At 42.9% G+C, this 60,205-nt stretch overlaps 1 protein-coding gene across 3 annotated transcripts; it reads left to right on the top strand.

Annotated features, from left to right (window-relative positions):
* The first annotated feature begins 11,596 nt into the window (after nt 1-11,596).
* On the top strand, nt 11,597-55,455 carry TMEM154 (transmembrane protein 154). 3 transcript variants are annotated; one of them, XM_059923948.1, is made up of 7 exons: nt 11,597-11,761; nt 34,066-34,323; nt 34,414-34,452; nt 39,813-39,840; nt 40,997-41,082; nt 42,937-42,997; nt 53,081-55,455. In XM_059923948.1, exons 1-7 carry the CDS (start codon nt 11,674-11,676, stop codon nt 53,094-53,096), a joined length of 576 nt encoding a protein of 191 aa, XP_059779931.1. In that variant the 5' UTR covers nt 11,597-11,673; the 3' UTR covers nt 53,097-55,455. The 3 variants fall into 3 exon arrangements, with proteins under 3 accessions (XP_059779931.1, XP_059779933.1, XP_059779934.1); XM_059923950.1 differs by lacking the exon at nt 53,081-55,455 and adding an exon at nt 43,243-43,685; XM_059923951.1 differs by lacking the exon at nt 42,937-42,997.
* The last annotated feature ends 4,750 nt before the right edge of the window (nt 55,456-60,205 follow it).

Raw genomic sequence — 60,205 nt, 5'->3', positions numbered from 1 at the left:
AAAACCCACCAACATCAAATGCAATGCTTTCAAAAGCAACCTGTTTTGTAATACGGGCAGGAAGAATAAATGTTCTTTCAAAGACAATGTTCTTCATGGAGCGGGCTTACTAAATACCAGTCAAGTCATGTCACCACTGCCCTTAACAACGTCCAGGGTTCCTCGTCACCGACAGAATCCAATTCCATTCCTCACTCCGTCTCCAGCCCTCGTCCTCTCTAACCTTATCGCCCACCATGTCTCTTGATACACCCCGCTTTCTGACCGCGTGAGATTGCCTTTCCCTGAGCAAGCCGAGCACTTTCAGATCTCTGTATATCAAAAATTCCTTTTGCGGGTGTACAACAAACGTGACTAAGAGCCACTACTAAGGAGAAAACTCTGTAGCTATTTCACTGACACTTGAATAATTTTCCATCAGTTTCTTCTGATCACTACACCCTGGAATTGAGACATTCCTACTTTGTGCTTCAATGGCAGCCCCTTTCCTGGAGTATAGCACATATTCACTCAACCATTTGGTTGCAAGAGGACTTCAGTGTGTCATGTGGGTTCCACGAGAAAGTCGGACGAGCATGGAGCCCAGGCCCAGTACCTGGATTCCAAGCTCTGTGACCTTGGGTTGGTCCCAGACTTCCCATTCCTCAGCTGCCTCAGGGAAATAAGGATGCCGGCCCTGCTTCCCTCAGGGTTTGGGATGAGGAGTAAATGGGTGGGAAAACACCTTGTAAGCTGTAAAGCACACCCAGGGTGAGGTGTTCACTTCTCAATCTCAATTTTCACTTTAGTCTAGTACAGGGGTTCTCAGCCTCAGTGCTATTGACATTTTGGGTGGCTGGGTGATCCCTTTGGTGGCGGTGCTGGCCTGTGTGTTGCAGGACGTCTACTTACTAGATGCCAGTAGCATCACCAAAAATGTTTCTAGACATTTCCAAATGTCCCTGGGGAGAAAGTGCCCCCGGTGAGAACCCCTGGTATAGGATGAATTTTTAGAGTTGTGTTCTTTTTTTTTTGTTTTGTTTTGTTTTGTTTTTTTTGGCCATACCACATGGCATGTGTAACGTCCCTGACCAGGGATTGAACCCATGCCCCCTGCATTGGAAGCATGGAGTCTTAACCACTGGACCACCAGGGAAGGCCTTAGAGTTGTATTCTGGTCACCCTTCCATCTCTCCCCCTAAACTGTTCCCTCTAGCGCCATTCACAGTCTTTTCTCATCATCAGATAAACAAGGCTTTTTAAAATTCCCACTCTCTGCCAACCTTTTGTAAAGATGTTTTTACCGTTATCCATGTGCAGACTTAGTAGCTTCTCTGGATTCTGTCCACAGAATCTCCCAGAAGAAAACTTCATTTTCTGGACACTGAACTCAAAAACACTTCCTCTTTTCTAACTCCTCCTTCCATCTTTGTTTACTAGACAATCCTACTTTTGATACACAATTTCTCTTAAAAATCCAAGTTTTTTCCAACCTACCTGCAGGCCTAAAAGTCATTCCATCATTGTGGGTCTCTTTTTCTCCTCACACATCTATTTTGCTCTGTTTTTTAATATTAAGAAGGTATTAAGAAGGTAATACATGTATTACATTGTTTCCAATAGTACCAAAGTATATTAAAGGAGATCTGTCCCCTTGATTTCCCCTCCTCCTCCTCCTGCCCCCTCCCGCCCGGATTTCACTGTCCCTCTCCAGAGATAACTGTTAATTCCTGGTGGATCTTATCCTCCAGTTTTCTATCCAGATGCAAGCATATTTTTCTCCTCACTGCTTTTTCAACATGCTAATGTTTGTATATGATGTATATGATGATGTATATGATGACGATCAGTTTTCTCTTATTCTGTGTCTGGCCAGAATAATTCTCCATCCCTAAAGATGGTCAAAGAGGAGGTTTTATTAGTGCTCTGCAGGTATCAAAAACAGAGTCCACTCCTGCCAAAGCCCCACGGGAGCAGCCACGTGTGCCAGAACCACTGGGTAGCCCAACGAGGCCAGGCGAACCCCTTCAGGTATTCACACCCTAACCCACACATGAAGACCTCCATTCCATTCTCTTTTATTCTTTTTTTTTTTTTAAAGAAGCAACATGTTTTGCAAAGGACCCTGAGGAGAGAGGACAGACAGGTTTATGCAATGGCAAAAAATAGCTACACCAGAGGAGGAGAATTAGGCAGGGTGTGACTGGGGCTCATTCCAGGGACTGTGCTCCTTTAAAAAGGCTCTCGGATTAAATTCCTGGCTGGGAGATGGTAAGAATTATTATGTTTCTGATTCAGTAACTTGTGACTATTTACAAATGCAGGTGCCCAAGTGCAAAGAAGAGAGTTTTAAAAATCCCATTTGAATAAGGGCCATTTTTAGATTCTTCCTCTAATTCCTCTGTTCATTCAACATGTATTCAGTAGTTTTAGGCTCTCTTGTGGGGCAGAGTTTTGAGGAGGAGGAAGTCATCAAGTTGATTCAGACATGGATCCTGCTCTCCAGAAGCACATGGTCCATCAGGGCAGAAAGAGATTGTCTAAATTATATAATCCAAATATAATGTGATAAAGGTCACGAGTACAGCTAACACGCTGCAGATGCTGTCAGTATACCTCCTCTCCAATAAACACTGCCATGAACAGTGTTTCCAGCACAATTGTCCAGGGACCCAGAGATCCAGGAAGGCCATGGGTGATAGCTCAGCATGACTCAGCCATGTGTATTGCACAGCATGACTCAGCCATGTATATTGCACAGCATGACTCAGCCATGTACATTTGCTGGCTCTGGACTGAACATTGGCCCCCACAGGTGGGGGGCAGGAAGATGACAGTGGCGAGTTAAGTGTAAACAGCTCTATCTCCACAAGCCTTATCTTTACTGTTTACAGGATGATGTGACAGCCACATTTCTCAGTGCTTTCACGACTTCTCCAAAAGCAGCTCTTATTTTCTCCTCTGACATTTTCTATTCAGGTCTGCAACTTGTGAATGAAGAATCTTAAGAGCTTTATTAGTCAGCTGTTGCTGCACTGATGCTATATGAAAACAACCCTAAATCTCTCCATAGCTTACAATCATAAACATTTATGTTCATGGATCTGTTAGTCAGCTGAGATTTGGCTGATCCAGGCTGAGCTGGACTGGATTCCAGGTTGCTGATCTTGTTGAGGTCTGTTTTGCATTACAGGGCTCAGGATCTCAGATCACAGAAATGCAAGATCCCGGGAACACAAGACGGCGAGCCAGACTGTGTGATGGCTCTGAAAGAATTTAGCCCACACTGTCTCTTCCACCCGTATTTTTTTTGGTCAGAGCAAGTCATACGTGGCCTGGGTCAAGATCGAGAAGGCGGGGAAGTAAATGTTGCCTACATGAGTGGAAGAAACTGCCAAGTTACAGGGCATGGATGAAATTCCTGTCATTCCTATCTAATCAGCTATAAGGGATTGCCACTGTCCTCAAGAGAAAACCTCACAATGAGATCTAGAAGTAAGTGACCTCTTTCCATGTAGTGGAGTTGTTGCTGGCCTGTGGGTGCTGCGACACCAGTGCCAGTGCCCCTGTGTGGTTGTAGCTGAAATGATCATCAGTGTAGAGACTTGAAGACTTTTGTCCCCGCCTTCAGATAAGTTTTGTGCCTGCTGCTTCACAAACAGTGAAGGAAACACATCATCTTTCTTTTCGGTGTACTTGCCTGTTCATTTCCTTCCTCCTGCCCCAGATCCACAGCTGTCATGCTGCTCCAACCCCCATGTTAATAGCTGCTCCATTTCAACTTCATCGTACTCAGCTGTCTGGCAATTCTGGAGGTCCTCCGCCCTCCTCTCTCATTCGGCCCAAGGCTTCAACGTTGCTGTAAATACCTGCCTACATTTCTGGAGCTCAGTGATGAAGGACAGGCTTGAGAATGGGCTGGGTTGTTTGTTGCAGGTCCTGTCTTTAGAAGCTGAGGTCTATTTCTCCACTAAGAACTTTTAAATGAGCATGCTCCCAAAAGAACCTCATAGACTCATAGAATATGGACTTTAGCAATCATCTAGTCAACCTCACTGTTTCACAGACAAAGCAAATGAGGCCAGAGAATCTAGTTCATGAAAGAACTAAGACTGGGGCCTTGAACTTGGGATTCTCAGTCCAATGGAGCCAGCGTCTCACCACATCCATCCTTCCTCCAGGGGAATTAGTTTCACTGTTATTGAAGTTATGAATATGGTGGCAGGATACTAGATGAAATTTAAAAAATATGTGGACCGGGGGGCTCTGGACTCCATTTACACACCCGTCTAAAGACCCCATAACTAGCAAATTAGGCTACTATTTGGTCTAGGAAAAGGAGGACTCAGCTAAAATGCAAAGATAAAGAGTCGATCACTTGTGATCTTCTAAAGGCCCAAGGAAGGAGACAGCCCTCCCTACCAGCTCTGGCATTCCCAAGGCAATCTCAGAGAAAAGGAGGAGGATGGAGGGAGAGAGATGACGGGTTGTATCTGTGACTGTATTCAGTTTACCACGACCAGAACTGAAATTTGAAATTGATGCTATAATAGAAAAATAGAGCAAATTACCATTTTTCCATACCCAAGTTTGTCCCTTCAGTCTGTTGGCAGGATAATGACATGAATGGCTAGTGCTGCAAGTGGAAGTAGAGGTGATACTGCTAGCTAATATCTATAGAAAAAGATCTGAAGGATTTAAGCATGGAATACTTTTGTTTTGCTTATATGCATTTAAAATTGTTCCACAATAGGGACTTCCCTGCTGGCGTAGTGGTTAAGAATTCACCTGCCAATGCAGGGGACATGGGTTTGAGCCCTGGTCCGGGAAGATCCCACATGCTGCAGAGCCCTTGCGCCACAACTACTGAGCCTGCACTCTAGAGCCCGCGAGCCACAACTACTGAGCCCTAGTGCCACAACTACTGAAGCCTGCGTGCCTAGAGCCCATGCTCAGCAACAAAAGAAGCTACCGCAATGAGAAGCCCACGCACCGCAACGAAGAGTAACCTCCACTCGCCGCAACTAGAGAAAGCCTGCACTCATCAACGAAGACCCAAACAGATAAATTTATAAAAAAAAAAAAAGTTCCACAATAAACATGTACTGTTTTTGTAATTTAAAAATATATTATTTTAATTTAAAAATAATTACCTCCCAGCCTGCCCTACTCTCTCCCACTTGATTCAAATCCTCCCAATTTTTGCTTATTTTTGGCATGACCCACATACCTTGTCATTGGAATTGTTCCTCGTGGTGTCTTTCTTTATTCTATTATAATTTACTATTTCCCCCAAATCTTCATGCCTTTGTATTTTCTAGTTTCATTGGTGTTGAGGACTTAGTTGGCCAGCACATCATCAACTGTGAATCTGGAAAGTCAAATTAAACAGAAAAAGAAATAAAAGAACAAGCGCTGAGGTCACTCATCTGCATTTATCATTCTCAAGTGGACTTTGATATAGATACTCTGTATTTGTTAGTGATGTATGTCCTACTTCAAAAATACTTGAAGGGACTTAGAAAGAAAAGCTATCAAGATATGATTTGATCAAAACTGAAACAGCAGTGGAAGGAAGTTTAATTCCTTTTAACAGGTGTGGGAGGCCACCAGGGCAGTGAGGTGGGGAGACCGACCAACCGGATCTTCTTGGTACATTCTGATGGGTGTTGTGGGGTGAGGTGGGGGAAGGCCCCTTAGGCCAGCTGGGGGCAGGGGGGGGGGCTTCTGAGAAGGTTCCCTGGTGCAGATGTCTCCTAGACTAAGTCCTGCAGGATGAGTTACAGTTAGCCAGGGAAAGGAATGCCCCTACAAGTGGTAAGGAAACCTGGGCTAATGAAAGTTCTACACCCAAGCTTTACTTCTAGTTCCAGGTTTTTTGGCAAACAAGGCAAAAATGAAACTACATCGTACTATTTATTTCTTATTGTGTGACATAGGGGACATAACTTTCTAGGAACCAAAAATGAAATGCCAGAAGAGTGATTCTCTAGTTTTATCATGTGTGAAAATGCCCCCAAGCATCATTAAAAATGCAGAGTTCTGTAGCTCAGCTCCAGAGACTCAGACTCAGTAGTGCTGGGGTGGGCTCCAAGGCTACGCATTTTGACAAACTCCCCGAATAATTCTGGGGTAGGTGTCCCCACTCCCAGCCCACCTAAAAAATACTGCTGTAAAGGGAATTTTTTATCTGCCTACTCATTCATTCATTTGTTCATTCAAAAAAACAAACCAGAACAAAACAAACACTGTCCTAAATGCTGTGGCTAGACTGGAGAACCAGACAGAGAAGCCCCCTGCCCTCAGGGGCTTGCTGATCGCTGAGAGGAGGACCCTGAATCTCCAGACCAGCCAGCTTCTTCTCCTCAGGTGCTCCCCACAGGACCCTCCAGACCAGAGCCCACACGCCACTTCAGCTCTTAACTTCAATCCTTCTCAGTTTCGTTTCTGATGACCAGACCATCTGCTTAGGCCCTGAAGACTCTGTCGTGGAGGTGTAATAGGGAAGAACCTTTTGTATTCTATTACAAGTTAATCACAAAAGGGATGTTGCCTATAGGCTTACATTATACATAATGGCCCATCTCTGGGAATCCTGCCTCCCAGGTAATGAGCATTAAGTAAAATACCTTTGTTTGGCTCACAGGAAACATCCTGACCAGGTCCACCAGTGAATGACTGCAGGAAGGAAGAAATGAACACATTCCTCTCTGGAGGCTGATGGGAACCAGGAAGTGTTTGACTTTACTCCCTCCCCTTTCAGTATAAAAGGAGGCTGAATTCTAACTCAGGCAGGATGGTTCCTTGGGGTATGAGTCCACCATCTCTCGGTCTGCTGGCTTTCCAAATAAAGTCATTATTCCTTGCCCTAACAACTCGTCTCTCGATTATTGGCCTGTCGTTCAGCCAGCAGTATGAGCTTAGACTCAGTAACAGAGGAGGTCCAGGTTGAAGCTGCTGGAATTCCCCAAATCCTGCAACAGCTTCTCGGAGTGACCAGCTGAAGGGTGAGTGACCAGGGTCGGCAGCCAGGATGTAGGGACAGAGCCACTGAGGGTTCTGATGAGTCACAGGGGCTGGTCAAGATGAACCTGGCAGTGTGGACTCCCAGCTTCAAAGGCAGTGTGCTAAAGACTGAACGCTCATGTCCCAGCAAATTCAGATTGGAAACCCTAACCTCCCATATGGTGGTATTTGGAGACGGGGCCTTTGGGGGGTGATTAGGATTAGATGGGGCTGTTAGGGTGAGGCCCTTACGACGACATTAGTGTCCTTGTGAGAAGAGATGCCAGAGAGCTCGCTCTGTCTCAGTGCTGTGTGAGGACCCAGTAAGAAGGTGGCCGTCTACAACTCAGGAAGGGGGTCCTCACCAGGACTTGATGTGCTGGCCCCTGATCTTGGAATTCCAGCCTCTGAACTATGAGAAAATGTGTCTGTTGTTTAAGCTGCCCAGTCTATGGTAATCTGCATGGCAGCCCAGCTGACTAAGACACAGTGGAACTGCTGTCAGGCCCTCTCCTGGCTGGGATTCCCTGAACGCTCTGGAGTTCTGCCCCAGCCCCTGCACTGCCCACTCGTCTCTCTGGCACTCCTTTAGACCCTGACCTTAACCTGGTTAAGCAAACAGTGCAGAGTCTTTAACTACTACCAGCTAGCATTTCGACAGAGAAAGGAGCCCCAGAAAGTGTGTGCAAGTGTGTCAGTGTGAGTTTGTGTGTGTGCATGTGAGCATGCAGGTACATTTATGAGTATGTGAGTGTTCGTGTGGGTGGGTGTTGAGAGACTGTATACAGACCACGGCCAGGGCATATATATGTACATGAAAACAGAACTCAGACCCTACCTCTAGCAACTGGTCCAAGAAACTGAGCAGCAATCCCTGTAAGAGTTGGCCCTAATTATTCCTCTGCTTCCAATTTCGGAGAAGCCGGATATGTACCCCTTAACCAATCACTGGAACCAGTCACTAGAACTGGCTTCTAGTTCCCCATGCCAACGGCTCCCATCAGGGTGCTGAAGCCTCCCCTTTTTTCCACTGTAGAGCTTTCCCACTCCTCTGCTAGACTTTGAGTTTCTGCGTAATGCAAGTGATGGTGGCCGACTCCCTTGCTGTAGCAAGCTCTCGATAAATGGCCTTTGCCATTTGGCTTGTTCTAATTTGGTTGGCCTTCCTGTATTTCCACAGCGTCCATGAGTGTGTGTGAGCATGTGTAGGGGGTGTGCCTGTGTGTTGGAAATGGCGGGGTTGGCGGCTAGAGGGGGAAAATGGGGGCGGGTGCACTCCCTGCAAGATCTTATCATTTCTGGGCTGTTCCCTTGGAGTCCCTCTTCCTTTAGGGCTGCGGAGGAGGGGCAGAAGGGAAGGGAGGAGGAATTGGATGAGAGTTGATTGTAAAAGCCAGACTCTCGTGTGAAAGTCATAAAGAGCACCTCCAACCAGTAACGGGCTTCTCTTCCTGCCCTCCTGAGCAGGAGGAGGCCTCAGGGCACCTCCTAGGCGCCCTACCTCCTTACCTCCCCTCCTCCTACCTGCGCTGAAAGCCGAAGGCAGGCACCGCTGACCTCACGCCTGGCCCGTGTGCCTGCCATTCTCGCTGAGGCTCCCCGCTGCCTCACAGCTGTGACTGGGGCCCTGACTTCCTGCCACGAGTGTATCAGGATTTAATCTGAGGCCAGGCGGCCACTGCCAAAATGAATGGTTGGTAAAATTAGAACAAACAAAGGTAAATAGCCCTTTACCTAGTGCACAGTCACCCTGGGATTTAACTGCAGCAAAGAGATCATGGAGGTGCCACGGTTTTCTGATCAATGATGGTAATTTTCTTCCCCTGGAGATCAGGTTATCACTCGAAGGGTCTTAGAGAGCACAGGAGTCAAAAGAAAAGTACAAGGTGATGCAGGGTTTCTCTGCAGCTTATTTTGCACATCATTCTAAGTGATGTAGTGTTGCCTGCTCAGAAGCAACACTTGGCACCCTTAGAGAGACTGAGACACTGGCTGGCAGGGTGTGGGCTCCACGGATGTCTGTGCTCCAGCCGCAGACACCTGACTCCGCAAAGCCTCCAGCAAGCTGTATTTTAAAATCAAAGAAACCAAGGCTCACACCTTGCTGTTGCCAAACACATGCCTCAAGCCTGGGATCCAAGATGGTTTTAATAGAGCGTAAATGGCAAAATGAAGAGATCTCCCAAGCCCCGGGTCTTCTCTCTGGCACACGTGCGTTGCAGCGGGAGAAATGCCTGCTAGTGCAGGAATGATCGCCCTCAAACTTAGCACTAGAGGGTCTTGGAGCCAGTGGTCTTTTCACTTGCTCATCGATAGTTTGATTAATAGGTCTTTCTCCGTTGTTTTCAAATCGATCATCCAGTTTTGAACTCTTTTCTTCTGCTGTTTGTTCTGTATTGTCACCTAGAGCGCAAAAGCATATTTTATCAGGAATTGACTTAACTGCCAGTTTAAAATATCGAAATGCAGACTGTAAATCCAGTAACAGGGATTAGTACGTGCATCGTCAACCTATTTCTGTGGATAAGAACTGAGATAAGCGGTGACTAATGACAGTGAAGAGCAGCAATGCACTAAACAAAAAATTAATGGCCATGTCAGGGCCTGAGGAATCCAGTCACCTCGTGTGCTCACAGCAATCGGATCAGTGAAGATGGTATGGACCAGAAGTTGGTGACTCACGATAGGCTGCCAGCAAAGGGTTAGAGATGAGATGGGTGTCTGGTGCCTCTCTCTGTCTGCCTGTCTCTCTTGGCACCATAACAAACATAATTATGAAATTCCATTCTTTTTTTGTTGTTTTTCTATAAACTTTATTTCTCAAAATGGTCTTATGATACTTGTGGGATAAATACTCAACATTTATGTGAAATTCCATTCTGCAGTGTTTAGGACCTAGACCTAATCCAAGGAAAGGACTTCAATAGAACACAGAAAACCTAACCTACTCTAATCACCCCAAACACTGCTATGAACTATCACCCCCCTCCTGCATTGTTTCAATTGGGTAGGATTTCCACCCCCGTTCTAATCCAACTCAGTTCTATTTTGTTTGTTGTTAACAACCTCTGAGAAAATAGTCATTCAAGAAGGAAGAAAGGTAAAATACAGAATTTATTTTCCCCCCTGAGAACATATTCTGCTTTGGAAATAGGCCCCTTAAAAGATCATTTATCTCTTACCATAGATCTAGCAATTGAGCTCCCTGGTATTTTCCCAAAGGAGTTGAACATTTATGTCCACACAAATAGCCATACACGGATGCTTCTAGCAGCTTTGTTCCTAATCACCAAAACGTGGAAGCAACCTCGATGTCCTTCAGTAGGTGAATGGATAAATAAACTGTGGTCCATCCAGACAATGGAATATTATTCAGCACTAAAAAGAAATGAGCTCTTAAGCCAGGAAGAGACATGGAGGAAACTTAAATGCATATCACTAAGTGAAATAAGCCAGTCCGAAAAGGCTACGTACTTCGTGAGTCTAGCTATCTGTCATTTTGGAAAAGGCAAAACTGTGGTGACAGTAAAAAGATCAGTAGTTGTCAGCTGTTGGGGTGGTGGTGAGAGAGGCATGAACGGGTGGACCACAGAGGAGTTTTAGGGCAGGGAAACTACTCACTATGATACTATAATGATGATACATATCATTACTATACCTTTGCCCAAACCCATAGCATATACGACGCCAAGAGTGAATTCTAATGTGAACTATGGACTTGGGGTGGTTATGATGTATCCATGTAAGTTTATCAATGGTAACAAATGTACCACTCTGCAGGGGGTATTGATAATGGGGGAGGCTGTGCATGTTTGGGGACTGGGGGTGTATGGAAAATCTCTGTGCTTTCCTCTTAATTTTGCTGTGAACTTAAAACTGCTCTAAAAAATAAAGTCTTTATAATGAAAAAAAATAAACCAACCAAACCTAAAAAGATGATTTCTCTCTGGAGACGAAGGGCACAGCCTTCAGGCATGGGTGTAGCATTGTCCTTTTCCTTCTGATGAGCTGGGGGGGGGGGGGGGGGGCGGGGCATTCAGGGCCCAAGGAGGAGCATATGTGCCTGGCCAGAGAGAAGTGGGATGGCCATTTCCTGATGGCACAGGTGTCCCTGCTGTCTGGTGTCCAATATGGTAGCCACTAGCCACATGGAGTTACTGAAATTTACATTAAAAAAATAAAAACTAACAATTCACTTCTCGCTAGCCCTATTTCGAGTGCTCAGCAGCCTATGTGGCTAATGGCTACTGTATTGGACCTCTCAGATTCAGAACATTTCCATCATGTCAGAAAGTTCTACCGGAGAGCGCTGCTCTAGCCTCCAGGCAGCCCCGGAGGCTGACCTGGGGACTGAGGATCAATAAAATCACAAATCGAGACCCGATCCCCAGTCCCAGATTCTGAATGACATCTGAGCAACGGACACTGTTTCCACGGGGACAATGTCGAAAGATGGAGGCCCACGCGGGGCCGAGACGGAAAAGGGCTCGAGAGGCGTGTTAACTAAATCAGTGCTTGAAGAGCAACTTCTCTTTGGCAATTCTTGCTGGTCTGACAGGCTCCTGCCGAATTACATCACTTCCTAAAAAACAGGCAAACACCTCTCCTTCAAGTCAGCACCGACCCAAACAAGCAGGAAACAGGAAACGTTCACGTTTCTGCGGGGCTGAAAGTGCGCGCAGCATCACGATGCCGGGGCGCGCGGATCCCGAGGCGCCCCGCGCCGCCCTCATCTTCGCCCTGCTCATCGCGTTCCTCCCCACCCGCCAGGCGCAGGGTAAGCACCCCTAGGCTTTCCACTCCAGGCGAGGAGGAAAATGAACGCTTGTCTCGTGCCGAGGCTACAGAGCTCTGCCGGGGAGGGTAACACCCAGAAAACTCTAAGCCTTCCTATGAAAAAAGTGGAGAAAAGTCGAACTGTCTTTTTTGGGGGAAGGAGGGAGGAGGGACTTGGCTTCGTTTGCAGCCGGCTAATCCAGCTCCAGCTCACTCCCTGAATTTACCCTTCCCGCAGTCTTTGTTTTCTAAGATGTAATTTACCGGTCCCAGTCATTTACTGGCTTTAATGGGCATATTAAGAAAATGATCAACTCTTTGGCAGTTCCTGTAAAAGAACGTTTCAGTCAGCTGAAACAGAGAAATTATGAATTTACTTTTAATAATGTGGGCTGAGAAGTCTGCTGGTTCCAAAAATTCCTGGAAAACTGGGGTATGGAAATTTACTACTGGAAAGTAGACTAAAGAAACACCATAATTAAAAAAAAAAAAGTAAACAGGAAATTATCTGAGGAATTACCAGGCATCCACTGTAACTTATTAAATCTTTCATCTGCTTTCCTTTGATCTTGTTACTTTGGGAAAGATTTTCTTTGCATTGATTGCGACTAATGAAGCTTTGTTTTAAAAAGTAATGTGACTGTAGTGAATCAAAGGTACCAGAAAAGACAAAATATTAAATCTCATAATTCTGAGCTAAGAGCAGCAATTGATTTATACCCTGGCAACAAGTACAATCACCCTCCATTGCTTCTTACAGCTGTGTGGATTTGCCCTTGGGTAAATAAGCTAGTTGCCTGTGGTTCCTGTCAGTGGACACCGCCTGCTGCTAGTGTAGAGCTGTACTGGGGGGTGCAGCTATACTGAGTGTACAGCTGTTCTGGGGGTGCAGATGAAGAAACTGAGGTGGAGGAAGGTGAGACCCACCGACAGTCAGCTCTCCTGATTTGGACTCCAGGGTCTCCCCTCTCGCCGCAGGGGATCGACCACGCCCCCTGCCTGGACCTCTGGACCATATTCCTTTCCGAGGGGCGTCCCTCAGCACCCACGGGAGCAGGGCCCTGCCATCCCTCTTCACCTCTTTTAACTCTCACAGCTACCACACTTGCCTCAAACACGCTCCTGAGAATGACATTTAACCTGCCTGAGTAGTTTCTTGAGCATCTGAAAATGATTGACTCAAAGTGTCTGCAATTCAGGAGATGCAAAGGACTCAGTGAAAGGTGTCCCTCTGAGACCCGTATCTGATCAGTGACCCTTCCCCTGAAAGAGCTCCGGTGGGTCCTCATTTATGGCCCCTGGCCTCTCGCTGCAACCTCCTTTCCACAGCATCTCCTTCTGTCTCCCTCCTGCTCCCCAGCTGCAGCCCCTCAGTCACGGTACAGAGCGTGTGCTCCAGGCTTCTGGGGCTCTGGCCACAAGTGATGACAAGTTCCCTTTTTTTCTACTGAATGGATGCCTATGTAACCTTAAAAGGCTCAGACTGAATGTTCCCTCTTCTTTGGTGTCTCTCTCACTGCCCCTTCCCTGGCACGCTGCCTGTTATACCCCCAGAGACCTAAACTTCTGTAAACCCAGCTAACCACCTGGAATCATAACTGTGTCTACGTCCATGCCTCCCACCAGGCTGTGAGCACCTCCAGGGAAAAGAAAATCCCCTTTTGTTCATCTTTGATTTCCCCAAATCTCGTAAAGGGTCAGCATAAATTAGGAACTCAGTTATTCTTGATAAGTACTAAAATCGTCCTAGAATGGATATGAGACTGATCACTAAAGACTGATGAGCTCCTGAGAGCAGGTAGTGTTAGGATGTCAGGAGAAGTGGAAGATGAAAAGCTGCATTTCAGGGGAGAACAGGGATTATCTGAATCATCCCACACACTCACCTGTCTCCATTCCCAATGCCTGAAAATGCAAAAATGCCCACTTGCAAGCAGCTGTATAATCAAAGCCTATTACTTTGAGATTAGCCAAGGGAAAGGCTGTTCTAAATTAAGGATTGAATATATATTGTAAAATTAAGTAAGGTATATCCTTTTGAGCTAATGGTGCCTAAGACTTTAGGATGTGAGTTCATTTAAAGGTGTCACAGTTGTATCTATTTCCTTGAATTCTTCAAAAAATACCTTGGAGATGTTTGGTTAAAGAATCCGATCTACTGAACAGCCTGATTCTCCTTTGCAAGCATAATCCAGGTTTATCTCAAGTCAAGCCTTTATTAACCGCAAATAGGCAACATTATTTAATAACTGCAGTTACCTGAGACCAGCATCATTATGGTTGAGTCAGCATCTGTTTTGCTTTATGTCGATAGAGAGCCTGGTGCAGAACTGATTACTATCACAAGTGAAATAATCCACTTAGAAGTGAGAGAAATGAGAAAATAGCTTTTCTGGGATTTTGACAAAACAGATGAGAATAATTAAAGAGAAGCTCTGGGCCTAGGTTTCTTGGCCAGTGTAGGATGCCAAGAAATTTCAGACTCAAGGCAACATTCTGCCTGTGGAATGAAGGGCCACCTCATTCCTTACCCTGTGCCCTCTCAATGTCAGCTTAACACTATCAGAAAGCTAAAAGCAACTTCCAGATACCAAAAGCACAGGATTTATTAGCTTCTAAAAGCAGAACGGTCTGTAGAAAAAAGAGCAAAAAGTCACAAGGCAGAAATAAGCCCTCTGTAACTGTTTTGGTGACCAGAGTTAAACACTGAATTTGACAGAGAGGACTAGGAGGTTTTTCTGGGCTGTTTCAGAACAGTAAGGATCATATAATTATTGGACGAACCTTCAGAAGGAGAGAAAGAAGAAAATAATGGTTGCAAAGTTGAAACTGCACTTTCTGATACTGTTCTTATTTCAATGAATGTGACTACCACCTGCTATTTCCTGGGACAGTCCCCATTTCAAGTAGTAAAAATGCTGATGGCCAACATAGTTAGTGCTCAGTATATGCCTGTTCTGAACACTTTATATCTACCAACTCATTTAATTCTCATAACAAACCTTATACAGTGGCTACTATTATTCCTATTTTACAGATGAGAAAACAGGCACAGAGGGGTTAACTGACTTGCCAAGGTCACACAGCTAAGTAGTGGATCTAAGTAAGATTCAGCCTCAGGAGTCCACGCTCTAACAATACACTGTATTACCTCTGGGTGTTCAGGCTCTGCCAGGCTATGTGTCTAGTTTTAGATTTGGAAAAGTATGCCTTCCTGACTGTGTAGGTGTATCACACAAACTCTTGGCTGGGCTGTAAGTTTATCACATGTTCATAAAGGAGCTGTATTTGTTTGATTGGGTCAGAGACTGGCTGACAGGAAAAGGGATAGTGGAGTTGGGTTAAACTTTGGCCTGTGGAGGGGAAGGGAGAGGCTGAAAGGTACAGAGTGAGCAACAGAGAATCTGGGGATTAGCATAGTTAAGACCAGAAGCAGGAAAAACAGAATGTTGAAGTCACTGGGTAAGAGGCTTTGGGGTGTGGGAACCAGGGAGAGAAAGCCCAGACTTCTGTCAGGCAGAGTCACACCGTGGGAGAGCCCTGCTGAGAACTGACCCCAAGGACCAAACAGCCCTCAGGGGCAAAAAGAAAAGAAAAAAAAAACAAACAAGCAGAGAGGGTTTTATTAAGGCTTAAAGTTCTTCCGTGTCTAAAAGGCTGACCCAGGAAAACAGTAGAGGGCGGGACTTTGGCTGGGATAGGCTCAGTTCTGTAAAGAAACAGTGCAACCTGTAATTTGCCTACCTGTGTATAGTTTGCACCACCCTCAACTGTTGGCAAAGATGTGGAGAGACAGAAACCTGGCACCGCCCATGGGAGGGCAGATCAGTGCAATCCTCTAGTGTCTCCTGCCGCTGAACCCATGCACTGGGCTTTGAATTTAAGTTACCATATTTTTCATTTCTAGAAAATCCTAGAATACAGAATATTGTACAATATATAGAGAGAGTCTTGGTTTTATTTTTCCTTATTTGTTCCTTCTTTTATGTCTTTAAACATACTATTCACTATTTGATAATTTTTATCTGAAGTTTATGTAGATCGAATCTTGTTGCTTCTTGTATCTGTCACCTCCCATCATGATAAAAATCTTGGGGGAATTAGGGCCAAACCCAGCACACAGAGCGTGGCCCACCCTATTTAACAGAACCCCAAATTTTCTGATCCTGTCACCAAGCTACTGTAAATACTTTCCCAGTGCAGCCTCAGTCCTGTCACCACAAAATAGGCTTTGGAAGAAACTCAGATAGGGGTGTGCTCTGGGCTTGAGGAGAGCGGGTGCTTGGACCTCAGGCTTAAACCCCAGCCTTGGGATGGGGAGAGGGAGACCTCAGGGATCAGCCTCCAAGAGCTGCGTGAGGTACCAAAACTTCATTAGAGGTGCAGGCCAGCAGAGGCAAGCCGGTAACCAGAAGCAGGTGACCAAAGAGACCAAAGTGACTGCCAAGGAGAAAGAAGCAGACAAAACCAAATTCAAAACCAGGCCGTGGGTCAGGGGTCCACAGTGTCAGGATGATGATGAGGTCAGCCTGGGGGAAGTGCACCTGACTTTGAACTTTGCCAGAATCATTGCAGCTGCTTTTCTTTTTTCTTTCTTTCTTTTTTAAAACCATGAACTGGTGTTTTAGCTTTCACTTTTGACCCAGTAGGTGGACAGGAACGCCTGAAAGTACTATATAGCTTATCATATCCTGTGGGATTCAGGCAAGTCCCCGTAGGTGGGTAGGTATGGCTCTGAATTTAAATTTCCTCTACAAGTTTTTTTTTTTCTTTCTCCAGATTTTCTGGGCCCTGGGGAATTCCTTGCTTTTTTTGTGATTTCTTTATACATTTAAGAAGTTGTTTCTTCTATTTCATCTAGTATTTCTAGGTGCTGCATGCTGGGTGAATTTTTCAGGTTACTAACTATATGAGGTTATTGGAAAAGGAATTTTTTTTGATACAACCATTCTGGAGAACAATCTGGAAATATTTAGTCAACTGGAGATGTTCATACCCTACAACTACAACAATTCACTGTCAGATCACTCACAAATGTACGACGGCAAAGAGTCATGGCCAAGGTTGTGGATTGTAGCACTGTTTGTAAAAATGGGAAAAATAGAAACAATCTAAATATCTATTAACAAAAGAAAAATACATGAAACTTGGTATAGTCACAGAATGAGATATCATAGAGCAGGTAAACTTAATGAACTACAGCCAAATGTATTAAGATAAATCAGTCTCAAATGTAATGTTGACCAAAAAACGAGTGGAAGATTATTACGTGCAGAATAATTACATTTATTTAAAGTTTTTAAAACACTCCAAATTCTGCTTCTATTGCTTAGGGACACGGGCGTATTTGGAAAGTGTGGAACTGATACGTGCTAATTGAGAAGAGCGGTTAACTTGAAAGAGATTGGGGGAAGGAGGGCTTCAGCTGTATTTACAATGTTGTGTTTCTTTCAGAAAAAAACATGGTGGTCCAGGGTCAGCAAACCAAGAATCATGGGCCAAACTCAGCCAGCTTCCTGCTTTTTTCCAACACTTGAGCTAAGAATGGTTTTTATATTTTTAATGGTTACATAAAAACAGATAATAGCCTGTATTTTGCCTCTTGGCTCACAAGATCTAAAACAGTTACTCTCTGGCCTGTTAAGAAAAAGTTTGCCAACCCCTGCTCTAGTCATTATGGGGAAATAGAAGATAATTAGGGTGGGTCCCCTGTTATTTGTTACATTCGTCTCTATTCCCTTTGGTAGGTATACGTTCATAATGAAAAGTGAGGGAGCCTGTGAGTTCTTTTCCAGCTCTCCTGAGTCCCCGCGAGCTCTCCTCCCTCTTCCCTTTCTATAACTCCCAGTCTCTTTGAAAGACAGCCAACACATCTTCATTTTCACTCGCCGTTCACTTCTCAACCCCCTGCGATCTGGCTGCCATGTCAAGCACGGCACTCAAATTGCTCTGTCTGGGTCACCAGTGCCTTCTAATAGCCGAACCCAAAGGACCCATTACCGTCTTTATCTTCTGTTTTTCTCTGTAGCACTTAACATAATCAATTATTGAAACCCTCCTCTTCCTTGGGTCTTATGAGGCCATTTTCTTCTTGGTCTCCTATGACTCTGATTGTTCCTTTCCAGTTTGGGGTTATGAATCTCTCTCTTCCACCTGTTCCTTTTGTATTTATCTTTTCTTTTCTCACTCCTTACATCATCTCAGGGTCATGACACACTTTCATCATTTCTATCCCCCTCCTAGGCTGATGGTTCCCCAAATCACTCCAATCAGGGATGTCTGCCTAGCTCTAGCCCTACATATTCATCGTCTGTCCTCCTAGGAGACGTCCCAGGGGCCCTGGGCTCAGCCTGGCCAAAACGGAACTCTTTCTCTGCTCCCTACTGGTTTAGGCCCTTCTTAGCTCTCACCTAGGTTACTTCATTAACTTCTTAACTAGTCTCTTTGCCTTTAGTCTCCTCTCCAACCCAATTTCACATAACCTCCAGAGTGATGGTTCTCTAACAAAACTGTGATTATTTTTCTCTTGTTTTCACCCCTTCAGTGGTTTTTCATTTCCTTCGGATAGATTCCAGCCCCCTCGGCCTCATTACGAGGCCCCTTGTAAGCTTGTGCTGTGTTCCTTTCCTACTAGACACTTCCCACCATGCATCCTATGATAAGTACTTGAATGTGCCAACCTCTGTCGGGCCACGGAGCGTTCCATAGCTGTGCTTCAGCTGCGGTGCCTTCCTTGCCATCGTTGCTTGACGAACTCCTGAGATTCAATTCAGTGGTCACCTCCTCTGGGAAGTTCTCCTGAATCCTCCACCCCGGATGCAATGAATGCCTTCCCCGCCCATGTCCTCATGATGCTCTGTGCCCAAACATATTATGACTTTTATGAAACTGTAATGTAATTATTGATTTGTATGCCATTGTCCCTACTTACCAGTCACTTCCCAGGGAAGTTGGGGCCTGGTCTCATTCACCCTTATGTCTCTAGAATAGTTCCTGGTACATGACAGGCACACAACTCACTGACTAAAGGAATGAATGACATGAAATTTATTCTATAGCCCAAGACTTACTTGTGTTTGTGACAAAATTATAATCATTTCAATAATGCAATGAAACTGTGGTGATACCTGGATAAATATGATTTTTCATTAATCCAGTTTTATTTTGTTCTGAAATGTTAAAAGTCTCCCAAATCATTTTGTGTGTGAATAGTTCAGTTCTGGCTCCTCAAACCAAACAGGAAACAGCTATATCTCGCTCTCTTGTTGAGAAAGCTACATGGCTGCACCTATGAGTAGTTCCAAGAGAGCCTTCTGTCCATCTCCCTCTCAGAATATAGAGGGAAGTTCAGACCCAGAAGATAGGCATTGAGCAGCATGACAATTTGCAGAAAAGCCAGGTAGTTACAGACATTTTGGGGAAGTACTTCTTTTTTTTTTTTACATAGTTATTTATTTGGCCGTGGCCCGCGGCATGCTGGATCTTAGTTCCCCGACCAGGGATTGAACATGTGTCCCCTGCAATGGAAGCACAGGGTCCTTACCACTGAACCACCAGGGAAGTCCCTGGGGAAGTATTTTTGAAAAAAAAAAAAGGGGAATATAAGTTTCATAGACATGAAATTTCAAGCCAGCAAGAGCTGATTTGAAAACTTGAAAAAAAAGTGATGTAACATAAAAAGAATAGAAAAGTCTGCCTCTGGTGCTAAAGACAGCATAGAAGCATTTCCTGAGAAATTAGAGGATGTGGTTGGAAAGGAGAGCTATCCACCACAGCAGGATCTGATGGGTGGTGGTGTTTTGTGTTTGCTTCCTTAAAACAAAACCAGCAAATCTAGGGTTTTTTTTGCAATCTGAATTTTTTTCTATGTTTCTATATTTTATATGAATTAAAACGATCTTTATTATTTCTTATTTCCCCACCCCATTGTGGCTTTCAGAAACAGGAGACCAGTTGTTAGGAGGGTTTGTTGACATCTTTTTCCCCTGACAACACTGTTTATTAATTTAAAAATCTATTTATTGTTTTCTAAAAATTATGCTTATTTATTTGTCTATGATTCAGATGGCCGGATTTAGCAAATAATATAAAACACTCAGATAAATGTAAATTTCCAATAAACAAAAATTTTTTAGTATAACTATTGTACATCCCATGCAATTTAATGTAAGTATACATAAAATACTGCATGGGATACATTTATACTAAAACATTATTTGTTGTTTACCTGATACTCAAATTTAACAGGTGTCCTGTATTTTATCTAGTAACTCTATTTATGATTATGATGACCTTTTGCCAGGCAAAGACCATCCCTGTATTGGTGCATCACTAAGACCAGAGACATTTTGGCTATGTAGCCAGTTAACAAATATTAGAATATTTAAGTTGAGTCCTAAATCAGTCATTCAAATAACAAGGAATTATCACTAAAAAATAAACAAACAAACAAACCCCTGGTGATTAAGTAGGCTAAAACTAGGAATCCAAGAGTGGATCAACTTTAGAGAATCTATTCATGTAATTTGTCACATCAAAAACTAAATGAGAGGGACTTCCCTGGTGGCGCAGTGGTTAAGAATCCGCCTGCCAATGCAGGGGACACGGGTTCGATCCCTGGTCCAGGAAGATCCCATGTGCCACGGAGCAGCTGAGCCCGTGCACCACAACTACTGAAGTCCACGCGCCTAGAGCCCGTGCTCCGCAACAAGGGAAGCCACCACAGTGAGAAGCCCACACATCGCGACCGAGAGTAGCCCCCGCTCAGCTCACCGCAACTAGAGAAAGCCCATGCGCAGCAACCAAGACCCAACACAGCCAAAAATAAAATTAATTAATTAATTAATTAATTTAAGAAAACTAAATGGGAAAAAAGTCATGGGATTGTATTAATAAACGCAGAAAAGAGGTTGACAAAAGAGAGTGAGAATAGCTCATCAGAAGCTCAAGCTGCGATACTGAAATTCTGAGGACTTGGATGGATGGGCAAGGATCTTGGATGGAAGGGCAGGATTGATTCTCTTTGGAGGTAAAATAGGATCACAAGCCAGGCCAGACTTAGAGACATGCTAAGTGGCTTTGCTGACCCTAGAAAATCCCATCCACCATTTTCTCCCCTCAGATGCCACTTGGAAGACCTCACGACCTTGCTTCCTTCTTGAGCCTCCTGTAAGAAAACTTCCAACAGCAAACACACTCTGGCCCTCTGCTGCCCCAAAGGCTGGCACGGAGAACTTTTGGTTATACCCTCCCCCCTTCCCTCCTGCAGCTCCTTGTGAAGGCACATCAGCCACTGAGCTGGGCGCCCACATCTCCTTCCCCGGCCTTCCTCTTCTCTGATGATCACAAGCATACATCTACCGCTTAGGTTTTGGTTTGTCTCTCCTGCAGTGGCTTCTGGTAACTCTGAGCTTGTGCTGACCTGAGCAAGGAGGCCAGGCCAGCACAGAGACCTGCGTGACCTGCACCAGAGTTTCCCTCATTTATCCACCCAGAGGGAGGCTGACACAGCAGCCAGGGAGGGCAGGAGAGGTCGAGGAGCATTTGTTTTCATGTTACTCTTTTACATTGTAATTTTGAAATTGGCTTCAAAAGAGAGGTAGAAATATAATAAAAGTAGTAATTATCATTGCTAACCTGAATACTTTTCTATCACTTAATAATCTTTCATTTTAAAGTATTTTTCACACTACTATATATAAAATAATCAACAAGGACCTACTGTATAGCACAGGGAACTGTACTCAATACTCTGTAATAACCTATATGGGAAAGAATCTGAAAAAGAATAGATATATGTGTATGTATAACTGAACCACTTTGCTCTACACCTGAAACTAACACAACACTGTAAATCAACTATACTCCAATATAAAATAAAAATTAAGAAAAATAAAGTACTTTTGTATCTATCATCCCACTGATGGTAGGAAGAAATTTTAAATGTTAAAAGTGTATTCTGTGTCATAAAAATATATACATTTCTTAAAACTGCCAGGTACTGACAGGCCAGGATAGGATTCCAGTGTTTGAAAAGGTACTCAGATGGTCAAAAATGCAGCTTCTCCAGGTGAGTAACTTCAAACCAGAGACAGCCTTAAGGTCTGGGCAAGTCTGCTTAGAAACAAGCAAGCTTTCTCTGAAAAAGACACCAAATAAAAAGTATAAAATGAAAAATGCATCTGAGCATTGTGGGCCTCCATGGTGGGACATGTTTTCCTTCCTTTTCTTTTTTTTTTAATGTTATTGGAGTATAGTTGATTTAAAATGTTGTGTCAAGTTCAGGTGTACAGCAAAGTGATTCAGTTATACATAAACATATATCCAGTCTTTTTAAGATTCTTTTCCCATATATGTTATCACAGAGTACTGAGTAGAGTTCCCTGTGCTATACAGTAGGTCCTTGTTGGTTATCTACTTCATATATAGTAGTATGTGTATGTTAATCCCAAGCTCCTGATTTCTCCCTCCCCACCACGTTTCCCCTTTGGTAACCATAAGTTTGTTTTCAGTATCTGTAAGTCTGTTTCTGTTTTGTAAATAAGTTCATTTGTATCATTTTTAAAAATCAGATTCCACATATGAGTGATATCATATGATAGGCATGTTGTAATCTGATAGTAAATTGCAATTGCAGGGTGCTTCTCAAGGCAATGGGCTAAAACACAACGGTGCTTCACAGGTGCTTTCCAGAGCAGACTATTGTATGAAAGCCTTTTATCAGATGACCCTGCTCAAAATAAGCAAAAGAGACATTTCTTAATGATCTTTCTACATAAGGCATTGTCACCTTTTGTCATCTGATGGCTGAAGAGAAAGGGTATACGAAACACAGGCACCACTTTACCTAAACTGCCCTTCGGTGCTTACCATCTGCCACTAACCTTCACTGATTTTGCACTGAGCCTGTTCCCCCAACTATTTATTCGTCTTCAAGTATAATGTCAGAGAGAACGTACTAAGTGAACATATTCACTAAATAAAAAAGGTCAGCTGCATAGTACACCAGAGCTTACAGAGGAAACAGCAGTCCCTCCACCCCGGCTAGTCCTGCTCCCCAGAGAGAGTTCAGGTGCCTGGGCTATACACGTGGGGAGCCCTGTGACACACCTGATTCCAAAACCGAAACCAAAACCAGCAAACAAAAAGAAAACCCAAAAAGCTAGAAACGTGAAATTTCATCATTAGAGATGCTTATCTTTTCACTAAACAATTCCTCTCATTTCCCAGTGTTTTCTTTAAAATTCAGATAAGTTTTTGAGAAAACCACCGTATATCCCTTTTCTCTACGTGACTAAGAACACACGGTGTGTGTTCCTGGAAGGGGGTTCGGTTGCTTGAGGGAGGAAGATATCGGTCTCTTGATAGAAAGGTGAGAGGCCTGTCTAGCACTTTACCTCCAGCTCATCTGGCCTTTTTCCTAAATAGCTGTCCAGTGAAGAGCAACCGTACAGCAGACACGGTTCCCGGGGCTGGAGATAGATACAGAGCAGAGCAAAGGAGGACACCGGCAATAAGCAAATAGGTACAGGGAGGAAATCATGTCAGGTAATTAACAGCTCATAGTACTGTTTCAAAACCAAGTAAACTAGAGAAAGGGCAGAACCCTTCAGAGCTCCCCCTGTGCCTTACGCAGGATGGTGTCCCAGTGGCACCGTCTGGTCCACGCCAGCACCCCAGCGCCGAGGAGGTGGTCCATCCCCTCGGCGTTAGTGCCCCCTGCATCAGCACAATCATCCTCCTGCAGCCCAGCTGGGGCCTGGGGGGGTCGGGTAACGTCATGCGTTCCTGTTGTATTCCCGGCTTACCCCTGGCCACATCACAGTCAGGTGTCACAGATACTGAACAACTGATTTTTTAAAAAAGATGTCAGAGTTGAAGAGATAGACTACTTGACAGGTACATGCACCTATTTTTGTTGTTGTTGTTGTTAAAGTATACTTGATTTACATTATTATATTAGTTTCAGGTGTACAGCATAATGATTCAGTATTTTTATAGATTATACTCCATTACAAGTTATTACAAGATAATGGCTATAATTCCCCGTGTTGTACACTATATCTTTGCTGCTTATCTATTTTATACATAGTGGTTTTCATCTCTTAATCCCATATCCCTAATTTGCCCCTCCCCCCTTCCTTCTCCTCACTGGTAACCACTAGTTTGTTTTCTGTATCTGTGAGTCTGTTTCTGTTTTGCATGTAGATTCATTTGTATTATTTTTTAGATTCCACATATAAGTGATCTCATACAGTATTTGTCTTTCTCTGTCTGACTTATTTCACTAAGCATAATATTGTCTAGGTGATTCCATGTTGCTGCAAATGGCAGAATTTCATTCTTTTTTTATGGCTGAGTAGTATTCCATTATATATATTGGGTGGGCCAAAAACTGCCTTCAGTTTTTTAAGTAAAAACAAAAGACACATTTTTCATTTTCACCAAGAACTTTATTGAACAATGTATTCACCCTTTTGTTCCACTACATTCTGCCATTTTCCAGGCAACTTCATAATTCCATCTTCCCAAAACTTTTTATCTTTTTGAGCAAAGAACTGTTCCTGGTGCCTTTTACAGTCTTCCAGGGAATTGAAATTTTTTCCATTCAAAGAATTTTGTAAAGACTGAAATAAATGGAAATCTGAAGGTGCGATGTCTGATGAATATGGTGGATGAATCAGAACTTCCCAGCCAAGCTGTAACAGTTTTCACCTGGTCATCAAACAAACATGCGGTCTTGCATTATCCTGATGGAAGATTTTGTGTTTTCTGTTGACTAATTCTGGACGCTTTTCATCGAGTGCTGCTTTCAGTTGGTCTAATTGGGAGTAGCATTACTGGAATTAATCATTTGGTTTTCCAGAAGGAGTTCATAATAGAGGACTCCCTTCCAGTCCTACCATACACACAACATCACCTTCTTTGGATGAAGATCGGCCTTTGGTGTGGTTGGTGGTGGTTCATTTCGCTTGCCCCACAATCTCTTCCGTTCCACGTTATTGTTCAGTATCCACTTTTCATCGCCCAGCACAACTTGTTTTAAAAACAGAACGTTTTCATTACTTTTCAGTAGAGAATCACATGCGGAAATATGGTCAAGAAGGTTTTCTTCGCTTAACTTATGTGGAACCCAAACATCAAAGGAATTCACATAACCAAGCTGGTGCAAATGATTTTCAATGCTTGATTTGGATATTTTGAGTATATCAGCTATCTCCTGCGTGGTATAACGTTGATTGTTGTTAATCATTGTTTTGATTTGATCACTATCAACTTCAACTGGTCTACCCAACTGTGGAGCATTGTCCAGCAACAAATCTCTAGCATGAAACTTTGCAAACCACTTATGACACGTTCGATCAGTCACAGCACTTTCTGCATACACCGCACAAATCTTTTTGTGTGTTTCAGTTACATTTTTACCTTTCTTGAAATAATAAAGCATAATATGCCGAAAATGTTGCTTTTTTCTTCCATCTTCAATATTAAAATGGCTACACAAAAATTCACCAATTTTGATAAGTCTTTTTTTAAATGCACGCTGATATGACAGCTGTCACTATACAATCTAACAAAATTGTTGCGAATGAAGTTAAAGACATCCAAGTGCTACTAGAGCCATGTTGAGGAAAAATCTGAATGAACCTTTTGGCCCCCCCAATATATACCACATCTTCTTTATCCATTCATCTGTTGATGGACACTTGGGTTGCTTCCCTATCTTGGCTATTGTAAATAGTGCTGCTGTGAAGATTGGGGTACATGTATCTTTTTGAATTAGGATTTTCATTTTTTCTGGATACATACCCAGGAGTGGAATTGCTGGATCATGTGGTAGTTCTATTTTTAGTTTTTTGAGAAACCTCCAGACTGTTTTCCACAGTGGCTGTACCAATTTACATTCTCACCAATAGTGTAGGAGGGTTCCCTTTTCTCTACACCCTCTTCAACATTTGTTATTTGTAGACTTTTTGATGATGGCCATCTGACAGGTGTGAGGTGATATCTCATTGTGATTTTGATTTGCATTTCTCTAATAATTAGTGATATTGAGCATCTTTTCATGTGCCTGTTGGCCATGTCTATGTCTTCTTTGGAAAAATGTCTGTTCAGGTCCTCTGCCCATTTTTGGACTGGGTTATTTGTTTTTTGATATTGAGTTGTATGAGCTGTTTATGTATTTTGGATATTAACCACTTGTCATCCATATCATTTGCAAATACTTTCTCCCATTCCATAGGTTGTGCTTTCGTTTTGTAGGTGGTTTCCTTTGCTATGCAAAAGCTTTTTGTAATTAGGTCCCATTTGTTTATTTTTGCTTTTATTTCTTTTGTATTAGGAGACAGATCTAAAAATATATTGCTATAATTTATGTCAACCAGTATTCTGCCTATGTTCTCTCCTAGGACTTTTATGGTTTCAGGTCTTACATTTAGGTCTTTAAACCATTTTGACCTTATTTTTGTATATGATGTGAGGGAATGTTTTAATTTCATTCTTTTACATGTAGCTGTCCAGTTTTCCCAGCACCACTTATTGAAGAGACTGTCTTTTCTCCATTGTATATTCTTGCCTCCTCATAGATTAATTGACCATAGGTGCTTGGGTTTATTTCTAGGCTCTCTATTCTCTTCCACTGATCTATGTGTCTCTTTTTGTGCCAATACTATGTTTCTATTATTCTGGCTTTGTAGTATAGTCTGAAGTCTGGGAGGGTTATGCTTCCAGCTTTGTTCTTTTTCTTCAGGATTGCTTTGGCAATTCTGGGTCTTTTCTGGTTCCATATGAATTGTAGGATTAGTTGTTCTAGTTCTGTGAAAAATGTCACAGGTATTTTGAGAGGGATTGCATTAAACCTGTAGATTGCTTTAGGCAGTATTAATTCTTCCAATCCAAGAGGATGGGATATCTTTCCATTTCTTTGTATCATCTTCAATTTCCTTCATCAATGTTTTATAGTTTTCAGAGTATGGGTCTTTCACCTCCTTGGTTAAGTTTATTCTGAGGTATTTTCTTCTTTCTGATGCAATTTTAAACAGCATTTTTAAAACCTTTCTCTTTCTGATAGTTCATTATTAATGTATAGAAATGTAACAGATTTCTGTATATTAATCTTGTATCCTGCAACTTTGCTGAATTCATTTATTAGTTCTAATAGTCTGGGGGTGGAGACTTTAGGGTTTTCTACATAAAGTATCATGTGATCTGCAAATAGTGACAGTTTTACTCTTTACTTCCAATTTCAATGCCAAAATACACCTTATTAATTTTGCTCCCAAAGGCTTCTGTCTGTGTAGGATTCTCCAGTCATCTTTAAAGCTAATAGGACTATCTTCATGAATAACAGCAAATTAAAGTCGATTGAATTATGATTTAACTCAGTAACTTTCAACCCAGCATAAATACTTAATGGACTCATCTAGGGAGCTTTAAAAACATCCTGTTGCTCAGGGCCACAACCTCGGATGTCCTCAAGTAACTGATTTGGGTGGAGCTTAAAAAACCAGATGATGCTGGTGCACAGTAAGTGCCATGAGCAACAATAGGTATGACTGATAATTAAACACAACTCCATGAGATTGTTTGGGCCTCTCAAACCCATGGTTCTCCAGGTATAGCCCCCAGACCAGCAGCATCAGCATTTTGTTAGAAGTGAAAGTTCTTGGCCTCATCCTAGACCTGCTAAATCAGAAGCTCTGGGGGTGGCGCCCAGCCATGTGTGTGGGAGGAGCCCTCCCGATGATTCTGGAACACACTAATGCGGGTGGACTGCTGGTTCAGACCTCTAAGCCATTCTGCCAGCAGTGACCTTTGCTGGAGATGTGGTTTTTAAGTTCCAGCACAATCTCTCTTATTAATAAGTCTCTTATTCAAACTTATTCGAATAATAAGGCACGACTGTCACAGCCCTCTCTCAATATATCCCGGCCAGAGACTCTCAGGGGTTCAAGGCTTCAGTGATGATTTTTAAACGATTGTGTTCTTGTGATAGAGTGGGCAGCTGCTGGGAGCTGGGATCCAAATCCCTGGCCTGATTCTCCTCCAGTTCACCAAGAAGGAACAGAGAGAAAGAGGGGTAGACAGGGGAGGGCCAGGAGTGGGCAGGGTCTGGAGCCCTGGTTCTCAACCTTGGCTGCACACTGAACTCTGTAAAAGATACTGAGGCCTGGGTTCACCCCAGGTATTCAGATGTAATGGTTTGGGTGTGTGCCCTGGGCATTGGGAGGGTTGAAAGGGCCCTGGGTGACTCTAATGTACGGCCAAGGCTGAGAAGCACAGGAGGACTTCTTGGTTTGGTTTGATCTCTTCCTTCTAACATGAATCTGACTCTTTGCTGTAGACAGAGGTACGGGGGAATGGAAAGTGGGCAGGCTTCTTGGGTTTGGTTTCTTGAACATCCTGAAATCCATATTAAATCCAGTTTCTCCACCGAGCAGGACAGCATTTGAATACCTGACGCCTGCCGTGTTTTCTTCGTTTCACTACCTGAATTATAAGATGGTTTCAACAATCTGTGTGTGGAGTCGACATAACAAGTGAAAGAATGGAGCATCTGATTGAGGTCCAACATGCTTCCCGATATTCTGAGTTTAATAACATTCTCTCCTCATTGTTTTATTTTACACTGTAATATCAGTGTGGCAACCTTGCAGTTGCTATATAAGACTTTTATTTTAACTTTAAGAACTAGAGCTTGGTCGCACATTTGTTCCATTTTCAAAAAGAGAAGTCAGCTAGTTTGCTTCACCGAGAAACAGAGTCACTTCCACTGGGGGACGATGCTCGGAGCGGTGACAAAGGGGCGAGGTGCCCACCCGGTTGCTGAGCTGCCAGGCTCACCTCAAGCATTTTCCCTCTTTTCCCACTTATGAGGATCCCTCCCAGGGTCCCCGCCAGATGTGTGAAATACGCATCCCAGCTGTGTTTGTATGGATATTGTCAATAGTCGTTTCTAAGTGACTCTCTACACTGTGCAGTTAATTATCTGGCCATTTTAGGATTTTAGGATCAAAAGTAAAGGGAAGTGTTGCAGCTTAACTTCATCGCTCACATGACCACTCCCATTATCTCCTATTAATGCTCCATTTTCTGAGCAGAGAGAGAGAGCGTGAAAGGGAGAATCCCGGGAGGTTTGCACTGGGGTCACTGGAGAGAGCGTGACTAAGGCCCCTGGAGGGAAGAGGGGTCCCGGCAGACTCGCCCTCAAGCCCCTACACCAGTGCAGGCAGGGTTCAAAACCACGCCCGCTGCCCTTCACACAGCCCTTCTGCTTTCAACGATGGTCCTCCTTCTTTCTTCTGCTTCTTCTCTTGTGCACTTCGCTGGCTGCTGCCCGTCTCTCCACTCTCACACTTGGTCCTCTCTCTATTTCTGCAGCCTCTTCAGTTTTACCACCCCCTAACCCCTGGCTGCACCCCTTTTTCCATGAAATATGTCCACATTTAGATAAGAAGACAAAATGAAGAAGTTATACCGGACAGATTAGTCTCCTGGGCAACAGAGAATAGATCAGTCTAGAGATGGGGAAACAGAGTGGGCAGAGGACGGAGGAAATAGCAAACTACCAACACCAGGAATGAGCGTGGGCCTTTGTGGAACACACAGCATTTTCACAGCTGGAATTCCCGTCCCCCTGGCGACTCACTCCTGGTTAGAGATGCTTGGCCTGCCCTGGTTTTCCGGCTCCCCCTTTGATGACATTTGATGCTCTTCGCACAAACTCTTGGGCTGATCCCCAACATTTTCAACTTTTCCATCACAGACCCCCTGCGTACCCAGCCCTTCTCCAACTTAGTTTCTGCCGATTCTCATTGCACAGGGACTGGCTGGAGTTGTCTTGGAGCAGTTGTGAGGGCAGACCCCCCAAAAGCAGTTTGGTGCTGCACCCAACCTCCTCTCCCCAGTCTGGAGATACACTGCAGATGTGCAAGCTGACAGGTGTGCAGGGGCGATTGTGGCAGCATCATGGGAAACACAAAACAAATAACCTACAAATACGAATACAAAAGAAATAACCTAAGTCCCCATCAATAGGAATAGGTTGTGATATATACAAATAATGGAAGGAAAAGGCAGCTCTCTGTATACAGACAAGGAATGATCTTCAAGATCTAATTTTAAGTGAAAAAAGCAAGGGGCAGCACAGTATATAAATTTTGCTACCATTTGTGTTCAAAAAGGAAACAGGAAATGATACTTACACTTGTACATGCAGAGAGTTTTCTGACAGAAACAGTGGTTACCTCTGGGGAGGAAAACTGAGTGGCTGGGGAAAGGGTGTAGTGAAATGTCCTCTCTGAGCTTAGTGCCATGTGTGTAGTGCCTGTTCAAAAAGTCTAATTAAAAACAAGATAAATGCTTTAGAACCAACATAGAGATGTGGAAATAGATGGGATCTTGGGTCTCATTCCTTAGTTGTACAGGTTAGAACATTGAGCCCAAATTTCCATAACCACTAAGTGACTAGAACCCTCACCGTCACTGGCACCTATGCTCAAGGGAACACAGCTTCAAAACCCTACATATCACATGCACTCATATGTTCACAGCAGCACTATTCACAATAGCCAAGATATGGAAGCAACCTCAATGTCCATCAACAGATGAATAGATAAAGACGATGTGGCATATATATACAATGGAATACTACTCAGCCATAAACAAGAATGAAATGCCATTTGCAGCAACATAGATGGATGTAGAGATGATCATATTAAGCGAAATAAGTCAGAAAAAGACAAATATCACATGATATCACTTATATATGGAATCTAAAATACGGCACAAATGGACTTATCTACAAAACAGAAACAGACTCACAGACATGGAGAACAGACTTGTGGTTGCCAAGGGGGAGGAGAGTGGGGGAGGGAAGTATTGGGATCTTGGGATTAGCAGATGCAAACTATTATATATAGGATGGATAAACAACAAAAGGAAAGGGAGGGTTGGAGGCAAGAGAGGCTCTTCCCAGGTCACTGTATAGCACAAGGAACTATACTGAATATCCTGTGATAAACCATAATGGAAAAGAATATGAAAAGAATATATATATATTATATGTGTGTGTGTATATATATATATATATCTGAGTCACTTCGCTGTACAGCAGAAATAAACAACATTGCAAATCAACTGTACTTCAATAAAATTTAAAAAGAACTCTGTGTATCAGTAGAGCTGACAGAGTAAATATCGGGGTTGTACCACAGGGCGAGACATTTGAGACTGTTTCTTTATTTGTATTGTGAACAATGAACTTGTTGTGAAGATAGTTAGATGGTGCATGTTTATCCTAGTACCTAGCATATACTATCAGCATCTGATAAATGACTGTTATTTGTTATTTGGAGCTATTATGGTCTTGTTTGGGAAGGGAGGGATGTGAGGAAGGATGTCACAGGAGTGTCTGGAGATGAAGGCTTGCAGAATAAAGAAAAATAAAACACACACAGAGAACCCTTGACTCTCATTTATTTAAATAGTCACTAGAGAATCAGAGAGAGTAAATGATGGTTAACATGGAAAACATATGTTAGGGTGTGTGTAAGAGGGATATTGTGGAGAAAATTTCCAGTCCTTTTCACTCCAAAATGCCACTAAGCGCCACCTGTGACCAGCATTGTCCCTTGTACTGAGAAATAAATGTGCCCAACCCAGGACCATCTGTGTGCTTCTCTCCATTTCTCTTTCATGCCTGATTGTCCAAACACCCTCATTATTCTTGCTAGCTTATTTCCTTTCCCATTTTCTCCTCTTCTGGGGCAACAGGTCAAGTGTGACTCAGAGCTCTGAGTGTTCTACTGGGAAATTGTTCGTCTTCCGTGGAGAGGCTGGAAAGATCCTGTTGTTCTGGGCAGCTCTGCTCACAGCTGCCTGGGCTGAGGAGCTTAGCAAGAGTCCAATGAGAGCCCCTCATTGCCTTTGTGCCAGAAATCCACCTTCCTGTAGGCTGAGGGGCAAGAACACAAGTTTCCCTCTCTTGGTTACCAGTTCATGATTTGTAATCATTCCATTCCTGCCTGATGGGAAGGAAAATATTGTGTGAGGTTCCAAGCTCAGGTTCTGCAATCATCCCTCCTGGGTTTAAATCTTCACTCCCCTGTGATAGCTTTGTGGTTGTGTGCTAGTTGTATAAGCTCCCTGCCCAGTTTCTATCTGAAAAAATGGTGGGGACAAAATGAGATAATCTGGGTACAAGGCAGAGCACAGGGCTTGGCTCTTAGTAAATTATCTGAAAAGGTAACTTGAAATCATAGCAGCAGCTATAGCAGTAGCAGAAGTAAATAAACAGAAGAAATAAAAAGGAGGTCTGGTTATTGGAGGAAGGTCCATCAGCACTGACTTCAAGGAACAGGGCCATTGTCACCAACTGCATTTGTGTGTGTGCCACTGCTCCCACTGCCCACCCGTCCCCCCCAAATGTATCCAGTCTTTGCTGGCCTGGGTTACCAGTGAAGAATGCTGTTTGGTCTCAGTAGTTCTGCAAGCAGGGTGATTTTAAGGAGGAGATTGTCCTGGTGGACAAATATCTTTTCCTGGTCCAGGGTGATACATGATATATCAAAGTTTTTAACAAGTATGTGAATACGTTATTGACTTACCTTATTTCAAAGACATAAATATAGGGCAAAGTCACTTAACCCTGAAGGCAGAGGTCAATAAGTGGTAGTTTTTTTTTAATACATTTTTTTAAAATTAATTAATTTATTTATTTATCTTTGGCTGTGTCGGGTCTTCGTTTCTGTGCGAGGGCTTTCTCTAGTTGCAGCAAGCGGGGGCCATTCTTCATCGCGGTGCGCGGGCCTCTCACTATCATGGCCTCTCTTGTTGCGGAGCACAGGCTCCAGACGCGCAGGCTCAGTAGTTGTGGTGCATGGGCTTAGTTGCTCCGCGGCATGTAGGATCTTCCCAGACCAGGGCTCGAACCCATGTCCCCTGCATTGGCAGGCAGATTCCTAACCACTGCGCCACCAGGGAAGCCCCTAGTGGTAGATATTTTTAAATCCTGCTTTCAGTATATACACGAGAAGAACACCAGTTACTTAGACTCTGCAGTTTGTAATTGATTCTGAGGGTTTGGGGTGGCATTGACAGATGTGATTACCAAGTGGATCCCCTGGTCTTTGGAGAAATTGAAGTGTTTATGTAACTGAAAAGTTAGACTGTGATCAAAGGAATACTTTTATAAATCATTGTCATGCAGTCATGTGGAGAGCTAAGGACTGAATTGACCCTGCCGTACCCAGTCGGTCACCCTCTGGGTGGTGGCCTAACGTGCCTGAACATGGCTTCAGGAAGTGGACATCTTCCTTTGCAGAGTAGCTTTCACCTTAGAAAGAACTTTCACATAAATTATTCCATTGGATAAGTTGTCTGTAGCCTCAGCTCATATGCTCGTTTTCTCATTGGACCCCACCTGAATGATAGGCAACACTGTACCACGATGGGAAGAAAACCTGGGCTCTCCTGACCACGGTCACTACAGAGCCAGGTGAGGAAAGATTTTTCAAATAATCATCTAGCTACTAGTCTTTTCCTATACTGTGATGAGCCACGGATGTTTTCCAACACAGTCTGAAGTCCCAACAGAATAAACCTGCGTATAGCTTATTAATAGGGAAAGTTCTAAAGATGCATGTTATTCAATAAATTTAAATATTGGTGCAGTTGCCTTAGTTTCTAAGGGAACTTCCCCTTGAGAATTTCACTTTACAAATGAGATACACATTATATTTTTATTTAGAGTCCAGGAGGATTTCTGTAGGATCATTTCAGAGGCGACTTAGTTCTCTGCAGAACTGAGGCCTGACACTGACATCTGATCAGTCACCCTGATTTCAAAGAATTCTTTTCCATTGGCAGGTTAACTTTTATAAAAAAAAAAAAAAATTAGGACATAGTGCAATCCTTTTACCTAAAAGTGTTACGTGGCAAGTGCTTAACTCTCAGTAAAAGGGAATTTAGATTTATTCAGAAATGTTATTAAAATACCCTATAGGATAACCTGGAATATCGCCCTTGACACAATAAAGCTTCTCAACGCCCTTGGCTTAAGTGCGTCTAAACTGCCTGCCTTTGTGGGAGGTTTATCTCTGGGCTCTGATCCATGTTCAATATACTCCCAGGTTGAGCTCCATTTATGTTCAATCAATAATATTCTGTGTCACACTGAACTGGAAGACCAAAGCCAGTGGATCAAGTTTATCACTGGATGCATGTAGGATAAATTTCAAATCATTGAAAACATACCATACTAACTTTGTCTCCATGACAGTCTCAATTTTGTGTGTGTTCCCACAGAAATGGAGGAAACAGAACTGTCAGCAGAAATGTCCGGAGACATGCGAAACCTGGAGGAAGAGGCTATGACTCCAAGCACATCTGCTGCGGTGACCACAGAAATATTCACTGCCAGTATGACTTCTACCGTTATTGATGAAGATGCAGGCCAATTAAAGTTTATATTAATGGTGTTGATCCCGTTGATTGTATTGGCCGTCCTACTTTTATCCGTGATACTCTTTGTAATATACCATAAAAGAAAAAGGAATAAACAAGGTAAATATTTTGCCTGTTCCCATTTCCAGACAACTGCTTCATATGTTAATGAATAACTGATAAAACACAATACTTTTTGCTTCCACACAGAGCCCTCTAGCCAAGGATCGCAGAGTGCTTTACAGACACGTAAGTATTATCCTAACACCTGCCTGGAGCTGGGATGGTATGGGAAAAGAAACAGAGAGGTTTTTAAGTGAAGCAACTACATAAAATAATACGTGATGAATGACTTGTTTCAATGAAGTTTTCCAGAGTTTAGAAATGCCATATTCCTTCCTATTTAAAAAAAAAAAAAAAGAAGAGAGAATGCTTTCAGCCTAAATTGAAAATTAAAATACACAGCTGCCATCTCTGTATCTAATCTAGATGAGGGCCCTGTGTAATTTTGGCCAATAGGTCAACGTAACATTTCCCAACCATTGGAGGAAACGGTTAGGCTGGTGAAGCTGTGGGTCAGACTGGGGGCAGGGTGGGAAGGCTGGAGTCCTTGGGCTCTTCGCCACAAGAAGAGGATTCTTCCATCTGTGCTTTGTCACAGATACTGTTTTCTCCCCCATGCCCCATCCCCATTTAATCTTGAAAAGCCCTGGGTGAAGCATGGTTCCTATTCTATTAAAGCTATGCTAACTTTTAGAATGAAATTCCTGATTGGCTAAAGATGACTATCATCAGTGGAAAACTAATCTGATAGAACATTCCCGGGGTCAGAGATACACTCTTGAGAGGATTCACTTCCAATGCCAGGACTATCAAATACTAGGTGTCAGAATAGTTCTGAGTCCAAAGCAGACTTGGTTTCTTCTGGCTTGTGCTGGTAAAAGTGACTCCAATTAGATTTTCAAGTTGAAGCCTTTAGGCATTCCAAAAATCACTCAAGGGTGATAAGATACGTATTTATATGTACCTACAAAACTCACTCTGTGTCCTTCACATCGACTAACAGGGCACCTCTGGCTTTGAGATCATGCCCTTGGCCTGCGGGCCCCCTCACCATCCTTGTACCAGGAGAGGCTTTAAGCTCTCCTGGAGCTGTAAATGGTCATTTTCCATTACGCCAGCAGGTAGGGCAAATGCGAGCTGGGAAGGAAGAACTGAAGAGCAAGCATTACCTTTCATGGCAGGGTAGTAGATTCCAAGAAAGTAGAAAATACACATGTTTCTCCACTGCTTGCAATTTCAGGGTGACCTAATACCAGTCATCACGTGGGAGCTCCTTTGTAAGCTAGAGAAAGAGAAAAAGCAAACAGAGCTGCCTGGACCCATTTTTTTTTTAAGTAGGGAAAGTAAGAATTTCCTGCCCAAACCCTAGCCTATAGCTGATCTTACCTAATGGAGTCATGGGGTCAGGGGGAGGTCGGGGCTGACTAGTCAAATGGTCATGCTCTGAAGCTCTAAATCCAGAAAGGGACTTTTCACTGAACTTTATTTGGAGAATCTCAAAATTCAAAAGCCATTCACAAGTGAGAACTGACCTCAGACACCGTCCAGGCAGTATTTGCTGTTCCCTTTCCTGATGCCTCCATGCCTGATTGATGCTATGTCTTCTGTCTGGAATTTCCTTCTTAGTTGCTTGGCAAACTGCCACCCCCTTCTTCAATGCCCAGTTCTAAAGTTTTTATGAAGAGTTGAGTAATCACACCCCAGGCAAAATTAATCACCACCTCTTGACTGTTCACACTTATTGTGCACAGTATTTACACTGGCATAAGTTGGTGACTTGCCTTTTTTTGGTCTCTCTTTCTTACTAGGTTATGTTCTCTTTAAGGTCCAAGAGAACTAAGAACTTGTCTTATTTATCTTGTTGAATAGTGTGGCGAGGACAGACTTTGGAATACTCTGCCTAGTTGGCTTTTGCCTTTCCTAGCTCTATGACCTCTGCTTCAGTTTTCTCATCTGTCAAATGGGCAAACTCAGCACCTACCTCATAGAGTTGTTGCATGAATTAAGTGGATTCATCTATTTAAAGCACTTAGAAAAAACAGTACCCAACATATTCTGTCAGACTGACAGATAAAAGGTTCACAACCACTGCCCACTGAAGTCCCCCCATTCATATTTAGCATTACAATGCAAGTCAGTAAAAGGAAAATATATTTAAATTAATGGAATTTGATCTAAATATATTTTTAATTTATTTTTCCAGGAAAAATAAAACTGTCATACTGGGTCAGACCAGCATTTTGCTTGGAAAGTTCCCAAAGGAATGTTTTGTGGGAGGGCATGGGTGATGTCTCCGGTTAGGAATAGACACATTGTTTCTGTCCTCAGGTGAATAGAGCCTGCTGTATTCTTCCACACCAAGAAATGTCTTTAAATTTGACAACTGGGGAGCACTTGGCCAATATTTGTAGAAAGAACACTTCACCTGTTTGGAAATTACCTTTTTTCTTTGGGCCTGTCCGTTCCTTGTCCAGGAAAGGGAAGGCTGTGTAGTGACTTAATGTGCTATTGTCCTTCTCCCTAGACTTGCAGGCATTAGATTTGCAGTTGTTATTATTTAACATTTATTAGGTGTCCTGATGTGCTGCATCTCTGGGAAAGAGCTGCAGGGGAAACAGCTGGCAGTAAAGCATCCCTTTAAACAGGCTTTAACTACAGGACACCTGGCTGGGCTCAATCTCCATAAAGACACTCTCTTGCTCACTGTTCAGCACAGAAACCAGATAAGCAAGCCGGTGTCCTGCTGGGCCCCCCATCCCCACCCCTACCCTGCAATCCTACAGTCAAGTGCACCCGGGAGTCTAGCCCGCAGGAGGGCTTCGTGGGGCTAAGTGGGTGTCAGGGGGGAACTGAAGGAGGCGGAGGGAGTGGGGAGGCCGACAGGAAGTGGCAGGGCTGTGGGAGGGAAAGTGGAATCAAGTGCGGGTCGGGGGTTGTGTGAGACCTGCGTCTGCCTCCCGGTGCAGAAGGAGTAGGTGGCTATTAATAAAGAGACAGAAGCCAGGTGGAGTGGAGCGGGCAGGGTCTGATCGCTGAGGACGGGTAATTGGTCTCCCTCCCAGTTTAATGCTCGGCTCCGGGGCGCTCTCCCAGATGTTTTCCCGTTGCCATGGCGACTGGGGCAGGGGTAATGGCCGTGGAGCAGGGGAGACGAGGCCACAGGAGGCTTTTTGCTCTCTTTGAATACTGATTACAGGAGCTTCACGTTTGTAATGCACTTTTGTAATGGGTTTTTAAACTTTTCTATCATCCGCATGCAGGGCTAGCTTTGGCTCACCGCGAAGCCTGCGGGCACCCAGATTAGAAAGATAAATCCCCCCCCTCGACAGTGGGGCTGTGAGGGGTTATTAAGCAGGGAAAGAGGGAGGGGGAGGCGGGAGGGACAAAAAAGGGGCATTTTTATGGGTCACCTGTAAGGGAGGTTCAGCTGTATAGGGGCTTTATTTCTAGTAAAATCCCTTAAGGAAATAGCCTGTACATTTTAGATGAAAAATGCGTGGATATAAAATAAGATGAGCGTACTCCCCTTTCCCCAATTTAAGTGTCTGAGGAGTTAGGCACCTGCGGGAAGCTTCAGATTCCTACCGAGAGGCAGGAGGGCACAACCTACAGCCCCTCGAAGGGAAGCAGTGATGGCATGAAACTGACATCTGAGGCCCAACTTTCCTGGGTTAGCGGTGCCATTAAAGCTTGCCAACCCACAGGAAATTACAGCAGCTCCCGGCTGCCAGGAGCTCAGTTCCAGGTGCCTGCTGGTTGTGTCCCCTCGCTGAGGACCTGCACCTCTGCCTGCCAGACAAAGGAGGCCTCTGATGGCTAAGGATCGAGACCATTTGACTATTCGGTGGACCTCTACAAAGTGGTTTGCTTCTCAGTGGTTTTCACATCATAAAAGGTGCAGTGGGGCTGTGCTATCCACTCTCTGGCCATCATTGCCTCGTTTCTCTGGGTGCATTGGTTCCCCTGCCAAACAAAACAGAGTTTGAGCACTGGGCCCTAATTCTTGCCCGTGTTCATCTGGAGTCTGGTCAGCATTCGAGCCATTTTGCAAACTGTTACCTGACTCACCTCAACTAACAGCAACAAAAAGCAGGCTTGTTGGAAGTTTCACTATTATGAGAATGCTAAATCCAAAACATTGGGCACGAATTTAACCCCAGGGCTGGACAATCCAGATTAAGACCTATTCATTTATTCAATAAATATTTACGGGGTGTTTGTCAGGTACCGTGCAAGCTGGATGGGGTAGGGCTGGGGGACGCCACCATGAACAAGGCAGACATGATCCCCACCCTTTGGCAGCTATGGTCTAGTGGGAGTGACAGACAAAAAAGAGTTAAACAGAGAAACTGATCAATGACAAATTGTGGCAGACACTGTGAAGGAGCACACGAGGAGCTGAGCTGGGAAGCAGTAGGAAAGATGGGCCTTCCTTCAGACAGAGGAGGTAGGGGAGGCCTCTCTGAGGAAAGAGTATAAGCTGATGTAACTGGGCAAAGGGCTCGAGTGCCTGCGGTACAGGAAGCCAGGCTCTGAAAGAGCAAAGGAAGCCAGAGTTTGCAGCAAAGGAAGGATTTATTGCAGGGCGCCAAGCAAGGGGGTGGGAGACAAGCCTCAGATCCACTCCAACTTGATCATTGAGTTAGGGGTGTTTTTAAAGAAGAACAAAGAAGCTGCGATTAATCATCGTCTTGTGACATTTCTTAATCATGATTCTAGGAGTCAGGATGTTTCTGGTTTACGATTCTCTGGCCAGGTGGTCCATGGCTGGGGGTCTGTGAGCACCACTTGCCCTGGAGAAACAACCTGAGTTTGTGCTTTAATGATGAGATCTACAACAGCAATTTTAGTACATTAACGATGTTATCGATAACAGCAGTTTTAGTCATCTGACTCTGGTTGATTAGTGTTCAGTTAGCACAGGACTGAGGTCAGAGGGAACAAGAAGGGGGATGAAGATTTGGATAGAGAGATTAATCATAAACTCGGTAGGGGACCTTCTGTCTTAGGGGGGACTTGGTTTCAGTGAGACCAGAAGGGTGTGAGAGATCCACCCACATAAAGAGCAGGGCGAAAGGAGAGTTCCAGGGGGAGCCCGTGATTGATACCCCACGTCCTACTCCGGGACAAAGGGACAGTGTCACGTTTGGTTTGGTGTGTTGCAAGGAGATGAGACAGCAGTGGTTTGAACCGGCACATGTGGGGGCCCAGGAACAAGCCCTTTTTTCAACTCCTCCTTTCTCCCTCTTACCACTGTTTTCCTCTTCCTATGGATAAAAATAGTCAAGAGGGATGGACATCTGCTGTGAAGTGAGCGCTCTCAGAGGACCACCAGATCTAAAAGAACAGATTTACGTGGATGGGACCACATTTCAATATGGCAGTCTGCCCTTGTTTGACATAGAGGTTAACTATTGCTCCTTTCAAAACGTTATCTACTTGAAGTCATTTCCTCTCTTTGTAGAGGAGATTTCAGCTGTTGTGGAAATAAAAAGTTGTTACACACACTGAACGCTAACATGACTTTCCTATTTACTCTCTTGCAGATCACCTGGGAAGTGAAAACATGAAAGTGTAAGTTCCCCACTGCGTCCAGTCCAGCTCGGGATGGGTCAGGATGTCGGGGGATGAACAGATTAGAGAGCCGGCTTTTCAAGAGTTTTGGGTTTGACACCCCTTGCGGGGACCTTTGGCTTCCCCAGCCCCAGGAGGATGTGCCAGAGTGCCCACACTTCACCCCAGGGGAGATCTGAGAGGAGGGCAAGGTCCTTTGTTCAGAAAAGAACTTTTTTTCTGACTGCTACTGATTCCAAATGCATTGTTGGTTGAGTATGCTGACGCTGGGTGTATTTCAAGGACATCCGTTCATTTATTCTGATTAAAAATTTTATCTCCAGGGAAGAGACTTTAGCTGGTATTAAGGGAGGGGAGCCCTGGTAGAAGCCTGGGGTTTGTATGTTGAGAAGTAGAGCGTGGTGGGGAGAGGGGGCGAGAAGAGGAATGGAGGTGGCGGGAGGGGTGGAGGAGAGAGAGGAAGAGAGGATGCCACCCGGAGGAGCCTGGGACGATGTCACCACCACCTCTGCCCCCCTTCCCCGGTTGTTTGGACACTAGGCTGGCTTCCTCTGCAGGGTGGCGCCTACGCAGCGCAGCGGTCAGAGCAGGTGGTCCCCTCCCCCAACCCCACCTACATTAACCTGGGCTTCTCCCGTGAACTGCGCGCTGAGCGCCGGCCAGGGAGGACGGTGGATTTTTTAGCACAAGGGCTCCATTTCTTCAAGGCAGGAAAGCCTGGGAATGGAAGGGCGAGGTGATGAAAGTAGCCTGTTGACCGTGGCCTCTGGACCTGGAGCACTGATCAGAAACCCCCAAAGAAAGGGAAGTGAAATTGAGCAAGGCTAAAATGCTAAATGTGGCAACTCCCCGGAGGAGTCTCGGGCTTGGTATCTTCCGGGGGAGCAGAGTCTCCTGGGCTGCCTTTCAGCCCATCATCAGTAATGGATGAAGGTTTATTTTCGTTTTTGCCTTTTTTCCTATTAGAGTTTGGTCCTCTTGAATAGGGCAAACCCCCAGCCTACCCTGGAGTGTAAGACACTGAATCAAGTTCATCTTCCTTACAGTCAACGGTCAACGTCCTAGGCGCTCCTCAAACAAAATTCAACACATCACACATGTTGGTTTTGTTTTTTGTTTTGTTTTTTCCAACAAGCTCTTTATTTTCTCTCTCCAGCCCTATTTTTGAGGAAGACACACCCTCTGTGATGGAAATAGAAATGGAAGAGCTTGATAAGTGGATGAACAGCATGAATAGAAATGGTATGTGGTGTGGAATAACCTAAGGTGGTTTTTTCTGTGCTCTCTGGTAAGAGAGGGCTGCCCCCGCTTTGTAACTATTCCATGAGTCCTGGAGGGACCCTGTGAGCCCACCCACATTACATCTGGCACATGCATGAAGTAAGCGGGGGGTCTGACCATCCTTAAATATGCAGTTTAATTATTGCATCAATTGTTGCCACTCTTTTGTATTTTTGCACAAGTTTTTCAAATGGCCTCTTTCTTCTTGAAAATGATCTTATTTTTGAGCAAGGAAATCTCTTGAAACCAAACTGTCTGGAAAAATTTACCATCTGGCATTACCTGATATATTATAGAATCTAGAGATTTGTGATTTTAATCTGTATATAAATATAGAACTTTATCAAATATGGTTTACATAGATCTGTCTGTCTAGTAGGCACTAGCCATATATGTCTATTTAACTTAAAATTTAAAAAATTAAATGAAATTTAAAATTTTGTTCCTTACTCACTCCAGCCACATTTTGAGGGCTCAGTAGCCACCTGTGGCTAACAGCTATTATATCAGACAGTGCAAATCTAGAACACTCCCTTCACTGTAGAAAGTTCTACTGGACAGCACTAATAGAGATAGTAATATAAATATCCAATTATAACTTAATTTCCAATTGATATCTGGCAATAATTGTAGTATATGTCCTTTACTTTTCATTAAATCAATATTTAGATTTAAAAATGATGACAGCTGTTTTTTCTATTTTTTATTCCATTAAAAAATCAATAAATTATTTTAATGCTCATGCTAAATTAATACAATCTACTATTAATATTATCATATCACTTGTATTTTTAACATTTATCTTAAAGAAAATACCCTGGGAGCTGTCAGATTCAACAATCTACAATGGAGTTCTCAAATCCAGAGGCTTGGTGTTAGAATTTTTGTACCAGAGGCTCATCAAGATGAGCTTTCCAAAAGATGAGAACCATTTAACTAAATTGTACAATTTTGAACAGTTTTTCGTAGTCCAGTATTGAGGGAAGAATGGTTCTGTAAAGCATTTGAGGATAGGGGTGGGTCATTGAGATAACCCTTAAAGTAGTTTCATTTTGTTGTTTTTAGTTTATAAAAATAATATACATACACAGTAGAATTTGGAAAATGCAAAAAAAAAAAAAAAAAAAAGAAGAAGAAGAAAAGTGTTCCACCACCCAGAACCAATCTCTCTTCATATTTTGGTGTATTTCCTTTTGTGACTGAGATAATTGTAATATAAAATCATGATCCTGTTACACTCACTAAAACCAGAAATCTGGAAAAAGGCATTTCCATTTGACAACTAAAGCAGAGAGTGGTTTTGACACATAGGTGATAGATCCAATTGATATTTCTCCCCCTTGAAAACAGCAGTCGTGTAATAGGAGAGAATTCTGATGACTTTAAGAAGGTCGGCTGTTCCCCACTTTACCTGCTTCTTTCCTGTTGTGCCTCCGGACTGAAATCATTCTGCAGACACAACAGGACCTTGGGTGAAGCTGTTTTATTCCAGTATCTACCCTGCTCCATGCAGACTCTAGCCTTTGGAGCCCCAGTGGTGTTCTTCAGGGACTGAATAACCAAGCAGTGATGAATTGTGCCCTTTCCAACGGGGCCAGAGGCACGTTGAAGTCTTGTGTCTGTGCTGTTAGTGCTTTTTCCATTTCAAGAGCCTTGCCATCATTAATCTTTTAACCTCTGAAACTCCCTGGTGAGGCCATCTCTGCACAACTAACCATACAGATCAGAGAAATGTGATGCTCAACTGCACGAGTTTTGTGGATAAAAAACAGAATCTTAGTGACTAACAATGAGCTTGCTTTTATTCTGTCCTAGCCAACTATGAGTGTTTACCTACTTTAGAGGAAGAAAAGGAACCAAACCACAGCAACCCAAGGTACTTCTAATTTCTACCACAGATTATATATGGTTGGGAGGGGGAGATTGGAGACCACAGTTGAGGACTTTTGCTCACCTTCTCTGTGCCTGTAAATTTTTTTTTTAAGATTTCTTTATTATTCATTTATTTATTTTATTATTTTTGGCCACGTCGGGTGTTAGTTGCCGGCACACGGGCTCTTTGTTGTGGTACGCGGGCTTCTCACTAGTTTTGGTATGCGGGTTTTCTCTTCTGTATTTCAGGGCACCAGCTCAGTAGTTGTGGCGTGCGGGCTTAGCTGCCCCGCGGCATGTGGGGATCTTAGTTCCCTGACCAGGGATGGAACCCACGTCCCCTGCATTGGAAGGCGGATTCTTTACCACTGGACCACCAGGGAAGTCCCTGTGCCTATAAATTTTATGTGACAATTTTCATGGGTGTATGGAGAAACGGAAGTGTGAGTTATGGAAAATAGAAAGGTACAAAGTAAATATCCTAGTGACTCTTTATCTTTAGAAATAAATTAGTAGTGACATTTTTTTGCCCTTCTAAAGAGACACTGTTGAGTCGGCTTCTGTTTTAGTCCTAAAACTTTCTGATTATGACAAACTGTAGGTTTGTTTACCTTGGATGAGTAGCTGTTTGGTAAGGAAAACAGATGGAGGTGACAATCTCAAAGGGGTAACTGTAAACAAGAGTGAGTAAAATGAACATAAACAAAACAAAAGAAAACCCCGCCTGAATTGGATTGTTATATGAGAGAAATTAAATGAGAATTTTTAAAAACCTATATTCCATTCTACCACTAGGTGGCTCTGCTTAATAGAAAATTTTAGTGCGCTGGGGCCTGTGCGTCCTTTAGCCTTCCACAATCTTGTTTACATTATATTATCTTTTGTGAGGATAGAAATTACCGTGTCTGGGTGTTTTTGATCAGAGAATCCTTTGGTCAGGACTTGGGACATGCTCGCAGGAAATAGGATTGATGATTCAGTAAGTCAGGGACTTGCTCCACAGAGCACTGCTGTGATTTGGGGGGCACAGAATTGCTGATGGGGTGACTCCGAGATGACCAACGAGTAGGGAACTTGACTGAGCCTGTAACTGAGATATTACACTTCTGTCGGAATAAACAAAATAAACTTTCAAAGCAGGGTAAAGACCACCCACCGTCTCTCCTTCCAAGTTAACCAGAGGTCCTGCACCAGTCACCTTAAATGTTTCCAGAGTGCAGTCACTTGTCATAAGCAGTTCCTGAAGCCAGAGCATTGCAAGGAAAGACTGGTTATTAGACAGTGATTGGGGCAGTCAGATGTTTGTCTTCCGGACCCTTGTTCTGCTTCTTCCCCTAAGCCTTACCTAAGAAGTCATGCCACCACAATCTTACTGAGGTGAACCTCCGCTCTGATGCAGAATATGCATCTTATTGTAGATGTCAGTCATTGTTACCTCTGCAGGTACTTGCATGTTAGAATTCATCACTGGTTCAGAAAAGAGTCTATCCTATTTAAAGGAGATATCAGGCATTAACAAGCAGATGAAAGAAAAAAAGAATGCTAGTGGGAGTATCACAGAGGACATTACGAAGGAATTATTTCCTTTGCATTTTTACCTAAAAATGAACATCTATGTGTGTCCAGTTTAGGGCTCAGATCACCCCCCAAAACCTTATAAATATCTTGTTACTGTATCTCTGATGTGCACCCTCAAAAGATATGAGAGGTCATTGGTTTTTATATACCTGCCTCTTTTTCCTTGAAATTATTGGCAACATAGAAGAAGCTTAACATTATAGAATTGTATGGTGCTAAAAGCTTCTTAGAAATCATGTTTTTGAAATACTGAGAGGCTGGTCTCTGAAATAAGCTCTACCACATTTCTGCCTTTAAGGCAAAAAGCCTTAACCTATTTGGAGAGCTGCTTTATGCTAAATTATTGATTTTAAAGGGAATGTCTACATTCCTCTGTTGGTCTGGTTTTAATTCACAGGACAACTGTCAGGCTGTCACCTCATTCCCTCTTGATGAAGCCAGGACCAGGGTTATAGAACCAAGAGTGGCGAGTCCCCAGTCTTTGGTGCTGATGACACTGTCTGATTACTTCAAAGGGTATCATGATATTGCAGAGCAAATTTAATTTTTATTCACTAAAAACTCAGAAAAGTACAAAGCACTTAGAACAAATCCTGGTACAAAATTAACTCTCAATAAGTATTAGTTATTTTTAATTATTATAAAAAGTTAGAATTGATATACATAAACTTATTGCCTTTTGGGTTAATGAGCCTGTGTCCTAAGGTCCAGGCACATCTAGTATGTGGAGCATTATTTTTGCTCCTGGTTTCCCTGGGGACTTCTTTTTGGAGCTTACCAATCCTGAGAAATCATGAATTTGTTTCATCCCCTAGTAATGATCTGGAGCCTTTAGGTTCCCCATCCATTACCAGCATAGGTAATATGCTGGTGATTTCAGAATAGTCCTCTTAGCCGTCTGGAATTTTTGAAACGGTACATAGTTTGGATTATCTTATAGTTTGCATAATCTTTTCTGTTGTGGTTTTATTTATATTTCTTTCTCTTATTGTCTTAATTACATTGATAACTGATGAAACATTTGCTTTGAATCTCGAATCCAGGACAGATAGAAGATTTTTTTTCTGAAAGCTTGTGAATCATTAGAGATACAAGTGGTGAGTGCAATGGTCACTGGGCTTAGAATCAGAAGACTGGTTTCAAGACCCGACTTGGATGATCATTTGTTCTTTGTACTCAGACAAGTCACTTTAACTCTGTAAGCTTCAGTTTCCTCATCTTGTAAAATGGATATAATGCCACCTGTCCTTCTAGTTTAACAGGATTCCAAGAGAGAAAAAAAACTTTGTAAGTTTTAAAGCACCACACAAATGAAATGAATTCTTTTATGCTCTGGCAATAATTCTCGCCATCCTCTCCACCTGACTTTTTTTTTTTTTTCTAAGATTTTCTATTTTAGAGCAGTTTTAGGTTCACAGCAAAATTGAGCAGAAAAGTACATAGAAGCCCCCCGTACCCCTGGCTCCCACATGCACAGCCCTCCCCGCTGCTGACATCCCCCACCAGAGTGGGACCTTCGTTACAATCAGTTAACCTGTTTTGACACATCATTACGTCCAAAGTTCCCCAGTGGTTTTGACCTCTGTGAATCATCCTTCCTCTACCGTCTAAGCAGTATACAGGTGACTCTAATGCTTCAGAAAATTTATAACAGTCACTGCAGATTGAACTTAGTGGAAAACACACTTCCCCATCCTGCTTGGATTAGCAGGAGGATGGGGAGCTAAGACTTCTGGAATCCATTTACTTCTTGATGCTAGAAAGACACCGTGACATAGAGCTTCTGTTATCCATAAAGTCCACTCTGATCCTGGGACAAACGAGGTGATCTGGTCACCATCCTACACTTAATGCACTACATTGTGTGCAGACGTCAACCCTTCACCTTCTCTTGTTCAGGTCCATAATCTCAGGTCTTTCCGGACTTTTCCCACACAGCCCATTAGACAGCAGTTCCTCATTACTTTGCCTTGTCCTCACTGAGTGGACATTTTCCTTGAGCTGTGGAATCTGAAATTTAGCACAGGAATTTAATAAGGGCCAGGGATGTACAAAGTACCATGGGAAGTTTAAAGTATGGTTTTCATGTTTTCATAAAATCAGTGGGAAAAGACAGCAAAGGAATGGTGGGGGAAGGGGAATTCTATATCCTTATTTCCCACCTTAGCATTTTTCCCTATAGTTCATACATGTTATGTGCCAGGCAACATATGGGGTACTGGGAACAGTGTCAGTGGAACAGTGTCCAAGGGGTGGGCAGGGTGGAGCCGAGGTCTGCCCTAGAGTTGAAGAGAATTTCATCACTGACATTGTTCAGCCTTGCCAGCGTGTGTTGATAACAAAAAACAGATCCATTGAGTTGGTTTTATTATTGTTTAAATTATCTTGAAAGAATTCACTCCCTTATTGTCTACCCCCATCCTTACAATACTTTCTCGAATGCCACTCGACAGTGGCAAAAACAAGATGGAATTCCTTTCATCTTGGTGCTTACAGTCTGGGCAGTCTCTTCCTTCTTCCTGAGGCCTTTATAACTAGACAATTTCCTGAAAGCGTGGTGTTTCTGCCTCTGCAAGCTTAGGTGAATAACCACAGAAAAGGAATTGCAAATACTAACCAAGCGCACGTCTTCTTTCCCTTTATGCCTGTTGGCCACAGTGATGATTTTATGTTGAGTAACAGCATTGGGAAAGATTGGGGGAGAATTAGATTTCATCCAAGTCGATTTATAACTTTGAAAGTATAGTAATAAAAACAATAATAAGACATTTATTCTAGATGCCAGATACCTAGCTACTATTACCTAGGAAATTAACCAAGTCAGAGAAGGTAAGTAACAGTATACCTGTTCTGCTTTTGTAATAATTCCATTGTTCATTTTATGATTCATGTCTGAGCTCAATAATATTATAAAAATGTATCACTTTAGTATTTCTCAGGAAAATGCAGGTTAGCTTAATAGAGAATTTTTTGAATTTCTCCCTGTTTCTTCCCTTCTCTTTGTCTTTTTTTGGAGGAAGTATGATCGTCAATGTAGTTTTTCAAATATATTTATTGAGTGCCTAATATGTGCCTGGCATTGTCCACATCATGCCAAGACAACCAGCTAAAAATGAAACAATCCATCTGAGTAAACCTGGAACTCAGAGAGGTTAAGTGATTTGTCCAAGTTTGCACAGCAAGTTTTTGATGAAGCTCAATCTAGAGAAGCGTTTCTTTTAAAATTGGATTTTCATTTTCTTTGACTAATTAGTTAAAATAAAAGAGGTATTCCATAAATGAAAAAACAAGTTAGAAACTTTTAAAAAGAACCCTTAGTAGCAAGAAAGCCATCCACCATGAGGCCAACTATGAAAGTCTTCGGTGGCTGATGCAGTGCAGACATTGACAAGACTGAACCATGAATTGCAAGAAAACAGCAGTTTTGTGTGAACCGTTTTGGCCTCTCCACTCCAGTAAATCTCTGTGGCCACTTCCAATTACTTTATGAGTTTCCTTCCTCTTTTTCTCTCTAGTCCCTCAAGTCACTTAAAAGTCAACAAGTATTAAATATTAAGTATATTAAGTGCCAACTGATTTCCCTCAAATCCGAGCTAAGTATCATGAGGGATACAAAGTAACAGTTTATAATCCTGCAGGATGCTAACCTCAAATGAGATGGTAAACATGCAGGGGTGTGTGTATGTGTGTGTGTCTACGCCTGTGTGTGGTGGGTGAGGGAAGATGCACTAAATTCAATACACCACAGCCTTGCTTGAATACTAGCCCAGATTGTGTCTACACCGTGGGCATGATCTATGTGTCTTGGACGAATTCTGGGCCTGGCTCTGATGGCAGCCAGATTCTCGTCTCTATAATTCCACCTGGGCAGGCCTCTTACGGGAAGGAGAAGGGACATTCTATTGATGAAGAGGAAGAGAGCATGATCTAACTGTTCCGTGACTTTGTGCTAAGCTGAACTTTGCATTCCTCCCCAAACCAAGTTAGAGAGCATCATAATTAGAGAAAGGTTTAGCATAGGTTTATTACATCTTGGGAGACAAGCAACATTAGCTGTGGTCAGAAAGAGGGATTGTTACAAGGTAAACTGGTCAGAAGGACAAAGATGGCTTATCTGATCCTGACTGCAACCAAGGGGCAGTTATGAAACGAGGTGTTACAATTGCACCTCCTCATTTAACTGGTGGCGTTCCACTTGAATGCTTTCTTAAAAATCATCAGATGATGCTTTTTAATCAATTCAATTGGTTTTTTACAGTTTGGAGGCTTGTTACTATACAGCTTTTGGGAAAGCTACCCCACATTCTTAAAATATCTACATATAACACTCTGAGAAAAATCACTCACTCATGCCACCGTCACAGATAAGTGACCAAAACTGTACGAATTAACATCAAGGCAAGCAATAGAGGTTTGAAGCGGGATCGCTGATTTTATTTGTTGCAATTCTGTGGCAGTTTGCCAAGATATTTTTAACAGGGAACTCTAGGATTTGCCAGAGCTGGAAACGTCTGGGCTGATTTGATCATTTCACAGAGATGATAAATAGCCACAAAGATAGCAAGGAACACACCTAACTCAATAAAGGAATGAGCGTGAGGGAGAATAATGCCTCCAGGCTCGGGCATGGGTGGGGAGCCAGGTCCCGAGTTGCTGACTTGCTAACAGGCACGCTGGCCATCACACCACTGGTGAAAGTCGCGTGTGAGAGTTGCGACACTAGGAATGACCTGCTGACCCACTGCTGAAGCAACTTGTACCCACACTGGGACTGTCTCTGGTGTGGCAGGCCTGGCACATTGTCAGTGCCCAGATCTCTAAGCACATAAGCTCCACACGTATCATGCGTGAGGTCTTGTGCTCTTTGATGCTTTAAATGAATGGGTTCTGGTTGGTGGACAGTGTCACACTCTAAGCCTTCATAATGTTTGTAGAGTGTTCTAAACAAACCGCATTTAGGTTACACTGTCCTCAGAAACTGAAAGTTTGTTTTGGAAGATGGTTTCTTAAAGGCTCTGGCTGTTTGAAGCAATGTTCAAGCTTGTGTTTAACTGAACATTTGCTAGCATAGAGTCTAGCAAAATCAGAATGCCCGTTCATGTGTCTGGAGGTCAGACCCGTGGCATAGAGCTTCGCCCACATTTTCTCATTGATTTTTTCCAACAGCCTTCTAAGGCACATGGTATTATTATGCATGTTTTGCAGATGAGATGGGCTAAGAAATGTTAACTTGCTCAAGGTCACACAGCGAGAAAGTGGCTGACCCCTGATTTAAGCTCTGCCCACCTGACCCTGTGCTCAAAAAGCCACCATGAGCACACAACAGCATTGGCTCAACCATAGAAGTAGCCCAAGAAGAGAAATACCTAGGCAAAAACTTAATCAAAAAATGTATGGATAATATAAAAAGAAATTGTTCAAATTTTTATGGAGGGACATCAAAGATATAAACAAGTGGAGAGAGACATACTGTGTTTCTGAATGAAAGACTCAACCGTGTGAAAATTATCCTTTTAAATTCAACTTAGTCTTTTAAAGATCCCAATGAACATTTCATCTGGAAGAATAATTGTGCACAGATAGTCAGGGTAATTCTAAAAGAAGGAAAGAGAACAATTGTGTGTGGGGAGGTGGATTTGCAGGGAACATGCTCCAATAATTAAAACTGTGTACACCCAGAACCAAATAAGTATTACTGGCATAGAATAGAATATTCAAAACAGCCTCAAGTATATGTAAACATTTAATATATTATAAAAGTAGCAATTCATAACAAGTGGATTATTCAGTAAATAGTCTTAAGACAACTGACTAACATTTGGAGGGAAAATTTAGAACTCGACCTCACACTTTAGATTAAAATAGACTCCAGATAAGTTTATATGTGAAAAAGAAAGAAAAAAATCCAGAAAAATTAAAGGTAAATATTATAACTGTAAGGTGAGGTCTGGTTGAAAAGCATGACACACGGTCAGAAACCATATCAGAAAAGGATAGACTTAACTACACTAAAAACTCAAATTTTTTATACTTCCAAAAACACAATATAAAATTAGGAGGAAAATGACGAATTGGGGGAAAGTATGTGTGATATGTATGATGAACAAAGAATTATTATTCTTAATACATAAATCAATAAAAAGATAATGTCCCATATGAGCAAAGAATATTAATAAGCAGTTTGGCAAAAGAAGAAATTAAAATTACCAATAGAGCTTTGAAAAAAACTTTAGTCTTCCTAGTAACAAAAAAAAGTAACCCAAGAATACGTTAAGGTAAATATTAGATTATTTTCACCTATTGAATTTACAAAAGCTGAAAATAATAATATCCAGTATTAGAATGTTGGGGAAAGGATATTTCCCGAAAGGAAAGTGTCAAGAGAAGGTAAATTTCTAAGGAAGGGGGGTAATTCGACAATGGGCTGGTCAAGCTTTAAAATTGCATACATTTTAACCTAGCAATTCCTCTTCTAGATATTTATGCAAAGGTAACAACTGGAAGCATGCAAAGATGTAGCAATTTTTAGAATAAACAAAAATTATAAATCGGAAATAGCTTAAATGTTTAACAATAAGGATATGCCTAAAAATAATGTTCTTGGTATAGTGAGACAATGGTGTGCTCTATAGCCACTTAAAAAGATATGGTATATTTATTAGCCAGAAAAGAGGTCTATATATGAATGAGAGTGAGAAAAGCAGATTACAGCACAATATGCATAATTCCATTTTTGTACAAAAAGAATATATATCATTATCACAGAAAAAAGTTTGGAAGAATAAATACCAAAATGTTAACTGTAGTGAGGTTGTTAGTATTTTTATTTGGTTTATTTGTATTTTGTATTTTTTCAGCAATGAATATGGATTGGTTTTATAATAATTAACTTTAAAAATCACTTCTATTTTAACTGCTGGACACAGATTAGTGTTGTGGGCAAAAGAGGGATTGTGCCCATTGCTGTACAGCCTTGTATTGTATTTTGGTCTGCTTAGAGTAGCTGAAATGTCAAGATAAGGCCACAAAAGGAAAACATGCACTTCAGAGACTTATGCTCCATAGAGATGAACTCCTGGATCTCAGAAATATTATCTTGCTACCACCCAATTTCCAAGAAAGGAAGCCTCCTTGCCCAGTTTAAGAGTTGTTCAGTGTGACTTATGAAACGGGTTGTTACGTTTGTTCTTCAGATAAAGAATGTCTTCATTTTCAGTCAGGTTTCCATTAAATAAGTTTTCCTACAGAAGTTGTCCTTTTGTCCATGTCTGCTTTCCCCTTTCTTTCCCATTGGTCATCCTTCCTGGTCACAGCTTCTTCCCCCTGTCTTCACAACACACAGACACACAAACACACACACAATGTCTCCCCTCCTCTTTCTTGGATAAATCTAGCTAGCTAGCTAGCTGGCTCTCTATCATTTAGCTAGCTAGCTGGCCTTCTATCATTTAGCTAGCTAGCTGGCTCTCTATCATCTAGCTAGCTAGCTAGCTGGCTCTCTATCATCTAGCTAGCTAGCTAGCTCTCTATCATCTAGCTAGCTAGCTAGCTAGCTCTCTATCATCTAGCTGGCTAGCTGGCTCTCTATCATCTAGCTGGCTAGCTAGCTGTCTATCATCTATCAAGTTGTTTCAGAGACCTTCTGGAAACACCTGGTGTGTCACTGAGCAGGCGAGAACTGAAGTAGGAGTCAGAACAACATGGTCTATTGCAGCCTCTACGAGCCTCTGAGCTAAGGAGACACCAGGTCCTGTTGATGATCATCATTCAGGCACTTCCTTGGAAATACAGGTCCCTTCAAGTAGAGACATGCTAGAATTTGGGTGAAAGGACACAAAATTTTTAAAAAGTAGGTGGAGGCAAGGGAGGTCAAGCAGTCTGCTTTCCAGGAGACTTGGGTGGAGACATGGTCTCACTGGGAAAGAGCTACAGAGCCAGATCTGTGGCTGAGAGAGCCAAGTGAGAAACAAAAGCAGAAATTAGCCCGCTAGCATGGTTATGTCCACACACCATGTCCATAATTTATGTCTACTCACACCTCAAGATGCCTGATGATCGAATTCTAAATGACACTGAGAAGGCACTTCCAGATCCTCTGTGCATGGGGGGAAAGCGGGCTTTTGAAAACACGCCAGGACCACAAACCCTTGAGAGAAAATAACATATTCGAAATTTTTTTTTAAGGAAAAAAAAAGGCAGTTTGGCATCTATTCATAGAGAATGGGATTCGATTTCTTTAAAGGGGGAACCCCGACTCCATCTGGTTCTCTCCACATCAGCCCTGGGGAAGGATATTACAACTAGAGCTAGGGATTATTTCTTGGCTTTCCTAGATTTCCTCCTCAGGGTTCAGATATAAAATCCAAACTGAACTGACCTTTGTTTCAGAAATTGTAATCTGGACACCGTCGGCTCCCTAACTGCTTATGTTCTCCTGAGTCACCTCCATAGCCGAGTGACCAGCTCTCAGTAGCTTCTTGGAAATATACTATTGTTCTGTGTTTTGCAGTGACAATGAATCCTGAAACTGAATCGTGCTAATGTTTTCCAAGAGAAAGCAGCCCCGGAGGGAGTCTGCTGGGCCTGCCAGCAGAGGATGAAGAGGATCCGAATTTAATTAATTTCAAATCAACGTAAACACAAGAACCTTTTGCTGTTGCTTCCAGCGCCCACTCTTCCAACGCCCAGTGCATCACCTGTACTTGGAAGAATGCTCGATTGAGAAGTGCTAGGCAAAGGCGTGGCTGCTGAGGGTGGAGGAACCATAACATGCAGTCAGCGCTTATCAGTGGGTGTTCCCTCCGCTCAGCCAACCTCTAGATGACTGTACCATTACCCTGGCCACGCTCTCAAGTCCTTGTTACCTTTCTGCTTCATTCCTCAGGGTACAAATCAGGAAGCTGTCTATGGTTTCCTTCTGGGTCACCTTGCGACCTAGATAGCTTTGGATAATTTCCTCTCATGAGTTAAGTTCTCTGATAGGTCAATTACATTCAGTGGGAACTTTGCTCAAGGTGAGTTATGTCATGGAAAAGACAGCAAACAAAGCAAGTGTTTCAATGTGGACACCATCCCAGGGGGTGGGTAAGCTCATTTCCACCTGCCATGAGACACAGTGTGAGAGCCCACAGTCCTGAAGGGATGCTGTTTGGTGACGTGTTGACCCTGAGTTGGCCAGGTGATGGAGGAGTGGAATTCTCAGTGAAAGAGCAACTGTTTTCCTTCTCGGAGAAAATCAACTGCTTGTTCACATTTCCCCACGGCTCATCCCTGTCCTCACCACAACTCCCTTGCGTGTGATGTATGGATAGATGTGTGCAGCTGGGCCTCCTCTGCCACCTTCTGTGTGTCTGAGATCTTTAAGGTTGTTTGGAACAAGCAGAACAGCAATAGGCTCTGTCTGTGCCCGAGGCAGGTACCCTTCCTCACACTCAGGATCTTTCCTGCCAGCCGGACCAGGGCTCGTGTCCTCAACGCAGCTCCCAGGAGGCCACCACCGGTCATCAGAGATGACATTCTACGTGATATTTGTTGACATCCTCCTGCTAGAAGCAATGGTGCAAAATGCAGAAGGGCTAGTTATCGCTCCCACTCACATAAAATCAATCTCCATTTAATCCTTAATTTTCCAATTCTGACCTTTAAAGCAATCTAGCAAATTAGGAGCCCTCAGCTCTTCCACGGCACCTGATGTTTTATTCCAGGAAAGAAACAAAGAATGAAAACTGTATCTTACTCCCCGCATATAAACTGAGGGGGGGTTGAGGTTCACCAAATATTTGCTGCTGTTATTTGGGTTCTTGTGTTTGAAAGGCTGCCTTAATGCATAACGAAAACAGTCCTTTTTTTCAGAATCCCTTTAACCAGCACTTGCCTTCTGAACTATGCCCACAATTTTAAAGGCAGAGTTCCAAGCCAGGGAGGTCTTTCCACCGCAGTGAAAGATAGAACTACCTGGCTGTGTTTAACTACTGCTCTTAGGCCATCCCGGGATTGCAAAGAGCTTTGGCAAAAGACAGTTTTCATGGTACAGAACCACAACAGATCTGTCTGTTGTATTCTCTTTAGCACATCCTAATATGGCATTTTTGTTTTCATTGCTATTTTGCATATTCATATTCAACTTGTGGTCCATAGTGACTCTCAAGATATTTATGCCAAAATTGCTACTTTCCAAATCATCATTTCTGGCTGTTTTGTTACTTTGTTTCTCATCCACATTTTGACTCTGTAAAGAGTCTCTTCTTTCTCTAGGTAGCTAAGAGTTTTGCTTAACTTTTAGGCCTGTAAGCGTCATCCAATCCTACCAAATAGTGGACTTTAGCAGTTCAGAGAAGGATAGGAGGTCTTGGAGTCTCACTTTGATGAAGTTATATTTTATGATATGGTAAATATATTCTCATTCAGTATTTGAAATGACTTCAAATTCCAGAAGAAGCAAGCTTCAGCAATATGTCATTGTGTTTATATCTGAAACATGTACTAACCTTTATAGTTGCATAATGTGCAAAGCACTTTAAAAAAAGAGTTTATTCTGGCAAGATATATGACATTAGTATGAGTCAAAACAGCCAAAGTTCAATTCTAGTGCTCTGTATCTTTTTATTACTGTCCAGTCAAGAGGCATCATAGATTATGATCATTCCAAGAATTGTTTTTAAACCCAAACTTAATTTTTATGTTTCAGATTATTGTTAGTAAAAATCTTAATAATTTGCCCTAATTGGGTAGCCAATCAGAGCAAAATCTGACTTTAGAATATTTTCAAGTTGTGTAAATTTTATTGCATTTTTGTACGTATTAAGTAAGCTAAGTTAGCAACATTGCCTTGTTGAACTCCTCAGGAAACTTGTTGTAATAAAGATGTGAAAATCTCAGTCTTAACTCAGTGATGTGACTCCTCTCTCTGGGAAGGTCATTGTCATCCAAACAGCGAGCACATAGCATGGATCGATCTTGACATCCATGGGGTGACAGATGCTTCTGATCACCCTTGTAGCTCTAGCAACGTAAACGGGCGCTTTAAAAAATACTTTTGTCTGTTCATTTGCTTTGGTTGCTTAAACTATCAGTTTTCACCATCTCTGTAAGAAGGCCCTTATGTTGAGTAAACATAAAGTGTACACATTAGTTTCAACTTCTGTCAGAATTAGTACAAATTCTGAATATAGTAGAGCAATAAGACATGGCTCACACTGGGAAGACATGGCTGAAATTCTCACTGTGAGGAAGACATTGACATTTTCTATTGAATTAAATTTACACATGCTACTTTTTCACACGCAGGATGAATTCTGGCCTATTTAATATCTACAATAGGTGGTCCAGAGTAGCTTCATTCATAGATTACATTTCTTTGCTCTTACAATAACCAGAAGATCACCGTATATTAGTGTGGTGTGGAAGTAGTCAAATTGGTTATTAATAATTGCATAACCCAAATACCCAATTGCCTGAATTATTTATTTTTTTGCACATCTCTTTCACATTGCCTTGATACTGTCTTGTCTGGTAACCAAATTTTATTTTCCTCTTAGTCCTTTTGTAGATATCTGGTGGGATTTGTATTGTTTTTTGCCCTATTATCTTTTCTAAATAATACGTCATGTTCATGAGACAGCAATCCATACAATATATAAAATAAAACTTTTTTTTTTTTATAAACATTTTAAGTATTATTATTTTTTTTAATTAATTTATTTATTTTATTTATGGCTGTGTTGGGTCTTCATTTCTGTGCGAGGGCTTTCTCTAGTTGTGGCAAGCGGGGCCACTCTTCATCGCGATGCGCGGGCCTCTCACTATCGCGGCCTCTCTTGTTGCGGAGCACAGGCTCCAGATGCGCAGGCTCAGTAATTGTGGCTCACGGGCCCAGTTGCTCCGCGGCATGTGGGATCTTCCCAGACCGGGGCACGAACCCGTGTCCCCTGCATTGGCAGGCAGATTCTCAACCACTGCGCCACCAGGGAAGCCCCCTAAAATAAAACTTTTAAAATCACCTCTATGGATACTCTAAGCCATTTCTGAAATGATATTTTAAGAAGTTAAATTCTTAAACCAAAGTACTTACAGTAACATAAGGACTTTAATCTCATTGCTGTACAAGATTAGAAATATATGTTGAACTGCTTAAGACAACCAAAGGTGGATGGGGTCCCATGCCAATTGGTCTCCAGGTGCAGAAGGCTCAGTTAATCATCCTCCTTCGTTGCCGTCATATTATTATCACTGGCCTTTGGTAGGTTATAAATAAATAATTAGACTTTTACAAAAAGCCTATTCTTCACATTTTTCACTTCTTTTGTCTGCATGGAAAGGAATAAGTTAATGATCTCTAGATACTACAAACAGTAGGTGACATCTTTTCCAGTGTATAGATCAGTTGACTGAACCTTCAAGATGGCGGACGAGTAAGACGTGGAGATCACCTTCCTCCCCACAAATACATCAGAAATACATCTACATGTGGAACAACTCCTACAAAACACCTACTGAACGCTGGCAGAAGACCTCAGACCTCAGACCTCAGTTTCTTCCCCAAAGGCAAGAAACTCCCCACGTACCTGGGTAGGGCAAAAGAAAAAAGAAAAAACAGAGACAAAAGAATAGGGACGGGACCTGCACCTCTGGGAGGGAACGTGAAGGAGGAAAAGCATCCACACACTAGGAAGCCCCTTCACTGGCAGAGACAGGTTGGGGGGAGCTTCGGAGCCACGGAGGAGAGCGCAGCAACGGGGTGCGGAGGGCAAAGAGGAGAGATTCCCGCACAGAGGATCGGTGCCGAGCAGCACTCACCAGCCCGAGTGGCTTGTCTGCTCCCCCGCCGGGGTGGGCGGGGGCTGGGAGCTGAGCTCAGGCTTCGGAGGTCGGATCCCAGGGAGAGGACTGGGGTTGGCGGCGTGAACACAGCCTGAAGGGGGCTAGTGTGCCATGGCTAGCCGGGAGGGAGTCCCAGAAAATGTCTGGAGATGCGGAAGAGGCAAGAGACTTTTCTTGCCTCTGTGTTTCCTGGTGCGTGAGGAGAGGGGATTCAGAGAACAGCCTAAACGAGCTCCAGAGACGGGAGTGAGAAGTGGCTATCAGCGTGGACACCAGAGATGGGCAGGAGACACTAAGGCTGCTGCTGCCGCCACCAAGAAGCCCGTGTGTGAGCACAGGTCACTATCCACACCGCCCCTGCCGGGAGCCAGTGCAGCCCACCACTGCCAGGGTCCCGTGATCCGGGGACAACTTCCCCGGGAGAACGCACAGCACGCCTCAGGCTGCTGCAATGTCACTCCCACCTCTGCCACCGCAGGCTCGCCCCGCATCCGTACCCTTCCCTCCCCCACGCCTGAGTGAGCCAGAGCCCCCGAATCAGCTGATCCTTTAACCCCGTCCTGTCTGGGCGAAGAAAAGACGCCCTCAGGCGACCTACATGCAGAGGCGGGGCCAAATCCAAAGCTGAACCCCAGGAGCTGTGCGAACAAAGAAGAGAAAGGGAAATCTCTCCCAGCAGCCTCAGGAACAGCAGATTAAATCTCCACAATCAACTTGATGTACCCTGCATCTGTGGAATACCTGAATAGACAACGAATCATCCCAAAATTGAGGCAACGGACTTTGGGAGCAACTGTAGACTTGGGGTTTGCTGTATGTGACTGACTGGTTTCTGGGTTTATGTTTATCTTAGTTTAGTATTTAGAGTTTATTATCATTGGTAGATTTGTATATTGATTTGGTTGCTCTCTTCCTTTTTTTTTTAATATATAGATATATTTTTTTTCCTTTTTCTCTTTTTGTGAGTGTGTATATGTATGCTTCTTTGTGTGATTTTGTCTGTATAGCTTTGCTTTTACCATTTGTCCTAGGGTTCTGTCTGTCCGTTTATTTATTTATTTATTTATTTTTTTAGTATAGTTTTCAGTGCTTGTTATCATTGGTGGATTTGTTTTTTGGTCTGGTTGCTCTCTTCTTTTTTTTTTTCTTTTTTTAAAATTATTTAAAAATTTTTTTATTTTTAATAATTAAAAAGTTTTTTTATTTTAATAAGTTTATTTCTTTTTATTTTATTTTTTTCTTTCTTTCTTTCTTTCTTTTTTTCTCCCTTTTCTTCTGAACCGTATGTCTGACAGGGTTTTGGTGCTCCGGCCGGGTGTCAGGCCTGTGCCTCTGAGGTGGGAGAGCTGAGTACTGGACGTTGGTCCACAAGAGACCTCCCAGCTCCATGTAATATCAAATGAAAAAAGCTCTCCCAGAGATCTCCATCTTAACGTTAAGACCCAGCTCCACTCAACAACCAGGAAGCTACAGTGCTGGACACCCTATGCCAAACAACTAGCAAGACAGGAACACAACCACAACCATTAGCAGAGAGGCTGCCTAAAAACATAATAAGGTCACAGACACCTCAAAACACACCACCAGATGCGGTCCTCCCCACTAGAAAGACAAGATCCAGCCTCATCCACCAGAACACAGGCACCAGTCCCCTCCACCAGGAAGCCTACACAACGCACTGAACCAACTTTAGCCACTGGGGGCAGACACCAAAAACAACGGGAACTACGAACCTGCAGCCTGCAAAAAGGAGACCCCAAACACAGTAAGTTAAGCAAAATGAGAAGACAGAGAAACACACAGAAGATGAAGGAGCAACGTAAAACCCACCAGACCAAAAAATGAAGAGGAAATAGGCAGTCTACCTGAAAAAGTATTCAGAATAATGATAGTAAAGATGATCCAAAATCTTGGAAATAGAATGGAGAATATACAAGAAACGTTTAACAAGGACCTAGAAGAACTAAAGAGCAAACAAACAATGATGAACAACACAATAAATGAATTAAAAATTCTCTAGAAGGAATCAATAGCAGAATAACTGAGGCAGAAGAACGGATAAGTGACCTGGAAGATAAAATAGTGGAAATAACTACCACAGAGCAGAATAAAGAAAAAAGAATGAAAAGAACTGAGGACAGTCTTAGAGACCTCTGGGAAAACATGAAACGCCCCAACATTCGAATTATAGGGGTCCCAGAAGAAGAAGAGAAAAAGAAAGGTACTGAGAAAATATTTGAAGAGATTATAGTTGTAAACTTCCCTAATATGCGAAAGGAAATAGTCAAGTCCAGGAAGTGCAGAGAGTCCCATACAGGATAAATCCAAGGAGAAACACACCAAGACACACATTAATCAAACTATTAAAACTTAAATACAAAGAAAAAATATTAAAAGCAGCAAGGGAAAAACAACAAATAACATACAAGGGAATCCCCATAAGATTAAGAGCTGATCTTTCACCAGAAACTGCGAAAGCCAGAAGGGAGTAGCAGGACATATTTAAAGTGAAGAAAGGGAAAAACCTACAACCAAATTACTCTACCCAGCAAGGATCTCATTCAGATCTGACAGAGAAATTAAAAGCTTTACAGAGAAGCAAAAGCTAAGAGAATTCAGCACCACAAACCAGCTTTATAACAAATGCTAAAGGAACTTCTCTAGGCAGGAAACACAAGAGGAGGAAAAGACCTACAATAACAAACCCGAAACAATCAAGAAAATGGTAATAGGAACATACATATCGATAACTACCTTAAACATAGATGGATTAAATGCTCCAACCAAAAGACACAGGCTCACTGAATGGATACAA

This window comes from Balaenoptera ricei, chromosome 5 (genome assembly GCF_028023285.1).
Source record: "Balaenoptera ricei isolate mBalRic1 chromosome 5, mBalRic1.hap2, whole genome shotgun sequence".
Classification (NCBI taxonomy): Eukaryota; Metazoa; Chordata; class Mammalia; order Artiodactyla; family Balaenopteridae; genus Balaenoptera; species Balaenoptera ricei.
Note: the sequence above shows the minus strand (reverse complement) of the source record. Positions and strands in the feature narration are given on the sequence as shown.

What these genes read in the sequence shown, in the direction of transcription:
- TMEM154 (XM_059923948.1), top strand. Translation starts at nt 11,674, where the DNA reads ATGCCGGGGCGCGCGGATCCCGAGGCGCCCCGCGCCGCCCTCATCTTC. An exon ending in AAGAAAAAGGAATAAACAAG is followed by an intron (nt 34,324 to 34,413) that starts GTAAATATTTTG and finishes GCTTCCACACAG; the next exon opens with AGCCCTCTAGCCAAGGATCG. An exon ending in GAACAGCATGAATAGAAATG is followed by an intron (nt 41,083 to 42,936) that starts GTATGTGGTGTG and finishes ATTCTGTCCTAG; the next exon opens with CCAACTATGAGTGTTTACCT.